Raw genomic sequence first — 72089 nt, forward strand, 5'->3', positions numbered from 1 at the left:
ATAATAGTGAATTATCTATGGAGCCCTGACTACAAGTACTTTACATACATTATTCCATTACATCTATACAACATTCCTGTGAGGCAGGGACTATTTATTACCTCTGTTTCACAGACAGAAAGAATAGAGGAAGGCTATAAAGGTTAATTAACTTGTCCAAGGTCATATTCATATGGCCAGTAAATTGCAATGTCTGGCCTTAAATCCAGGAAGCTTAACTTTAGAGTTCTTGATTTAAATGTTATGCTATAATGTGCCTCTGCAAAGCTACTTTTGGTGAAATTTATATAGCTTGAAAATAAAATTATCTGGCTATTGCCAAAAAAAAAACCAAAAAAACATTTTAACATATTTCTCCATTAAAGATACAAGGTATGGGCTCCAAGTTAATTTTGTAGATTGATTATATTGTTTAAATTTATTGGTCTAATTCTTCTGATCAAAATTATGGTTAGCAATATCTTTAAGGGATATTTGGTTTAGTAACTAAGTAACTAGCTGAGTGGCTTTACCTTTAATTTTGTCTGAATTTTCCCTCCTTCCATGTAGGTTCTTAACCCTTCCCTATTTTTCTTTTTTTTTGGACTATGGTTACCTAACTTAATCAGGGAATATGTTTGGTGCTGCAAAGACAGTTGCACACTTTGAAATTCGTATATCCCCTTTGGTTTTAAAAAAGAAATTGAGGCAAATTTAATCATGCTTCCTTTTAAAATTTATTTCTGCTGTAAAGCCACAATAGTGCCTGTGATTTCAGATTGTATAGAAAATGAAAATTGGAGAAAGGATTAGTGAATTGAAGGAAGGAAGTCACAACTTACCAAAAATCAATCTGAATTTTTATTGCCCAGGTTCAGGGGCATCAATTAAGAATGTGATTGTTCTTTATGTAACTGTCTTTTTCATATTCAGAGAAAGACATTAGCAGCTGCCCAAGCAAACCCTTCAGTGCTCTTTTGAACAAAGTGAAATGCTGAGAATTAGGATAATTTCAGGAAGGAAGACAACTTTGAGACAGTTTAAGCAGCTTCACAGAACCTGAGTGAGGTTTTGTTTTTTTCTACAAGCTTATTTATTAGATAAAGAGTGATAATAGCAAATATTCACCTATTGACATGTTATAATGTACACTTAAGTCCTCAGAATGGAAGGCAGAAGGGAGAATTACTCTCCTGGAGACAAAATTGGGAACTCTCTCCTTCACACTGTTTGTAATCAGGGATGAAGAGCAAAGGAGAGAAAAGCTGGAATGATACTATGGTAAAAGTATTTTTGTGAGTTTTGAATTAAAACCAGCACTCTTTTCAATAGCCAAGACATGGAAGTAACCTAAATGTTCATTGACAGTTGAATGATAAAGAAGATGAGATACATGCATACAGTGGAATATTACTCAGTCATAAAAAGAATCAAATAATGCCACTAGCAGCAATGTGAATAGACCCAGTGAAGTAAGTCAAAGAAAGACAAATGTCATATGATATAACTTATATGTGGAATCTAAGCTATGATACAAATGAACTTATTTACAAAGCAAATAGACTCACAAACACAGAAAACAAACTCATGGTTACCAAAAGAGAAAGATAGGAGGAGGGATAAATTAGGAGTTTGGGATTAACAGATGTACATAACTATATATATAACAGATAAATAATAAGAACCTACTGTACAGCACAGGGAACTAGACTCTATATCTTGTAAAGAGAAGAGAATCTGGGCTTCCCAGATACCTCAGCTGGTAAAGAATCCACCTGCAATGTGGAAGACCTGGGTTCGGTCCCTGGTTTAGGAAGATCCCCTGGAGAAGGGCAAAGCAACCCATTCCAGTATTTTTGCCTGAAGAATCCCCATGGACAGAAGAGCTTGGTGGGCTTCAGTCTATGGGGTCTTAAAGAGTCAGACAGGACTGAGTGACTCAGCACAGTACAGAAGAGAATGTAAAAAGAGAATATATATATGGGTGTGTGTGTGTGTGTGTGATGTGTGTGTGTGTATGTATCACTTTGGTTTAAACAGTATTAAATAATCATTAAATAGCATCTGATTAAATAGCTGTTGAATCAGATGTAGGTGAACCTACCCACATAAGACAAGAGAAAAAGGAATACAAGCTTTACATGATTGATAAATGATACATAAGTAGCACTATGTATTATTACCACACATAATGGTATGATGTATGGAATGGATGATTATACATTTCATATTTCAATGGCCAGTGTTTGAATTTTCTTTGATTTCTTGGAAGGCTTTGACACCTGAGGTGATGATCTTCAGAGTGAAACCAAACACTGAATTCTTTTCTTCTATATTAATTTTTAACTTAATTTTTATTGAATTCAATATTTATTGATATTCAGTATTTATTGATATTCAATACTTATTGAAATCAATACCTATTGATTTACAATGTTGTTAAATTCAAGTGTACATCAAAGTGATTAAGTTATACGTATATACATATATGGTCTTCTCTGGTGGCTCAATGGTAAAGAATCTGCCTTCAATGCAGGAGACGTGGGTTCGATCCTTGGGTGGGGAAAATCCCTTGGAGAAGGAAATGACAACCCACTCCAGTATTCTTTCCTGAAGAAGCCCATGGACAGAGGAGCCTAGCGGTCTACAGTCCATGGGGTTGCAAAAGAATCAGAGACAACTTAGTGACTAAATAACAACATATATTAATATGTGTGTGTGTGTGTGTGTATTCTTTTGCAGATTCTTTTCCCTTATAGGTTATTATAAAATATTGAGTATAGTTTCCTGTGCTACACAGTAAGTAGGTTCTTATTGGTTATGTCTATTTTATATATAATAGTGTGTACCTGTTAACCCCAAATTCCTAACTTATTCCTTTCCTCTTTCCCCTTTGGTAACCATAAATTTTTATACATCTGTGAGTCTACTTTTGTTTTGTGAATAAGTTCATTTGTATCTTTTCTTTTTAGATTGTACATATAAGTGATACATGATCAAATCAATGAATTCCATAAAGTATCTAAACAATCAGACCTAAATGGGATCTTGGCTTAAGTGATTCTTGACATGTAAATTCTTCAACAGGTAGGGCAGTGTTATGGGTTAAATTGTGTTCTCTACAAAAGATTTGTTGAAATCCTAATCTCTCAGTTCAGTTCAGTTCAGTCACTCAGTCGTGTCCAATTCTTTGCGACCCCATGAATCTCAGCACGCCAGGCCTCCCTGTCCATCACCAACTCCCAGAGTTCACTCAGACTCACGTCCATCGAGTCATTGATGCCATCCAGCCATCTTATCCTCTGTCGTCCCCTTCTCCTCCGGCCCCGAATCCCTCTCAGCATCTTTTCCAATGAGTCAACTCTTCGCATGAGGTGGCTAGCACCTGTGAATTTGATCCATCTTGGAAATAGAGTCTTTGTAGACTTAATCAGGTTGAGATAAGGTCATGATGGTGGATCATAATCCAGTGTGACTGGTGTCCTTATATGAAGAGAGGCTCTTGGTCACAGATGCAGACACACAGGAGAACACTATTAGGATAGAAGCAGAGACTGGCAGGAAGCACCCACAAGCCAAGGAACCAAGAATGCTTGGCTAGGACCAGAGGCTGGTAGAGAGGCATGAAGGAGCTTCCCTGTCAGAGCTCTCAGGAGGAGCCAACCCCGCTAACACCTTGATGGAAGACTAAGGGCCTCCAGAACTGAGACAATGTTTCTGTTGCATTAATGTACCCAGTTTGTGATCATCTGTTATGGCCACCCAGGAAACCAGTATACATGGGAGACTTCTTCCAAGCCATCTTGACCTGGCTGATAGGCCTAAAATAAAGACAAGTAATAGAAAAAAGAAAACAAAACAAAATCAAAAGCTCAGAAGTCAGCTAACTATTGGGTTGGCCAAAAAGTTTGCTTGGGTTTTTAAGCTTCATTTGGGATATTCTCATAACAGCTTCCGGAGCAACCTGAATGAACATTTTGGCCAGTTCGATACTTCCTTCCTCACTGAGGGAAAACAAGTTTTGAGAAACCTGAGGATTCTGGCCTTGAGGTCAATGTTCTCACTGATCACCAGAAAGGGAGTATTTTTTTCCCTTCTATCTTTAGAAGCTCTTCACAACTGCCCTCAGGTTCAACAGTTTGTGAACTTTGTGACTCTCTGCTTTCTGCCACTCTAGTGAAAATGATGTCAACGTTTAACTATTATAAGAGGAAAAGACATGAATCATGCCTAGAATTCCAGATTCAGGTATACAAATATGTGATTGTGAAGATGAAGGACGACAGATCTCAATGCGCCATCATGAGGCTCCTCGTGTGGTCGACACGCTCTCATTAGCAACCGTGTAACACTGTCTGTTGTCCCAACGTGTAGTGGTAGTTATATACTCTGCTCCATCCCCTCTTCCTCATTCACTGCCTCTCGCGGAAATCAGGGGAGCACCATGGGGACACCAACACTATCTAGATTGCTTAATTGTTAAAGACATAAAAGGAATAAGTATTAATTGATCAGGCCGTCTTGTATGTTTAAGCACTAGTGAGCACTGCACCAGATTCTTTGAAACAGTAAACAAAATATTTAAGCATGATCTCTGTCTTCCAGGAACTCAAAATTCTGTGATGTTAGGGATCAACATGCTGACTCAGGAGTCAGGTTGTCCTGTCTTTGATCTGACCTCCAAGAAAAGTATTTCAGAAACATAGTGTGAATTATCTTCGCTCTGCTTCATTTCTAAACTCTTCAAATGGTAGTAGCTACTACGTATGCCAAAGGAGTTATTTAGGTTAAATCAAGTGTTTGGCTTATGGCAACTGCATAATAAACATTGGCTATTGTTACATTATTGATATTACTGATGAAATTAGTTTCAAAGCAATATTAACAGATACAAAAAGCAATTTTAGAGAAGACTCTTGGGTGTGAATGCTAAGAAGAAAGATTCAACCCTGAAATAATATATATATATGTGTGTGTGTGTTTGTGCGTGCGTGTGTGTGTGTGTATGTATACACACACACACACATATATAACTCACTGGAAAAGACTCTGATGCTGGAAAAGATTGAAGGCAAAAGGAGAAGAGGGTGGCAGAGGATGAGATAGTTAGATAGTGGCACTGACTCAGTGAGCATGATTTTGAGCAAACTCTGGGAGATCGAGAAGGACAGGGAAGCCTGGCATGCTGTAGTCCATGGGATCAAAGAGCTGGACACAACTTAGCCACTGGACAATAACCACAACCACACACACACCATATATTATACAATATAAAAATACAGAGAAATATATATATATATATATATACACACACACACATATATATATATAACTCATTGCATGTGAGACTTCACTATTTTAATCTAGATAACTGAGAAAGAACCAGTATTTTAGGCCAATGAAGGAGAGTTTACCAGTGGGTGGTGCAGAAAAGCAGTCTGTCCAATTAATTTTTTCATCAACCGAGAAAAAAGGAATAACAGGCAAATTTTTTAAAACTTTGAATTTGACTGAATGTTTTTAAAAAGATTTCTGTGAATGTCATTCTCATTGCTTAAAATGAATAGAATAGTAAAATTTAAGTCGCCAAATCTTAGTTGTGGTAGGCAGAATAATGATTTCCCTAAAGATATCTATCTCCTACTTCTTAAATGATGTGAATATTTTATTTAGGTTGATTCAAAAGTAATTGTGGTTTTGCATTGTTCAGCTTTGTCATTTGATATTGGAATCAGATCAGATCAGATAAGTCGCTCAGTCGTGTCCGACTCTTTGCGACCCCATGAATTGCAGCACACCAGGCCTCCCTGTCCAGCACCAACTCCTGGAGTTCACTGAGACTCACGTCCATCGAGTCAGTGATGCCATCCAGCCATCTCATCCTCTGTCGTCCCCTTCTCCTCCTGCCCCCAATCCCTCCCAGCATCAGGGTCTTTTCCAATGAATCAACTCTTCACATGAGGTGGCCAAAGTACTGGAGTTTCAGCTTTAGCATCATTCCTTCCAAAGAAATCCCAGGGCTGATCTCCTTCAGAATGGACTGGTTGGATCTCCTTGCAGTCCAAGGGACTCTCAAGAGTCTTCTCCAACACCACAGTTCAAAAGCATCAATTCTTCGGCGCTCAGCCTTCTTCACAGTCCAACTCTCACATCCATACATGACCACTGGAAAAACCACAGCCTTGACTAGACGAACCTTTGTTGGCAAAGTAATGTCTCTGCTTTTGAATATGCTATCTAGGTTGGTCATAACTTTCTTTCCAAGGAGTAAGCGTCTTTTAATTTCATAGCTGCAGTCACCATCTGTAGTGATTTTGGAGCCCCCCAAAATAAAGTCTGACACTGTTTCCACTGTTTCCCCATCTATTTCCCATGAAGTGGTGGGACCGGATGCCATGATCTTCATTTTCTGAATGTTGAGCTTGAAGCCAACTTTTTCACTCTCCACTTTCACTTTCATCAAGAGGCTTTTGAGTTCCTCTTCACTTTCTGCCATAAGGGTGGTGTCATCTGCGTATCTGGGGTTATTGATATTTCTCCCAGAAATCTTGATTCCAGCTTGTGTTTCTTCCAGTCCAGCGTTTCTCATGATGTACTCTGCATATAAGTTAAATAAACAGGGTGACAATATACAGCCTTGACGAACTCCTTTTCCTATTTGGAACCAGTCTGTTGTTCCATGTCCAGTTCTAACTGTTGCTTCCTGACCTGCAATGTGGTTATGTTATACATCATTTTAATGCACATTTCTTGCTTTATGTTTTTTCTTTTTGCTAATAATTTATTACTTATTGGTAATTCTATATTTATTTTAGACTATAGAAATGTTGTTAGACCAAAATCAAATTCAAACAATTTTCTTATTCTAGTTCAAAATGGGTCATAAAGCAGAGGAGACAACTTGCAACATCAATAATGCATTTGGCCCAGAAACTGCTAATGAACGCACAGGGCAAGAGTGATTCAAGAAGTTTTGCAAAGGAGACAAGAGCCTTGAAGATGAAGAGCATAGTGGCAGGCCATCAGAAATTGACAAGGACCAAATGAGAGCAATCAATGAAGCTGATCCTCTTACAACTATATAAGAAGTTGCCACAGAACTCAACATTGACCATCCTACAGTTGTTGGCCGTTTGAAGCAAATTGGAAAGATGACAATGCTCTATAAATGGGTGCCTAATGAGCTGACTGCAAATAAAAAAATCATCATTCTGAGTGTCATTTTCTCTTATTCTATGCAACAACAATGAACCATTTCTTGATCAGATTGTGATCTGCAATGAAAAGTGGGTTTTATACAACTGGTAATGACCAGCTCAGTGGCTGGACTGAGAAGAAGCTCCAAAGCACATCCCAAAACCAAACTTGCACCAAAAAAGTCATGGCCACTGTTTGGTGGTCTGCTGATGGTCTGATCCACTACAGCTTTCTGAATCCTGGTGAAACCATTACATGTGAGAAGTATGCTCAGCAAGCTGATGAGAGGCATCAAAAACTGCAATGCCTGCAGCCAGCATCAGTCAACAGAAAGGACAGAGGTGATTAGGTTAAGGATCTTGAAGTTGTTGAGAGTATGCTGGATTATCTAGGTGGCCTGGTGTAACTATAGGGGTCCTAAAGAGCAAAGACTCTTTCCCTGCTGTGGTCAGAGAGAGGTAGGACTCCAGAATAACCATCAGAGAGGTGCAAATTTGCTGTCTTGGAAGATGGAGCAAGAAGTGATGAGCTTAAGAGTGTGGGTGGTCTTTAGCAGCCGGAAAAGGCAAGGAAATGGATTCTCTCGTAAAGCTTCCAGAATGAAATTGATTTTAGCTCACTGAGATCTGTGTCAGAATTTGGATCTACAGAAATATACATAATAAAATTGTGTTGTTTATGATAATTTCTGGCAGCAGCAACAGAAATCTATGAGTTACTCAACATCATCATAAGTTAGGAAGAGGACAGTTTCAGCCTTTCCTGCTCTGTCTTTAACTATTTCGTACTTTTTCCTTAGTTCCTTTAGTATTATTTTTTAAAGGTGAGGGATAATTTCCTCTTTTGCATGAGATATAGTATCAGAGACTGAAAACACCCTCCTGCTTGATAAAAACACAAAACCAAAACCAAAAATCCAGACAGCATGTAAAGAGAGTTTTCAAGACACTGGCCATCAGACTCAAAGCCTAATGATCCCCAAAAGAAACAAAGAAAGTGAGTCCTGTCATTCACTTGCCTTCATTACTGCCCCACGTTTCTGCATGGGAAGGAAGGGAAGCTACTTGGAGCCCAGGAGACTCCTGTAAGAGTTGGACCTGAGTCTCCACCTGGGGAGACAAAGGAAGCTGGAGTTCCCAGGACAGAGCCCTTGGAAACAAGTGTTGCTCAGTTGCTCAGGGGTGTCTGACTCTTTACAAATCTATGGACTGTAGGCCACCAAGCTCCTCTGTCCATGGGATTCTCCAGCTAAGAATACTGGAGTGGGTTACCCTTTCCTCTTCCATGGCATCTTCCCGACCTGGGGATCAAACTCATGTCTCCTGTATTGCAGGTGGATTCTTTACCACTGAGCCATCAGAGAAGCCATCCACCCCAAAACAAGAGAGCTGCACAGAGTTTGCTCCCTGGAGATCGAAAGACTAGATCTTCCCTGGAGGTTTCATCAGAGCACGGGTCAGTGCAGAGGAAGAAAGAACTGCCCAAGCCTGAGGAAACAACCAACCAAAACTGCTAGTGGGAACAGTGACTGGCACTCGCACAGCCTGGGAATAGTGCCTGTTTCCAGTAGCCAGACTGGAAATTATGAGCCAGACTCATAATTCAAGGTAGGTCTTGCCAGAGGAGCAGGAAATTATTAGTCTTAGACTGAGCAGCTCTCTATAGCTGCCTAAAAAACCAGAAATGCAAGATCAAAAAGGTTTAATTATTTCCAAGTACTTAATTGCATACTAAAATAAAACCCCTCAAAAAGCAAAGTTCACCACTTATTATTCTCTTGGTTTTTGTTTCTTTTATTTTTTAAGATTAATTTTTATTAAGGTGTAGTTGGTTTACAATGTTGTGTTAGTTTCATTTATGTAGTACAGTGTTTAATTAATATATATGTATTTTCATATTATTTTCCCTTATGGGTTATTACAAAATACTGAGTATAGTTCCCTGTGCTTTACAGTAGGTCCTTGTTGTTTATCTATTTTTATAAATAGTAGAGTATATATGTTATACCATGCTTGTTATTGAATTGAAGCTTACCAGGCATGCAAAAAGTTGGAAAACATTATGCATAGTGAATAAAATAATCAGAAAAGCCAAAGCAACCAAGAACTGCCATAGATGTTATAATTAGCAAAATGAACCCTGAAATAGTTATAACTGTTTTCCATATGTTTAATGTGTTCAGTAGAAAAAGACCCAATTCAAAATTTTAGAGGCTAAACCTTTAAAGTATGACTTAAAATACATTGGATGGAATTAACAGCAGATTAGATATCACAGAAGAAAAAAAAATCAGTGAATTTAAAGTTATGGTAGCAGGAACTATACAAAATAAAAAGTAGAGAGAGAAAAAGTAAGTGAAAAGCATCAGTAGGCTGTAGGAAAACTTCAAGCAGTCTCATGTATTCAGGTTCCTGATGGAGAGAAGTAGAGAGTCAAGAAAAACATCTGAAGAAATAACGGCCAAAACATTTCTAAGCTTGATGAAAACCTTAATATAAGACACTCTACCCAACAACAGAATAATATGCCTTTTCTCAACTGCACGTGGAATACTTAACAAGATCACTCATATTCTTGGTCATAAAATACGTCTCAATCAAACCTCAGCAAGTGATTTGTAAATACTGGCAAGCTGATTCTAAAATTCATAAAGAAATACCAAGGATTTTGAATACCAAAACTATCGAAAAGCCAACTTTTAAAAAGAACAAATTTACAGGACTAACAACTAATTTCAAGACCTTTAATAAAATCACAACAACTGAGTAATGTGGCATTGCCATTAAGATAGACAAATAGATCAATTAAAAGAACAGAGGTCCAGATATAGACTCACATGTATAGGGACACTGGATTTTTTTTACAAAGGTGAAAGAAATTCCACGAAAAAAAGATAGTCTTTTTAACAACTGATTCTAGAACAGTTGAGTTCAGTTCAGTTCAGTTGCTCAGTCATGTCCGACTCTGCAACCCCATGAATTGCAGCACACCAGGCCTCCCTGTCCACCACCAACTCCCGGAGTTCACTCAAACTCATGTCCATTGAGTCGGTGATGCCATCCAGCCATCTCATCCTCTGTCGTTCTCTTCTCCTCCTGCCCCCAATCCCTCCTAGCATCAGAGTCTTTTCCAATGAGTCAACTCTTTGCATGAGGTGGCCAAAGTACTGGAGTTTCAGCTTTAGCATCATTCCCTCCAAAGAAATCCCAGGGTTGATCTCCTTTAGAATAAACTGGTTGGATCTCCTTGCAGTCCAAGGGACTCTCAAGAGTCCTCTCCAACATCACAGTTCAAAAGCATCAATTCTTCAGCGCTCAGCTTTCTTCACAGTCCAACTCTCACATCCATACATGACTACTGGAAAAACCATAGCCTTGACTAGACAGACCTTTGTTGGCAAAGTAATGTCTCTGCTTTTGAATATGCTATCTAAGTTGGTCATAACTTTCCTCCCAAGGAGTAAGCGTCTTTTAATTTCATGACTGCAATCACCATCTGCAGTTGAGTATTTACATACAAACAAAAAGCAAAATCCTTTAATCATACCATAAAAAATTAGTTTAAAATGGATTCTAGATATAAATATCACACCTAAAATGGTAATAATTCTAAATGTAAACATAGGGTAAAATCTTTGTGACTTTGTGTTAAGCAAAAATATCTTCGATGCACAATCTGCAAAAGCATAATCCACAAAAGAGTAAACTGACAAATTGGTATTTCAACATTGGAAAAAAAACAAAAAACAAAAAACTCCTCTTCAAAAGACATTCAAGAGAATGAAAAAATAAGCCATATACTAAGAGAAAATTAAAGGACTTGTACACACAATATGTAAAATCTCTCAAAACTCAATAAGTATAATACGTGAAAGTGAAGTCACTCAGTTGTGTCTGACTCTTTGAGACCCCATGGACTGTAGCCTACCAGGCTCTTCCCTCCATGGGATTCTCTAGGCAAGAGTACTGGAGTGGGTTGCCATTTCCTTCTCCAGGGGATCTTCCTGATCCAGGGATCGAACCTGGGTCTCCCTCATTCCAGGCAGACGCTTTAACTGCTGAGCCACCATGGAAGCCAACCCATAAAAATAGGCAAAAGATCTGAAGAGTCACTTCACAAAAGAGAATTTACAAATAGCAAATAAGCAAATGGGATTTCCTGGTAGCTCAGATGGTAAAGAATCCGCCTGCAATGCAGGAGACTCCAGTTCGATTCCTGGGTCAGAAAGATCTGCTGGAGAAGGAATAGTCTACCCACTCCAGTATTTTGGGGCTTCCCTGGTGGCTTATCTGGTAAAGACTCCACCCGCTATGTGGAAGACCTGGGTTCGATCCCTGGGTTGGGAAGATCCCCTGGAGAAGGAAATGGCTACTTACTCCACTATACAGTCCATGGAGTTGCAAAGAGTCGGACAGGACTGAGTGACTTTCAATAAGCAAACACAAAAAAGTTATTATTGTTAATAATAATTAACTTATTACTTATTGTTGTTGTTTAGTCACTAAGTTGTGTCTGACTCTTTTGCAACCCCATGGACTGTAGCCCATCAGGTTCCTCTGTCTGTGGGATTTTCCAGGTAAAATTACATTTATTACAGGCAAATGAAAATTAAAACCACAATGGATGTCACTGTAGACTGTGCAAAAAGGACAAAAACTTAAAAGACTGACCACACCAAATGTGAGCAAAGACGTGGAGAAATAGAACCCAATAAACTGGTGGCAGAAATGTAAAGTGATTCAACCACTGTAGAAAACAATTTGGCAATATCTTTAGTAAGCATACAGCTATCAATAACATGATCCAGCTGTTTGCTCCTAGTCATTTGTTCAGAAAATTACTCAAAAACTTGTCTGTAAATATTCATGGAAGCTTGATTTGTAATAACCAGGAGCTGGAACAGTCAGTGTGCATATGAATGGATAAACAAGTAGTGGTACACCATGTGATAGAACCGACTAAGCGAGAAAAACTGATGTCTAATTATACACGTCCCTTGGACTGCAAGGAGATCCAGCCAGTCCATCCTAAAGGAAATCAGTCCTGAATATTCATTGGAAGGACTGATGCTGAAGCTGAAACTCCAATACTTTGGTCACCTTATGCGAAGAACTGACTCATTTGAAAAGACCCTAATGCTGGGAAAGATTGAAGGTGGGAGAAGGGGACAACAGAGGATGAAATGATCAGATAGCATCACCGACTCAATGGATATGAGTTTGAGTAAACTCTGGGAGTTGGTGATGGACAGGGAAGCCTGGCGTGCTGTAGTCCATGGGGTCCCAAAGAGTCGGACACGACTGAGTGACTGAACTGAACTGAACTGAACTGAATTTATACATGTATCGGAATGGATGATTTCAAAATATTAATAACCCGGTTGAGGGAAAGGAACCAGACAGAAAAGGGCCACATACTTTGTGACTCCCTTTATGTATGCTGCTAAGTCACTTCAGTCGTGTCCGACTCTGTGCGACCCCATAGACGGCAGCCCAGCAGGCTCCCCCGTCCCTGGGATTCTCCAGGCAAGAACACTGGAATGGGTTGCCATTTCCTTTTCCAATGCATGAAAGTGAAAAGTGAAAGTGAAGTTGCTCAGTCGTGTCCGACCCTTAGCATGGACTGCAGCCTACCAGGCTCATCCATCCATGGGATTTTCCAGGCAAGAGTACTGGAGTGGGGTGCCATTGCCTTCTCCGCCCTTTATGTATGACTGTGGCTATATTCAAAGTAACATACTAATTCACAGTAGTCTGTACTAATCTATAGTAACATAAAGCAGATCAGTGTTTACTTGAGCAGAGGGAAGGCAGAAAAGAATGGCCAGTTTGGGAGACAGCCATATCATTTGATCGTGATGGTAGACCTCACAGTGTGGACATCTGTTACTCAGTATGGGCTGTGAGAATTAAATGCATTTATACCTGAGAAGTCTTAAAAGGTATGTTAAAAAGTAACATGCCTGCAATTATTAAATATCAATATATTGTCTAAATTAAAATATTTCCTGTATCAGTCTTAAAATTTTCAACTCTATATCTCACAATCAGGACCTTTCTTCTCATCTTCTATGGTTTTGTTTCTCATCCTCTCCCTTTAATGAGTTTTTTTTTTCCATTTGGTTACGATTTTTAACTCTCTTTTTATTCTTATTCTTAAAATGCAGCCCTCCTGTTTCTTTTGCTGTCCTTAAATTTCTTTGTCATTGAAATCAACGGATAGTGCAACAGTCTCTGAGAAAAAATTCAACCCAGTAATTATCTTTTGGATGAAGAAAATTGCCAAAACTGACTAAAAGAATGTGCCTGTGTTCAACAACTCCATTAAAGATGTTTTATATGATTGATCAGCTTTTATATTAAAAGATCCAACATTTGATATGTTGGATAATATCAAATATAAGTAATAATTAATAGAATTGAAATAATGTATTTTGTCCAAAATTTTACTTTTGTTTTAGGTTCCAAGGATTTTCTAACAATAGAAACCACTCGTTGCTCACAAATAAACAATTTCAATATTTAATAGAGGATTATTTGACTTAATTTCAATATACAGTCATTAAAAGAACAGAAATACAAATAATAAAGAGAAGTAACAGCATATACATCACCAAATTGGGCCAGTGACCTATATCCAGTCTTGAACAGCACTGGGGAGTCCCTCATTAACAGCAATCTGGAGTCCCAGTTGGGAAAGAGTCCTGGGTAGTGTGCATTCACCACATAGATGAGAATTCAAATTGCAGTTTTGGGGGCTCCTTTTTATAACCCCAGACCATGAACTGATATCATCATCAGTTTGTTCCTCTGAAAATACAGCTCTGTTCTCTTTTTGAAAATGCAGTTTGTTTCACCTAATGAGTCGTAAGACGTCTTAGACCCACTGGGGGAGGTGGTTAGCCAGGCCCTCAGGGACTCAGAAGATTTCAGGACTCATTCCTTTCCTTATCTAAAGTGCTGCCTGATTTGCTGTGCTTGGAGGCAGGCATGGAATCCAGGCAGATCAGAAGCAGGTCACAGGCCTATTGTGCTTCTGAGGCCTGAACAAGATATCTTCCATTTTAATTTCCTTAACACACTACTTTTCTGATTAATAAAGATAGAGATATAGACAATCCTGATTATATTTAGCACTATAGAATACTGGAGGGGAAAATGTAAGCTTTTTCATAATTCTAGTCCTCTGAAATTCATGCAAGAAACGAAATAAACCATCAAGTTCTACCTACTCATAATAGTAAAACCAAGACTCCTACAAGGAAATAAAACAGCATTGTAGTTCTCAATTTATTCAGGGGCATTAGAGACAGTGGAGAAGGAAGTGGCAACCCACTCCAGTATTCTTGCCTGGAGAATTCCATGGACAGAGGAGGCTGTTGGGCTATGGTCCATGGGTTTACAAAAGAGTTGGATGCTACTTGGTGACTAAACAACATTAGAGACAGGTTGGGAGTAAAGAGACCTGTGGAGTGTCAGTTCAAATAAGCCATCTTTAAGTATGTCTTTTCTTTCCAATGTAGAAAGGGAAAATAGACTAGAAAAATCCAGAGATAAAGCAAGATGTTGTAGTAATCCTCTCATCTAGGAAGGGCTATGTTGGTGGCACAAAATAGCCCTGCAATTTTCTTTCCACTAAATATAAGAGGAGGGATGTGTGGAGGGCAGTAGTGATTATTTAACACAGGTTATGAGTAACTGGAGTCAAATAGCATTTCATCTGTGCCCTGTAATCATACTTTTTATCCCTTGTATGTATTGCGAAACACATAAACAAAAATTTCTTCACATAAATTTAGCTTCATAAACTCTTCTGTAGGAAATGTGTACTGAATACATAAGTACCATAGCAACAGCTAATGTTGGTTTTGTTCAACCACAGAGACTCATATGAAATGTATTAAAGGAAAGAAACAGTTTTATCAATAATCTACACTTTAAGAAATATGGGCATGTCATTTGGAACAGCAACTCATTAATGTTTCAGAATTTGTTGTCTGTTGCCTTAGAATAGTGTGATTTATTATTTCTTTATTGTTAATAAAGTGATTTTTCTATGGAATTGCTTGTGGCTGTTATATCTTGAGTTGCCACTACGATTCTAGACAGTTTTGGCCATTGTATGGGTTAAGAACCTATAAAAGTTGTTTCCATGTTGGGCTTTCTGTGTCTCCATGGAAACTCTCTATGAGTTAAGTGTTTGTGAATGATTTGTGGTCTTTGATGAAGTAAATTTTTATGAAATAAATGCCTTCATGAGCCATTGTTGTGTGTGTGCTTCTTTTGTGTGTGTTTCATGGGATAATTTCAGAATCTTTACTCCTAAAATTCAGCACCCAATTTACTTTTGTTGGTTTTGGTTCTTTCGGTTTACTGACGAGCTTCTAATTTTTGTTTTATCTATTGCAATTGCTTTTTGCAAATTCCTCTGTGTCCTCTTTCAGACAGCTCTGTGGTAGTACTGGAAAGTTATGTGTCCTGTCTCAGAAGTGATCATTCTCCTTCCAACACTGTATTTAGTGTAAAGGTGCAACAAAACAAAATGAAAAACGTGCTGTCATCAGCATATCTGGCTGAAGATATTCCCCTGTTTTGTAAATGACTTTTGGAATGAAATTAATTTTCCTTCCATTTTCTTTATAGGAAACTTGTAATGAAGCTAAGCAGGGGAAAAGCCAAAGTATTTCCATCAAGTATTTAAAATATTCATTTTATTTATTTAATTTATTAATTTAATTTATTTTACTAATTTAATTTACTTAATTTCTCTAATTCACTCTACTCATTTTATTTAAATATTTAAACTTATACCATTATTTGTTTATGTATTTAAAATTTTATCCAGGAATATGGGGTTATTTCAATATTTTTGATAATAGAATTCAAATTGTAGTACTTTAACACCAGTATTAGACAATGCTAACCTTAATAACTTAATATCTAAATAAAAATTTTAAAATGTATTTTCAAAGAGTCTCCACTATATGAAAGCCATACAGGCTACACTATACGAAGATTTTAGTCATCCTGGTGGAGGCAGAGTAGGGGTATCTTCCAGTGTTGACTTGAATTTCCCTGATGGCTAATGAGGCCACCATCTTTTCATGTGTTTAGGAACTATTGCGTATCCTTTTTGGAGAAATGCCTATTTAGATTCTTTGCCTTGTTTTTCATTGGTTGCCATTTTATGGTTGAGTTAAAGATTTTTTTAAAAAAGTTAATGAGGGGGACTTCCTTAAAGCTATATTTTAACTGATGAGTTTTAACTGACTTAAAAAAGTGATTTCTGCTTTTAATATAGAGTCTGTTCTACATCAGCCTATTATATAGCATTGATTATTATATACAAGTATCAATATGGTTTTATATTTATTTAAAAATCAATCCTAGCAAAATAATTTTAGTAAGCATTAATTTTAAAATAATGCTATCTTCTCCTTCAAAGGTAATATTTCTTCAGAAGAAACACATAGAGCATATTTTGAAAAGCCAAAACTGCTTATTGCTTAACAAACAGTACGGCCTGATATCATGAAAACTTTTATAGCTCCAAGGAGACCTTGGCGTTTAGACAATGACAATATTGTTTGAATAGAAGTCATTTTAAAAATGACTCTAACTTTTTCCTACCCTGCCTTGGTAATTTGCCTGAATGTCTGTGAGGGAAGATTAACAATGTTGTCAACGCCAGCTAGGTGTCTGAACCTTTAAAACTTGAAGTGAGCTGAATGTCATAGCAGGAAATAAAAATATTTTCTGCAAAACAGCAATTTCAAATGTATTGATTCTGCAGATCCCTGGAAATACATGTTTGATTTTTAACATGGACATTGTAGAGAGGCAAAGTAAAGGACAGTATAAACAATAATACTCAAAAAATGTTTTAGAAAAAGTATTATCAGTATAGTTTTCAAGGGTATACTCAAACCATCTTCAAGAATAATATCACTTGTAACTGGGGAAAAAATTTAAATTATATTCTTGGCATTTTCATTATTTAAAGAAATCCGTCTTTCACAAAACAAAGTTAAAAATTTCAACCACAAATTAATCTTTTCTTTAAATTTTTTTAATCTGTTTTTTTTTTTACTTCTTTCCTTTTTATTTTTTAAATAACTTTTTATTTAAAAAAATTAATACTTAAGGTGTAAAATGTTTCCTTTAATGTTTTACCTGTAAGCTTCCTGAACACAGGGACCTGTCTTGTGGACCACAGAACTTGGGATGTAATAAATACTTAATATATGTTTATTGAATGAGTGAACTAAGGCTATTTTTAAATTGGTGAGCTTTCACTGACAAAAAAATATGATTTCCATCCTGTTTAGCCTAATTCTAATATGTAACATTGATTTTATTTAATAGTATCAATGTAATTGTATACTTTATAAACTAAAGGCTACCTCAAACTGGGGTACTTGGGACGAACTTGGTCTGCTTCACCCCAAGAGGAACTGGAAGATTCAGAGCCATCAGGGAGAAAAGTGGGCAAAGGAGGCTTTGGCAAGTGGGGTGATGGGCTTGCCCTCCTTCTGCTGGGATCCTTCCAGACCCTCAGATCTGGCAGGAGCGGGTATGTCTGGAACAGGGGACTGGAGAGGAACTGTCGAAGGCTGTGGTGGCTTGTCTACAGGGCTCAGTGGTCCAGGGGTCTTGGTCATCTTCCTAGCAGTTAGCTTGGTCCTTGTCACCAGCATCTTCCTGATGGCCTCCTTAGGGCTGGCAGAGATCACTATGTTCCAAAGTGGCGCAGACTTGGGGACCTAGGAGGTAAACCCCAAGTTATCTTCCTGGCTTTTCTTATTATATTCTTACATATTAATTTTTTTCCCCCTAAAGTAGGCTCTCTATTGTGGCTGAGGGTGTCTGTGAGTGTCACGATGAAAGGAAGAATCAAATCCTTGGACACAGACCCCCCATAGGGTTTCAACTATTGGAACATGGCCTGTGGTCCCTTTTCCCTTTCAACACTCTCTCCCTGGAATTCCAGCTAGAACCAGTACCTGTCAGAGGTCACAAGCCTACTTCTCAGCTTCATTTGCTTTAGTTCCTTTCAGATTCTTGGGAAAGAAAAGGAGGGGAAATATATTTGCCTTTTACATGATTTAGCCAATGATTTACAAAATAAACAGACATTGGTTACAATGGGAAGAATTGTTGCCAACTATAAAACACTGGTCTTGCCCATCATTCCTTCCTGATGCTGGGTATTTTTAGCCAATGCCAAGTTAGCACTTGCAGCAAACCCCTGTAACAGTGATTCTACAAAGCCACTGCTGAGAAGTAATAAAAATCGAAAGCATTCCACTGGCAACTAATCAATTATTTCACAATTTTCTTTTATTTGTAAGAATGCAAACAATCTTAGGCATGAGTTAGTATTCTTGAAATCCTGATTATACTAAGCTTCTTTCAATTCTAGGCTCAATTAAGTTAAAATTATGTAGGAAAGGACAAGCATGACAACAAACCTCACTTCACTTTAATCATGGCCATGAATGCATTGCTTTTTCTTCCCTAGAGAGACAGAAATGCTGTGCGAGAGATAATGAAATTCATTTGGAATTAAAAGGAAAATTGAGGAAGGAAATATAAAAGATTTTTTAGGGGTAAAGGAACTTCAAGTTGTAATCTAATGATTACTCAACTGTTAATATTTGGCAGATGAGAAAATTTAAGCCCAGAAATACTCATTTCATAAGAACAGGCTACACGAGAGACTGGGCAATAAAGCTGAAAGTAGAGTAAGAATTAACTATCTGTCACACATCTACAAAAGACAAAATATGCAAAAAGTAACCACTCACTAAATCTATGCTAAAACCCATGGTCACAGATGAGGAACTTCACTCACTGACAGTCTTTCCGGACACAGAAATAGCAAATTACCATGGTTCCCAATCCTTTGGTGTTGAGAAATAGATATTGTGACCTGGAAGGTCTTCTGATTGGTCCTCAGAAGCAGTAATTGATAGATGTTCTGTCAGTAAAAAAGAATGACTGTTTGACATCGATTGACCAATTTTTAACATCTTGCACAATTGGTTTTTCTCTCTTGATCTGTCTCTGACTCTGCCTGTCTCTCTGTCTCTTTCTCACACACACACATGTACATATACAAACTGGTTTCATTTTTTTTAAATCTGAACCATTTGAGAGTAGGCAGACTATGCATACTCCTTTATCTGTTAATATTATAAGTATTTCATAAGAACAAAGATATTCTCTTATAAAATCAATATAGTTAGAAAATTCAGAAAAGTTGATTTCAATCTAATCTATGTTTTATCCCTTGTAGCTAACTAATTATATTAGTTTCAGATGCATTCTTTTCTTGGTTGTTTTTGCAAAAATAAGCAGATCCATATATGTTTTCTTATTTCCCTAAATAGGAGTGTTTTGTACAATAGGTCCATTAAACATACAGAAGTAAAACACAAAGCCAAATTTGAAGTAAACATACTTCATAGGTTTTGAGATACTTTTATTCTTTCCAATGTCTTTGTCTTTACCTCTTTCCTTCTACATTGTTTGAAAGTACCTTAGAAAAAGCCAAATCTGATTTGCCAAGGAAATGGTACTATTAGCAATGATGAATTTCCAAACAGAGAATTAATATTATCAAACCTGATTGTGGCCATTGTGCGAAGGAGGAAATAAGAAGGGGAGACAGCAGAGATTGGCAGACCAAATAAAGATGTTACTGTTATTTTCCAGGTGAGAGATGTTGAAAGTCTGAATGAGGCTCATGGCTAGAGGAGTAGAAGTGATGGTCTGAATCTGGAGGGTGAGCAGGGGAAGGGGAGTATGCAACAAGGTTTTATAGCCTTGGAGTATGTTGTTGTTATGGAAAATGGAAAACAAAACAAGACATAGTTTTGGGTGGTGGGGAGAGGAATGATTTGGTGTAGACCTAGTGAGTTTGAGTCATTGTTGTTGTAGTGGGAGGAGCACAGCACAGTGTGATAACATAAGTCCATGTGGAATATCACTCAGACATAAAAAGAATGAAATAATGCCATTTGAAGCATTGGACCTGGAGGTTATCGTACTAAGTAAAATAAGTCAGATAGTGAAAGACAAATGTAAAGTGATATCACTTATTTATGGAATCTTGAAAAATGATATAAATGAACTTATTTGCAAAACACACTCACAGACATCAAGAAATTATGTTTACCAAAGGTGGATTAATTAAGAGTTTCGGATTAATAGATACACACTGAAAGTGAAAAGAAAGTGAAAATCGCTCAATCGTGTCCAACTCTTTGCAACCCCATGGACTGGAATTCTCTAGGCCAGGATACTGGAAAGGGTAGCCTTTCCCTTTTCCAGGGGAATCTTCCCAACCCAGAGTTCAAACCCAGGTCTCCCGCACTACAGGCAGATTCTTTACTAGCTGAGCAGCAAGGGAAGCCCAGATATACACTACTATGTATAAAATAAATAACCAATAAGGACCTACTGTATTGGACAGGGTTCTATGCTCAATATCTTGTAATAACCTATAAGGAAAAAGAATCTGAGAAAGAATGTGTGTGTGTGCATTACTAAATCATTTTGCTATACACTTGAAAGTAAAACTACATTGCAAATCAACAGCACATCAAGTCTATCAATCAATCCATGTAGAGAACACAAAGAATGTTGTATGGACTGGGTGTTGCAGGAACAGTTTGGTCTGTAGTTTCATTTTATTTCTTTCACACAGAGGCATATTTTCAGCTTTGAGCTTCACATGTAGGGTTACAGTGAACAAGTGTGATGCTTTAGGCTTGTGCATGTATGCTAAGTCACTTCTGTGCTAAGTCACTTCAGTTGTGTCAGACTCTTTGCAATTCTGTGGACTATAGACCACCAGGTTCCTCTATCCATGGGATTTTCCATGCAAGAATACTGGAGTTGGTAGCCAGTCCCTTCTTCAGGGCATCTTCCTGACTCAGGGATTGAACCTGCTACTCTTATGTCCCCTGCACTGGCAGGTGGATTCTTTACCACTAGCACCACCTAGGAAACCCTGAGGCTTCAGACTTCCTCATGGTCAAACCAGGAAGCCAGGCTGAAGCATGAAGTCTGGGTTTTATATTCCACATAGCTGCACAGAACTACTTAAAAGTCTAGCCTTTGGAAAGACAATGGTCTACTAAAGGCATTTTGTAATGTTGCATCATGGTGTCTGTAAGGAACTCTGCCTATTGAGTTTTTCTGGTTTTCTTTCTGTAAGACCTGAGTAATACCTGATAATGAAAGTTGGATTTAACATGGGTAAGTGTCCAACTGTCTCCCCTGTTCATGCGAAAAACACACATACACACATTTTTTCTGGAAAGGACTCAAGCTTCTATTGTTACCAGAATTCTTTCCATGGAGAATAGATTTTGTTTTTCTCTTCATATAGTTTTCTTGTTGTACATGGAAAGAAAATGTTTTCTCTTGTTTCTAACAAACAGTTATGCACAGAAAATGCAAAACCTTGTTTGAAAGAGAAATAATTCTCTCTTTCCTGAGAGAGAAGATGGCTTTTACAAAAATTCCTAATTGTTAGGAACAAGTCCCCAAATAATGGCAAACTGCCTTTTCTTTTCTTTGGACTAAACAAATCAGATTGTGGGGGGGTGTGGGTAGGTAGATACCCATGGTATTGCCCCTTTGCCCAAGAGGCAGTAGGAGCTGAAAACAAGTTTGACTTTTCTCCTGTTAGAAGATTAAGGCCCCAAAGTTTTCAGAAAGGACGAGCAGGGCAAGTCTCCTTGACTCCCTCTGGGGAGAAGTCATGGTGCTGGCTCCAGCTCCCTCCAGGATACATAGAGGCAGAGAAGACCAGCCTCTTCTGGTCCTCACCTAACCTTCAGGGCCAGTCTCATTCTTGTCAGCCTTGTATTTTAAAAACCAGATCTTGTTTCTCTGCATGCTCAGTTCTATCAGACTCTTTGCGACCCCATGGACTGTAGCCAGGCTCCTGTCCATGGGATTTTTCAGGCAAGAATACTGGAGTGGGTTGCCATTTCCCTCTCCAGGGATCTTTTGACCTAGGGATTGAACCCACATCTCCTGTATTGGCAGGTAGATTCTTTACCACTGAGCCACCAGGGAAGCGCAAGGCCTTTCAATAAAAGATCTTTCCTTGAGTATGTTTCCAGCCTTTCTACCCTGGCCTTTCAAACTGTGCCCCAATACAGCTTTTCTGAATTAAGTCTCCTCCTCAACCCCTTGAGATGGGACAGGCTAGAATCTGGGATCCTTTGCTGCAAAGCTTGTACCTGGACACACCTCTCCTCTAGCAACAAAACACAAAGCATCTATGCAGGACTAAAAGTAACTGCTTGTATGTGCAGTTGGGACAAATTCTGGACCCAAAATATACAAAAAGATTAAAACCCAACTGCTACTTCTGTGGAGCCTGGAGCAAAAACTGGGTGTTGGGAGCAGAAGCAGGGTACTGTGCATACTCTCTGCACACAACACCACCAGAGGGGTGGGCAAACAACCTAACTCAGCCCTCAGGCCTGACCCCTGGACACACCCCTCCCTTCCCCCCGTTTAAGGAACCAGCTCACGACTCACCTCGGGAACAAGCAAGGGAACGTGTTGCTTGTTCTTGCTCCACCCTGCTGCAGGAGGGGCCCCAATAAAGCCTTGCCTGGATTTTTTTTCTGACCTCTAGTCAATTTCTATTGATTAAGGAGGCCAAGAACCCTGGTCAGAACAGTTTGACCCCTCGATGTGTTGTGTGTAGAATCATATTTGCAGTGTGTATTATGTGATATTATTGACATTATTGTCTTACCGGATGTGATTTTTATTAATGTCTTGATATTATTATCTCAGAACTATTAACCTCTGGGATTAGACTGTACAACCTATAAGAAAGGAAGAGCATTTCGGTTCTAATTTAGATTCTATCATTAACAATTTATCTGATTTTGTAGACATCATTTATTCCCTGGGAGCCCATCTCTATAGCTGCAAAATGCGTGGATCCACTTACATGGTGATTTTTTCTGGCTGAATCCAGGGATGTAGAACCCTTGGTGTGGAGGCTGACTGAAAAGTAAATTATCCTCAGACTTTGGACTGCACAGGGGTTGGTGTCTCTAATCCCCGCATTGCTCAAGGGTTGACTGTATTATTAGCAACTCTAACTGCTTCTGAGATTTTGAAAGAATTAATCTTGTTAATAATAATAAGGTACTTGAGAATATTGTATTATATAAGCATGACTGAAATTTCTGCTGTTCATCAATTATTTTGCAGTTGTCTAGAATAGACAGAGTCTTAAGTACAGTGTACTGGGGCAAATTGTTATTCTGCTATTTAAAATATCTTTTTCCACAAATATTATTCAATATATAAGCTATCTAATAAAATTCTCTAAATATATTCCTTAACCATCTAGATCTGCTCATTAGCCATACTGGTCATAGAGAAAACTTTTGTAACTGTATAATAATAGCATGCTGCTGCTGCTAAGTCGCTTCAGTCGTGTCCGACTCTGTGTGACCCCATAGATGGCAGCCCACCAGGCTCCCCTGTCCCTGGCATTCTCCAGGCAAGAACACTGGAGTGGGTTGCCATTTCCTTCTGCAATAATAGCATAGAGATTGCTATTTGTTGTAGATGGTGAAGAAATAGAGTGGAATAAAACTAGCATGTATTTATATCGAGTATGTTCAATACTCCTCACTATCTTATTTATTAGACAGTTTCTATGTATCACATGTGCTAGGATTAAAAAGCCTTAAGAAAAGAAACCATCAACAAAGTGCAAAGATAGTTTGTGAAATGAGAAAAAAATTTGCAAATCATATATCTGATAAGGGGTTAATAGTCAAAATATATACGTAACTCATACACTCCACAGCAGGAAAAAAAAACCAAAAACAAATAACACAAATTAAAAATATACAAAGAACCTAAATAGATATATCTCAAAAGAAGATATATAAAAGGCCAACAGGTTCCTGAAAAAATGCTCAGCATCACAAATCATTAGGAAAATGCATATTAAAACCACAATGAGATATCACCTCATACCTGTTAAAATAGCTATTATCAAAAAGGACAATAAATAACAACTGCTGGCAAAAATATGGAGGAAAGGGAACCCTTGTGCACTGTTAATGGGAATATAAATTGTGACATTTTTGTGGAAAACAGTGTGGAGTTTCCTCAAAAACTAAAAATGGAACTACTATATGATCAAGCAACTCCACTTTAGGAATACATCAAAGAAATAAAATACTAAGTGAAAAAGATATCCTCACCCCCTTTTTCATAGCAACATTCTTTTTGGTAGCCATTAAGAGTACTGGAAAATATTTGCTAACACAATATGGTTTTCTTTGTGAGAGCTTCAGCTTAGACCAGAAAATAAGTTGTGAAATAAAAAAATTAAAGAATCCACCGATTCTACCATTTATCATTAATGTGAGTCCAAGGGGAAAGGAAGGTGAATGTATAGTAATAAAATGATGTCAAGTTAGGTATTAGATAGGTGAATTCATGAAGTCAAAAAAGACACATGCTGATGAGATTTGAAACTCTGAATTATATTTGCTTCTCACTATACATTTATGAATCTGTTATGTCTATCACATGGATCAGTGGTAGGCAAATTACCACACACTGCAAACCAATCCAGCCTGGCTCCTCTCTTGTAAATAAAGCTTTATTTGAACACAGCCATGTCCAGTCATTAACCTGTTGTCTATGGCACGCCACTGGCAGAGCCGTGTTCCTGTCACAGAGACCATTTTGGTTGTGTGGTCTTAAATATTTACTGTCTGTCCCTGTACAGGAAAATCTTCCTGATGCCTGAAACAAATCACAGTTAAAAATCAAACATATGATTTTTTTTTAAAGGAAATTCCATATTGTTCTCCATAGTAGCTGCATCAATCTACACTCCCACAAACAGTGGAGAAGTGTTCCCTTTCCCCACACACTCTTCAGCATTTATTATTAATAGATTTTTTGATGGTGGCCATTCTGGCCTGTGTGAGGTGATACCTCAATGTTTTAACCTGCATTTCTCTGACAATTAGTGATGTTGAGCATCTTTTCACACTCCTTAGTCATCTGTATGTCTTCTTTAAAGAAATGTCTGTTTAGGTCTTCTGCCCATTTTTTTCATTGGGTTATTTGTTTTGTGTTTTTGTTTTTTTTTTTATATTGAGTTTTATGAGCTGTTTACATATTTTGGAGATTAATACCTTGCCAGTTGTTTTGTTTGCAAATATTTTCCCACTTTTCTGTGGGCTGTCTTTTAGTGTCATTTACGCTGTATGGTGCAGGGAGCTCAGCTGGGTGGTCTGTGATGACCTAAATGGATGGGACAGGTTTGTGGGTAGGAGGGAGGTCCAAGAAGGAGGGGATATATGTATACACATAGTTGATTCACTTTGTTGTACCCCAGAAATTGACACAATACTGTGAAATAACTATATCCCGAATAAAATGAAATAAAACAGATAAAAAACAAGGAAAAAATTCAAACAAAGAGCACAATAGATTGTCTCACCTCTCTTTCACATGGAAGAAAAATTAATACTGATTCACTCCTGTTTCTCTGGCTGTGCTTTAATTTTTATTGTTTCCCTTACATGTGAAGGTTGGTAATAACATTGTGTTTTCAACTTATCTATCTAAACATATGGGAGTATTTCTTTTTGAAAATGTTACTGAGGTTAATGGTATTGTTTCTCTATATTCTGTAAATCGAACTACATTTCTAGTTATTGTCTTGTTAGCAACTGCTTTGTCAATTATTAAGCAAAGAAATATTTGAATGTCTTACTAACATTTTAAGGTTAAAGACAGTGTTCATTTTTTAGCTGAATGTTTAGTTACTCTTTCTAATACTTTTAATTCTCTGGGAGCCAGCTCTGGGGAAAGATAAATCTGCATTAGCATTATTCTGAATTTTTCTTTCTTATTCTTTCTGTAGTCTTTCTTAAGAGCACATATCATTGTTTCAGCAAGATCATGATATGTTCAAGATAAGTCCGTGTCCAGGTCCTGAGTAAAGGCAGACTTCCCTACCTTCCCTAATTAGAGAGTCTGCTCTAGAAATACAAAATGTTCTTATAAAGTTTTTGTAGAATGGCCTCTTATCAGTTAAGTGAGGTGAATAGAGAGATTTAGGAAAGAAATTGCTCTCAGTTGAACAATTCAGAGTACAAGTTGAGTACAAGTTGATAGAAGTCTGAAATTGTATCAGAGAGCGATGAGTAACATATCAAGAAAGATTTAAGTGAATGGCTTTTGAGATTAAAGTGAAGCTCTGAACAAAAGTACTCCAGAGAGAGCCAAGATTTGAAACTGGTTCTCACACCAGGAAGGTCCTTTCACAGGACAGCTCTCCCAGTATATCTGCAGATCGATGTGTTTAGGGTTGCCATGGGGAATCCTCTGAACCTTTTAGCATCTAGGGATCCTTCACCATTGAAAAGTGAAGATGCTGCTGTGTGTGCCCTAAAAGAGATTCCTGTTGTTTAGTTGCTAAACTGTGTTCAACTCTTTGTGACCCTATGGACTGTAGCCTGCCAGACTCCTCTGTCCATGGGATTTCCCAGGCAAGAATACTGGAGTGGGTTGCGATTTCCTTCTCCAGGGGATCCTCCCAACCCAGGGATCAAACCCACATCTCTTGCTTGGCAGGTGGATTCTTACCACTAGGCCACCCGATGCCAAAAAAGGATTGTTAGCAACCTACTAGTTAGTCTGACTTCTAAATATAATATGCTTCTAACTCATCAGAAACATAGCTTTACTTCCAAAGATTGTGATACAGCAAATATGATAAAAACACAGAGTTGTAGATATGAATATAGTTGTTTCTGAATATAAAACAAATTTTAGATTAAGCATGGACATTTTTGAAATTTTCTGACTTCATAGAAGTCCTGTTTCTGTTTTTCTCATCTGTCACCTTAATCAAAATATATATCACAAATATTTAGCTTTTACTTTTGGCTATTACATGTCTATGACACATGTCTATGACTTTTTCCTAATTCACTTCCCAGAAATTGACACATAGGATGTATCCAGGTTTTGTGATCACAAGTAATTCTGTAATAAACAAATAATAATAAGCCTATGAGAAGCTTATTGTTGATTTCAAAGCAGAGAATTATTTTATTGGTGTAAGTTTTCATTAACAGTGGCTTTTATTTATTTGTCTGAATTGGAAGTGCAAATAGACTACAGAATTTAAAGTAAATGATATGCTATAATATGGAAACTTCCCATCCCAATACTGTCAGTTGCATATGTATCTTCCCTGGAAACAATCATTATTACCATTTTCTCCTCTCCCCTTCCAGAGTCAGTCTGTGTATATGCAAGCACTGACTTATATATTCTTTTAGATAAAACAAGTACTACCATGCTCTTCACATAGTTTGGAACTTTGCTATGCTACCTCAATAGTAAACCTTTGAAATTGATTCCTATCAGTACTTCATTAATTTTTAACAGCTTCATAACATGCCATTGCATGAATGTGCCATAATATTTTTAACCAGTTCTCATACCAAAATGTTGTCAAATGTTCCGGCTTTGTGTTTCACTTTTCTTGTGTACATATGTCTGTGTAAGTATGTGGGTGTTGTGTGTGTATAGATGTGTGGATGAAGCTTAAATACAGAGGTTACATTATTTGGTGCACTAAAATATATTATTGGTCTGTATGAGTCTCCCTTATTATTCTTTTCTTTATATTTTCCTTTGTTTTTGATCATCAAATGCATTTCCTCACTCTCCTCCACCATAGCCATTACTAGTGTGTGTGGTGTTTTTCTTTGGATATGTATTTTTGTAAACTGTGAAATATTTTTTAGTGTGCTTGTGTGCATTTAGAAATTACATTAATGGTATTGTTATTGTTCTATAATGTGGTTCATTGGCACTGCTTTCTGAACTGCTGCATGATCTTTTTTCAAGTCTATGATTTTTCCCTAATGATCCTTTTTCACATGTCTATGACTTTTTCCTAATTTGCTTCCCAGAAGTTGACACATAGGATGTATCCAGGTTTTCTGGTCACAAGTAATTCTGTAATAAGCATATGCATACACGCTCCTGTACATCTATATTGACACATAGGATGTATCCAGGGTTTGTGATGACAAGTGATTCTGTAATAAGCATATGCATACACGCTCCTGTACATCTATATGTGACACATAGGATGTATCCAGGGTTTGTGATGACAAGTGATTCTGTAATAAGCATATGCATACACGCTCCTGTACATCTATATGACACATAGGATGTATCCAGGGTTTGTGATGACAAGTGATTCTGTAGTGAACTATGCATACACGCTCCTATACATCTATGTGTGAGTTCCTCCACATCCAGCGGTAGCACTGTTGGGCCATCCTTACAGTTACTATGTTCTCAGATTTTCTTCACATTAGTTTTGCCCGATTATAGTTCTACCTAAAACACAGGAGATTCTTATCGTCTCACATCCTTCTCAGCCTTTGGTATCATATAGCTTTGTAGTTATTTTAATGTGACGGATGTAAAGTGATAAATAATGTTTTAACTTTACATTTCTCTGATGATTAGGGAGATTGAAACACCTGCATCTGCTTTTTAATCTGAGAAGTTTCACTTCCTAGTCACATATGTCACCTTTTTGTTATAACTTGGGATGCAATTTATGTTTCCAAAACTTGTAAGAGACTCTCATATTCTAGATAACATTGTCTTGGTTTTTTTTTTCTTTTTTGCAATCCCCCATGCCTATAATGTTCTCTCAAGCTTTCTCTGTAAAGCAAAAATCCTTAATTTTGAGGTATTCACATTCACCGATATTTAACCTTTTTTTTTCCTTTTTTTAAATTTTTTTTTAAATTTTATTTTATTTTTAAACTTTACATAATTGTATTAGTTTTGCCAAATATCAAAATGAATCCATCACAGGTATACATGTGCTCCCCATCCTGAACCCTCCTCCCTCCCCATACCATCCCTCTGGGTCGTCCCAGTGCACTAGCCCCAAGCATCCAGTATCGTGTATTGAACCTGGACTGGCATCTCGTTTCATACATGATATTTTACATGTTTCAATGCCATTCTCCCATGATAGATGCTTTCTAATACATTTTTACACTTAACTTTTACAGTGTTACATTTCACATTTTCATACACTTAAGATATCAAAATTTCACTTGTGCAAAGTGTGAGAATAACAGTCCAAATTAATTTTTCTTAATAAATTTCCCATTTCCTTGACATTGTTTCTTAAATAATAGCTATTATTCTCATACTTCTTGGTTCTATATATAACCATACTGATCCATCTAGCACTATCAATTCTTAAGGTTCTCTCTTTTTCCATTGCATAATTTGACAGCTTGTATTCCTACTACACACATTTTATTTCATGTCTATGATGCTTGTAGTATAATCCAGTTACATGATTGCACTTTCCTTTTCACTTTATTTTAGTAGAATCTGGATATTGTTTTTTCACATCTTTTTTTCTTCATCAGTTTGGCCAGAGTTTTATCAATTGTATCAATCACCTTTTAATCAGCTTTTGGTGTCACTGATTTGTTTGCAATTTCTTTTTGCCTTTCAATATAATTGATTTATCCTCTGCTTTTATTATTCTCTCCCTTTTGCTTACTGTGGATTTAGTTTGCTTTTATTTTCCTAGTTTCTAAAGGTGGAAGCTTAGGCCAATGATCTGGGACATTTTTCTGCCCTGATGAAAACATTTAAGGTTAGGGTAGCTAGCTGTTCTTCAGTGACCACTCAGGCAATCTTTTCCTATCACATTTAGTCTCTGAAGGGCTTCCTTGATAGCTCATTTGGTAAAGAATCTCCCTGCAATGCAGGAGACACTGGTTTGATTCCTGGGTCAGGAAGATCCGCTGGAAAAGGGATAGGTTACCTACTCCAGTGTTCTTGGGCTTCCCTGGTGGCTCAGCTGCTAAAAAATCCACCTGCCAAGCAAGAGACCTGGGTTCAATCCCTGGGTTGGGAAGATCCCCTGGCGAAGGAAAAGGCTACCCACTCCAGTATTCTGGCCTGGAGAATTCTATGGACTGTATAGTCCATGAGGTTGCAAAGAGTCAGACATGAATGAGCAACTTTTACTTTCACTTTAGTGTCTGAAAAAGCCTTTAAACTTCATCTCTGAGAAATATTTCTAGGAGGTATAGATACCTGGGACAGAAGATTTTTCTTTTTTTCTTCATAATTTTAACAATACCACTGGTTATCTTCTCACTTACATGGTTTCTGATGGGAAGAAGTAGTAATTTTCATCACTGTTCCTCTGTGCATCATGGGTCTTTCCTTCCTCTGCTACCCTCAACATTTCCTTATCTTTTTCAGCAGTTTACATGTGATACCTCTGTATGTGGTTTATATGTTTGTATCCTGCTTTGGGTTCTCCTAACCTCTTGACTCTCAATTTTGGTATCTTTTATTACTTTTGAAAATTATAGCCATTATATTTTCAAATATTTGTTCTGCCTTGTACTCTGTCTATTCTCTTTCTGCAGCCCAAGGGACTCTCGAGTCTTCTCCAACACCACAGTTCAAAACCATCAATTCTTTGGTGCTCAGCCTTCTTAATAGTCCAACTCTTGATTCCATACATGACTACTGGAAAAACCATAGCTTTGACTAGACGGACTTTTGTTGGCAAAGTAATATCTCTGCTTTTAATATGCTATCTTGGTTGGTCATAGCTTTTCTTCCAAGGAGCAAGCGTCCTTTAATTTCATGGCTGCAGTCACCATCTGCAGTGATTTTGGAGCCCTCCAAAATAAAATCTGTCACTGTTTCCATTGTTTCCCCATCTCTATGCCATGAAGTGATGGGACAAGATGCCATGATCTTAGTTTTTTGAATATTGAAATTTAAGCCAGCCTTTTCACTCTCTTCTTTCACTTTCAACAAGAAACTCTTTAGTTCCTCTTCAGTTTCTGCCATAAGAGTGGTGTCATCTGCATATCTGAGGTTTTTGATATTTCTCCTGGCAATCTTGATTCCAGCTTGTGCTTCATCCAGCCCAGCATTTTGCATGATATATTCTGCATATAAGTTAAATAAGCAAGGTGACAATATACAGCCTTGATGTACTCCTTTCCCAATCTGGAACTAGTCCATTGTTCCATGTCTGGTTCTAACTGTTGCTTCTTGACCTGCATACAGCTTCCTCATGAGGCAGGTAAGGTGGTCTGGTATTCCCATCTTTTTAAGAATTTTCTAGTTTATCGTGATCCACAGTCGAAAGCTTTGGCATAGTCAATAAAGCAGAAGTAGATGTTTTTCTGGAACTCTCTTGCTTTTTCTGTGATCCAATGAATCCTGGTGATTTGATTCCTCTGTCTTTTCTAAATTTGAATTCTTGAATAGGATTTAAAAGTTTGCTTATGTCCATCTTGTAGACTTCTTAAGTTTATTCCTAGATATTTTGCTTCTTTCATTTCATTTCAAATGAATTATCTTTTCCAAATGGCAGTTATTTGGTGATGTGAAGATGATTGATTTCTATATATTTGAATTTTCACTGAAATTTGGTAAATGCTTTTACTGCTTATAGTTTTTTCAGCTGTTTCTTTTATTCTTTTCCCCTAGAAAACAATAATATAACCTAAATATAATGATAATAAAACTTTCAATTTCCATATTTCTTTTCTTCTCTGATCTAACTGAACTAATACTTTCAAAACAATGTTATTTAAAATGATGCTTCTGCACATCAAAGGAAACTATCAGCAAGGTGAAAAGACAGCCTTCAGAATGGGAGAAAATAATAGCAAATGAAGCAACTGACAAACAACTAATCTCAAAAATATACAAGCAACTCCTCCAGCTCAACTCCAGAAAAATAAATGACCCAGTCAAAAAATGGGCCAAAGAACTAAATAGACATTTCTCCAAAGAAGACATACAGATGGCTAACAAACACATGAAAAGATGCTCAACATCACTCATTATCAGAGAAATGCAAATCAAGACCACTATGAGGTACCATTTCACACCAGTCAGAATGGCTGCGATCCAAAAGTCTACGAATAATAAATGTTGGAGAGGGTGTGGAGGAAAGGGAACCCTCTTACACTGTTGGTGGGAATGCAAACTAGTACAGCCACTATGGAGAACAGTGTGGAGATTCCTTAAAAAACTGGAAATAGAACTGCCTTATGATCCAGCAATCCCACTGCTGGGCATACACACTGAGGAAACCAGAAGGGAAAGAGACACATGTACCCCAATGTTCATCGCAGCACTGTTTATAATAGCCAGGACATGGAAGCAACCTAGATGTCCATCAGCAGATGAATGGATAAGAAAGCAGTGGTACATATACACAATGGAGTATTACTCAGCCATTAAAAAGAATACATTTGAATCAGTTCTAATGAGGTGGATGAAACTAGAGCCTATTATACAGAGTGAAGCAAGCCAGAAGGAAAAACACCAATACAGTATACTAACGCATATATATGGAATTTAGAAAGATGATAACAATAACCCTGTGTACGAGACAGCGAAAGAGACACTGATGTATAGAACAGTCTTATGGACTCTGTGGGAGAGGGAGAGGGTGGGAAGATTTGGGAGAATGGCATTGAAACATGTAAAATATCATGTATGAAACGAGATGCCAGTCCAGGTTCAATGCACGATACTGGATGCTTGGGGCTAGTGCACTGGGACGACCCAGAGGGATGGTATGGGGAGGGAGGAGGGAGGAGGGTTCAGGATGGGGAGCACATGTATACCTGTGATGGATTCATTTTGATATTTGGCAAAACTAATACAATTACGTAAAGTTTAAAAATAAAATAAAATGTAAAAAAAAATAAAAAAATAAAAACATTTTCCTCATTTAAAAAAAATAAATAAAATGATGATAAAATATATATTTGTTTTATTTTTATTTCAATTAAATTCTGCTAATGTTTTGCAATTAAGTATGATTTTTACAAGTAACTTAAATGTCTTAGATTGAGAATACTAACAAATACTTTGGGTGCTTGTTAATGCCCTTTCAGTGCATATAAAGGTCATTTATATGATTTTTATTTATTGTTTCCTCCATCTTCAAATTTATATAAATAGATATACTAGCATTTAAGAATCCTTACATTCTTAGAATAAATAACAATTATTAAGCTGTATTATTATATTAATTTGCTTTTTGGAATCTGCTTTTATTTTTACAGTTATAATATTCATTGAGAGTAAGTTCTACTCAGCTTTCCTTGTCTGCTCTTGTTCTGGGTTCTGAGTCCATATTATTTTTATTTCCTAAAGAGTTTTGGGTTTTTTACATTCTTTCCCCTGTTTTACTAATATTTTTTTTGAAGAATATGATTGCATTGTCGTGAATTTTTCCTTACACGTTTGGTAGAAATCCCTGTGAAGTTATTTGAACATTTGAATTTTGGAAAGAATAGCTTTATAGCAACATATTTTAGAGTAGTTGTTCTGGCAATATTTTATACTGTTTCAGGCTTTAATTTTAATTTATATACTCAGATTTGAAATAGCTCAACTGGAATTCTATCACCTCCACTAGCTTTGTTCGGAGTGATGCTTTCTAAGGCCCACTTGACTTCACATTCCAGGATGTCTGGCTCTAGGTGAGTGATCACACCGTCGTGATTATCTTGGTCGTGAAGATGTATTTTGTACAATTTTTCTGTGTATTCTTGCCACCTCTTCTTAATATCTTCTGCTTCTGTTAGGTCCATACCATTTCTGTCCTTTATCGAGCCCATCTTTGCATGAAATATTCCCTTGGTATCTCTAATTTTCTTGAAGAGATCTCTAGTCTTTCCCATTCTGTTGTTTTCCCCTATTTCTTTGCATTGATTGCTGAAGAAGGCTTTCTTATCTCTCCTTGCTATTCTTTGGAACTCAGCATTCAGATGCTTATATCTTTCCTTTTCTCCTTTGCTTTTCACTTCTCTTCTTTTCACAGCTATTTGTAAGGCCTCCCCAGACAGCCATTTTGCTTTTTTGCATTTCTTTTCCACAATGATAGTCTTGATCCCTGTCTCCTGTACAATGTCACAAACCTCAGTCCATAGTTCATCAGGCATTCTATATATCAGATCTAGTCCCTTAAATATATTTCTTACTTCTACTGTATAATCATAAGGGATTGGATTTAGGTCCTACCTGAATGGTGAAGAAAGCTGAGCGCTGAAGAATTGATACTTTTGAACTGTGGTATTGGAGAAGACTCTTGAGAGTCCCTTGGATTGCAAGGAGATCCAACCAGTTCATTCTAAAGGAGATCGGCCCTGGGTGTTCTTTGGAAGGAATGATGCTAAAGCTGAAACTCCAGTACTTTGGCCACCTCATGTGAAGAGTTGACTCATTGGAAAAGACTCTGATGCTGGGAGGGATTGAGGGCAGGAGGAGAAGGGGACGATAGAGGAGGAGATGGCTGGATGGCATCACCAACTCAATGGACATGAGTTTGAGTGAAGTCCGGGAGATGGTGATGGACAGGGAGGCCTGGCGTGCTGCGATTCATGGGGTCGAAAAGAGTTGAACACGACTGAGCAACTGAAGTGAACTAACTCAGATAATTTATCTCCTGCAAGTTCTCATTGTCATTGAGCAGAGTAGTGAGCAAAATATTCTCTCATTATTCTACTAGTGTTTTCTCTGTCCATGGTTATTGTCACAAAAACATTTCAATGTTTGTATTCATATTTTACTTTTTTAAATTGTTTCAATGATTAATGGTTTAAATATTTTTTGTGTTTTAAAGAAAATTATTCTTAATGTATTTTTATTCTATTAATCTAATAATTTTTAATCCATTAAAGTTTGCTTTTATATTTATTAGTTTGACTTACTTGCCACAAGTTTATTTTTTATATCCTCTCAAGAGAAATGCTTTCTTGATTCATTTTACTTATTTTAATCTTTTAAGTATTAATGTGACATTTAAAACTGTAGATTTCCTTTTGAGTAATGTTTTAGTTGTATAACATGTTTGCTCAAAATTTGCTAGTCTCGTGTGAACTTGCTTTTCTTTCAGAAGTTACTTCCTTATGCCAAATACATTTTGAATAATCAATTTTACTGAGCCAAATTAACCTTAATGTACTCAGTTACTTTGATGTGGCTCTATGCTATGCTATGCTATGCTAAGTCACTTCAGTCGTATCCGACTCTGTGTAACCCCATAGATGGCAGTCTACCAGGCTTCCCCGTTCCTGGGATTCTCCAGGCAAGAACACTGGAGTGGGTTGCCATTTCCTTCTCCAATGCATGAAAGTGAAAAGAGAAAGTGAAGTCGCTCAGTCATGTCTGACTCCTAGTGACCCCATGGACTGCAGCCTACCAGGCTCCTCCATCTGTGGGATTTTCCAGGCAGGAGTAGTGGAGTGGGGTGCCATTGCCTTCTCCGTGGCTCTATATAATTACTAAATAAAAAATGCATCTACCTAACATGATAGAGTGATAAATAAATACAGGATAAATACATTTTTCCATCTGAAAAATTTATTTCATGAAATAGCAATAATATAAAAATGAATAAACTAAGTCTGAATCTTTCAGGTCTCTTTTGATTAGCTGGTTTGCATATCCTTCTACAGAAAATAGGGCTTCCCAGGTGGCTCAGTGGGTAAAGAACATGCCTGCAATGCAGGAGACACAGGAGATATATGTACGATTCCTGAGTTGGGAAGATTCCCTGGAGAAGGCTATGGCAACCCACTCCAGTGTTCTTGCTTGGAGAATCCCATGGACTGAGGAGCCTGGTGGTCTACAGTCCATAGGTCACAAAAAGTTGGACATGACTGAAGTGACTGAGCACACATGCATTCAGAGAATAATGATTTTATTTTAACTACCCTCTTAGAAATTTGAGAAATACAACTAGCTTCCTCTTGTTTCAGTTTGCAAGTCTCCACAAGCTTGAGAATGATGTAATCTGCTGGGTATAACAAAGGACTTCACGGTGCCTGAGTGGGTTTGTGTCTTTGGATCCATTAAAAGCATTTACATTGAGTTTTATGGAATTCTGAGAATCAGTTCATTTTTCATGATATGCAGTCTACTCACTTTGGCCTGAAGATCTGGAAATTAGGATTTAAATTTTTCTCTCCCTCATACACTCAGTGGGCTAAATTGTACTGGGATCTGCTTGTGTATAGGTCTGACATGAGGACAGAAGGCAAGAGCAATGCAGGCTAAATAACTACTCTTGCCTTGGGATGAAAGTTACTATACTGACATTTCCACATTCAGTTCTGCTGAGTGCATGGAGGGCTTATGTGGAGCTGTGCATCCCCACCTCTTCCCATACTCTCTGCTTATGCCATGCCCAACCTCAACATCAGGAGCTGGATAGTGACAATGGTAACAATGATAGAGTTGATGATTACAGAGTATTTGTTATGTGCTGGTTTTGTTCTAGATGTTTTTATTTACAACTCACTTCATCTTCACCACAAACCCAGGAGGTAGGTACTAATATTGCAGTAGGCATCCCAAGGTTGTCCAGTTCTCAATCCCCAGAACCTGTGAATATGTTGTGTTACATGAAATATTACATGGCAAGAGGCATGGTTTCATATGGAATTAATGATATTAATCAGCTCTTAAATTAAGGACACTATACTGGAAAATTCAGTGGGCCCAGCATAACCACCAGTGTTTTTTCTTTCTGAATTTTAGTTTTTGAAATATAGTTGATTTACAATGTCTTGCTAGTTTCAGGTGTACCACACAATGATTCAAATGTGACAGTTGTCATATCAACATGCATTAAAAAAGACATCAAAATTGGTGAATTTCATGTAGCCATTTTAATCTTGAACATGGAATAAAAAAGCAACATTTTCAACATAAAATGCTTTACTATATCAAGAAAGATAAAAATTCAATTTAAATACAAAAAGAAAAATTTTGTGGAGTGTATGGAGCGTGCCATGAAAAAAAATTCTGCATTTAATCAAATTGTGAGGGTGATGAAAAGTGGATACTATACCATAATGTGCAATGGAACAGATCATGGAGCAAGTTAAATGAACCACCACCAACACACTAAAGGCCGATTTTCACCCAAAGAAGGTGACACTATGCCTGTGGATTGGAAGGGAATCCTCTATTATGATCTCCTTCTGGAAAACCAAGCAATTAATTCTAACAAGTACTGCTCCCACTTAGACCAACTGAAAGCAGCACTTGATGAAAAATGACCAGAGTTAGTCAACAGAAAACATAACGTTCCATCAGAATAATGCAAGACCACATGTTTCTTTGATGAATAGGCAAAAATTGCTAGGCTGGGAAGTTCTGATTCATTTGCTGTATTCACCAGACATGGCACATCAGAATTTACATTTATTTTGGTCTTTACAAAATTCACTTAATGGAAAAATATTTCAATTCCCTGGAAGACTGTAAAAGCCAGTTGGAACTGTGTTTAAAAAGATAGAAGATTTTGGGAAGATGAAATTACAAAATTGCCTGAAAAAATGGCAGAAGGTAGTGGAACAAAAAAATGAATATGTTGTTCAATAAAGTTCTTTGTGAAAATGAACAATATGCTATTTATTTTTACTTAAAAGCCAAAGGAACTTTTTGGCCAACACTATATCAGTTCAGTTCAGTTCAGTTGCTCAGTCATGTCCGACTCTTTGCAACCCCATGAATCGCAGCACGCCAGGCCTCCCTGTCCATTTCCAACTCCTGGAGTTCACTCAAACTCACATCCATCGAGTCGGTGATGCCATCCAGCCATCTCATCCTCTGTTGTCCCCTTCTCCTCCTGCCCCCAATCCCTTCCAGCATCAGAGTCTTTTCCAATGAGTTGACTCTTTGCATGAGGTGGCCAAAGTATTGGAGTTTCAGCTTTAGCATCATTCCTTCCAAAGAAATTCCAGGGCTGATCTCCTTTAGAATGGACTGGTTGGATCTCCTTGCAGTCCAAGGGACTCTCAAGAGTTTTCTCCAACACCACAGTTCAATAGCATCAATTCTTTGGCACTCAGCTTTCTTCACAGTCCAACTCTCACATCCATACATGACCACAGGAAAAACCATATCCTTAACTAGACTGACCTTTGTTGGCAAAGTAGTGTCTCTGCTTTTGAATATGCTATCTAGGTTGGTCATAACTTTCCTTCCAAGGAGTAAGAGTCTTTTAATTTCATGGCTGCAGTCACCATCTCTCTCTCTCTATATATATACCCTGAAAAAGAATGTGTATATAATATTCTTTTCCCTTACAGATTATTAAATGTGAAGGAGAGAAGCAGCATGTCAGAGTCACAGAGAAATATGAAGATGCTCTTTTGTGCACTTTGCAGATGCAAGAAGGGCCACATAATGCACATAACCCCTGGAAGCTGTAAAAGGCAAAGAGGAAGATTCTCCTCTCGAGACTCAGGAAGGACCCAGCCCTGTCAACACCTTAATTTCAGCCAGTGGGGTCCATTTTGGACTTCTGAACTCTAAAAGTGTATAGTAATATGTTTATGTTGTTGTAGACTACTAAGCTGGTGGTAATTTGTTCTGGCAACAATAGGAAACTATTATAATTATCATACTTGGCAAAGTTGAGATATGAGACAGAGGTTAAGTAGTTTGTCCTAGGTCACTTGTATTCACAGGTAGAACTGGGAATTGAACCTGGGTTGTGTGACTCCCCAGACAGTATTATTACTATTGTAAAACCAACTTTCTTAAGGCATAAATTACCTTTAGTAACATTCATTGTGCAGTATTATGAGTTTTAACAAATGCGTGTAGTCATGTGAACAAAATCAAAATGAAGATCTAGAACCTTTCCATCACCCCAATAATTTACGTGGTACCTCCTTTGTAGTCAGGACTTTTCTTCATCCCACTCCAGTGCCTGGAAGCCACTGACTTATTTTTTGTCTCTATGATTTTGCCTTTTGCAGATTGACACATCAATGGGATAATAGCTGTATGAATAGCTTGGCAATTCATCTCCACAAACAGATTATAAAACCATTCTAAATTCTCAAAAACAATAAAGGCACTGGAAATTGACCAAAAGCAGATAACATTTTGAGAAGTATTAATTGCTAAAAGTCAGTGAGAGCTTTGGGAAAGGACATTAGGTGTCTCTGGCAATCACTGGACTGCTCACCCCCTCACCCCATCCCCCAGCCTCCGTTGGATAGTAAAAGCTCTAGTTTCACTAGAGGTGACTGGGTGAAAAAAACTGTGGCAGACTTACTCAATTTCAATACAGAGTTGGAGGTAAAATCCCCTGCTTTGCTGATTAACAGTGGTGATAGATTCAAGTGGGAATGGGCAGGAAGTACATTCCAGCCAGACATTTCATGGGTAGATTCTGGAAATGAGGGAGTCTTGGAAGTGCTAAAATAAACAATTCCCATGCCCACTGGCTGAGTGGGATCTATGTGTGTGCAGAAGAGATCTAACAAAACAAAACAAGACAAAACTATCAAACACACAAAAAGAAAGGTAGCAAACAAAAGTAAGCCTGGAGAGACTTGAGAACAGGCTGCGAATTTGAATGCATTTCCTTAACCACAGGCTAAGGGTAGAAACCATATGTGTTTGAGGTATTTGAGTAAGAGTTTTATTCAGAGCATTAACTCAGTTCTTAATTACGTAGGTACAGGAGGTAACATCAGGGAAGCCAAGTTGAAAAACAAACATTGGATGGAAGACCTGAGCAGAGATATCTGACTGTGTACCATGGGGTAGGTAGATTCTGAGGTTAAATGCAGACAATAACCCTCATAAAAATAAAAAGGGAATTTATATAGAGCTGATAAAATAAATCATTTAAAACGTATGATTTCAAACAAAATTACGGGACATACAAAGAAGTAGTAAAGCATGATTTATACTCAGTTCCAAAAGCAGAAGCTGTCCATAGAAACTTTCTAAAGGGGTCCATTCGATGGATTTAGCAAAGACTTCAATACAGCCATTAAAATATGCTCAAAGAATTAAAGGAGACAATTTGAAGACATTTGAAGAGTAAAAATAAATTAGGATAACAAGTTAGTAAATATAAAATATCAATACAGAAAATAGAATCTAGAGTCAATTATTACAACAAATGGAATGAGGAAATCAAGAACAGATTTGAGTTGGTGGAATAAGGAATCACTGTGAACATGAATTAGATCAATAAAAAATAGCCAATTTCAACAATAGAAAACAGACTGAAGAATAGGGAAGAGACAATATGACACATTCCAGCCATGAATCCCAGCTGTCCCCTGTCTCCTGTCTCCTAGCCGTATCCCAGCTAGGAGATAGAAAAAGAAACAGAAAAAAAAAAAAAAAAGAAGAAGTAATGTCTAAAACTTGCCAAATTTGGTGAAAAATAGAATCTAAGAGATCTCATATTCATGAAACCTAAGTAATATAAGCCTAAGTAATATAAACACAAAAAACCCACAATTACACATTGTCAAATTGCTGAAAGCCAAAGTCAAAGAGAAAATCTTGAAAGCAGTAAAACAGAAATAGTTGTCAATAATATGATTAAGAACTGACTGCTTATGAGAAACAATGGAGCCCAACAGGCAGGATGGAATGACATATTCAAAGTGTTGATGAAGAAAAATAGAGTTAATGAATAAATATTCTGTATGTGTTTACATATAAAGCTAAAAATCAACAGAGAAAGTAAATATGGTAAAGGACTGATGTTGAAGCTGAAACTCCAGTACTTTGGCCACCTCATGCGAAGAGTTGACTCATTGGAAAAGACCCTGATGCTGAGAGGGATTGGGGGCAGGAGGAGAAGGGGACAACAGAGGCTGAGATGGCTGGATTGCATCACCGACTCGATGGATGTGAGTTTGGGTAAACTCCGGGAATTGGTGCTGGACAGGGAGGCCTGGCATGCTGCGATTCATGGGGTCACAAACAGTCAGACACGGCTGAGCAACTGAACTGAACTGAACTGAGTCATGCTTGTTAATCACAAAGGAAGGCAGATAAAGAGAAACAAAAAAGATACGAAATGTGTAAAAAAATAGCAAAATGTAAATCCAACCCTAACAATAATCATTTTAAGTGTAAATAGACTAAACATTTCAATCAAAAGGCAGGGATTGCTAAAGTGAATAAGAAAGCTTTCTATAAAAGAATTATTTTATTTATAGCCAAAGAAATAAATAACTGAAAGCAAATGATGGCAAAATGATATACCATTCAAACTGCAACTATAAATAATCTGAAGTGGTTATATTAGTATCAACATTGGCTTTAAGAAATATTGCTAAAGACAGAAAGGGACATTTCCTATTGATAAAGTAGCCAATATGCCATGAAGATTTAACAACTGTAAATGCATTTAAATGGAGTCCCTAAATAAATTGAGAAAAATCTTATATATTCATAAGAGAAATAGACAACTCAATAATCTTAGTTGGAGACTTCAATAGTCCTCTTGTAGTAATCACAAGGCAACCAGAAAAAAAAAAAAAAGCAATAAGGATACAGAAGACTAAAATGACCCTATCATTCAACTTGACCTGACTTACAGAGGACTTTCACTCCACAGTACAGTTTCACTGCATGTGACTCATCCTCCAGGGTAGACCCTAGGCTAGGTCATAAAACAATTTTTAATAACTTCAAATGGATGAATTAAATGGGAAATAATCAACAGAAAAAAGCCTGTGCTTAGAGGAAAATTTGTAACTTTAAAACCTTATAGTAAAAAGGAAGAAAGATCTAAGATCAATAGTCTCAGCTTTTACCTTAAGAAGATAGAAAACTAAGAGCAGCCAATCCAGTGCCAGTAAAAGGAAGATGGAAATAATAATATCAAGATAGAAATCGACAAAAGAGAACATTAGAGGAATTAATTAAACAAAAAGTTCTTTGTAAAGATAATGCAGTTCAGTTCAGTTCAGTGGTAGAATGTGTCCGACTCTTTGCAACCCCATGAATCACAGCACGCCAGGCCTCCCTGTCCATCACCATCTCCCAGAGTTCACTCAAACTCATGTCCATCGAGTCGGGGATGCCATCAGGCAATCTCATCCTCTGTTGTCCCTTCTTCTCCTGCCACCAATCCCTCCCAGCATCAGGGTCTTTTCCAGTGAGTCAACTCTTCGCATGAGGTGGCCAAAGTACTGGAGTTTAAGCTTCAGCATCGGTCCTTCCAATGAACAGTCAGGACTGATCTCCTTTAGAATGGACTGGATGGATCTCCTTGCAGTCTAAGGGACTCTCAAGAGTCTTATCCAACACCACAGTTCAAAAACATCAATTCTTTGGCACTCAGCCCTCTTCACAGTCCAACTCTCACATACATACATGACCACTGGAAAAACCATAGCCTTGACTAGATGGACCTTTGTTGGCAAAGTAATATCTCTTCTTTTCAATATACTATCTAGGTTGGTCATAACTTGCCTTCCAAAGAGTAAGCATCTTTTAATTTCATGGCTGCAGTCACCATCTGCAGTGATTTTGGAGCCCAAAAAAATAAAGTCTGACACTGTTTCCACTGTTTCCCCATCTATTTCCCAGGAAGTGATGGGACCAGATGCCATGATCTTCGTTTTCTGAATGTTGAGCTTTAAGCCAACTGTTTTACTCTCCTCTTTCACTTTCATCAAGAGGCTTTTTAGTTCCTCTTCACTTTCTGCCATAAGGGTGGTGTCATCTGCATATCTGAGGTTATTGATATTTCTCCCAGCAATCTTGATTCCAGCTTGTGCTTCATCCAGCCCACCGTTTCTCATGATGTATTCTGCATAGAAGTTAAATAAGCAGGGTGACAATATATAGCCTTGACATACTCCTTTTCCTATTTGGAACCAGTCTGTTGTTCCATGTCCAGTTCTAACTGTTGCTTCCTGATCTGCATATAGGTTTCTTAAGGGGCAGGTCAGGTGGTCTGGTATTCCCATCTCTTTCAGAATTTTCCACAGTTTATTGTGATCCACACAGTCAAAGGCTTTGGCATAGTCAAGAAAGCAGAAATAGATGTTTTTCTGGAACTGTCTTGCTTTTTTGATGATCCAGCGGATGTTGGCAATTTGATCTCTGGTTCCTCTGCCTTTCCTAAAACCAGCTTGGACATCTGGAAGTTCACGTATTGCAGAAGCCTGGCTTGGAGAATTTTGAACATTACTTTACTAGCATGTGAGATGAGTGCAATTGTGCGGTAGTTTTAGCATTCTTTGGCATTGCCTTTCTTTGAGATTGAAATGAAAACTGACCTTTTCCAGTCCTGTGGCCACTGCTGAGTTTTCCAAATTTGCTGGCATATTGAGTACAGCACTTTCACAGCATCATCTTTCAGGATTTGAAATAGCTCAACTGGAATTCCATCACCTCCACTAGCTTTGTTCGAAGTGATGCTTTCTAAGGCCCACTTGACTTCACATTCCAGGATGCCTGGCTCTAGGTCAGTGATCACATCATCATGATTGTCTTGGTCGTGAAGATCTTTTTTGTACAGTTCTGTGTATTCTTGCCACCTCTTCTTAATATCTACTGCTTCTGTTAGGTCCATACCATTTCTGTCCTTTATCGAGCCCATCTTTGCATGAAATGTTCCCTTGGTATCTCTAATTTTCTTGAAGAGATCTCTAGTCTTTCCATTCTGTTGTTTTCCTCTATTGCTTTGCATTGATCACTGAAGAAGGCTTTCTTATCTCTCCTTGCTATTCTTTGGATCTCTGCATCAGATGCTTATATCTTTCCTTTTCTCCTTTGCTTTTCACTTCTCTTTTCACAGCTATTTGTAAGGCACCCCCAGAGAGCCATTTTGCTTTTTTGCATTTCTTTTCCATGGGGATGGTCAATAGATATTTTACTAGACTGATGAGAACAAAAGATGGAGAGATAGAAACCAGAGCATTAAAAGGAATATCGAACATTGTACATTGACCTTGATCTCACCTCTGCCAGACACAGATTACACATAAAGGAACTCCTAGATAAATTTGCAACACTGGATGACATTAGTCAAATAGATGTATTTTTTTATGCTGTAATGATTTGGAAGCAGTAGGAGGGGGTTTGACATAACCCCCAGACTCCTGGGGGAGTTCTTTGAATAGCAAAGAATTTCAGAAGAGAATCCAAACTTTTCCATGCCACTAACAAAAGTTGGAAACTTAACTAAGAAACACTTAGCAAGATGATCCTCCTCTTTTGATGAGAGACCCAAGAAAAATGTTTTTTCTTTGAGAAAGACATAGCTCATATATTTTGTTAGATTGCAGTGACAGGAAAATTATCTTAATTGATCAAATTTTACTTATTTTCCAGGGAATGCTGTGATTCACTCAGTTCAGTTCAGTTGCTCAGTCGTGTCTGACTCTTTGTGACCCCATGAACCACAGCATGCCAGGCTTCCATCAACAACTCCCGTAGTTCACCCAAACCCATGTCCATCAAATTGGTGATGCTATCCAACCATCTCATCCTCTGTTGGCCCCTTCTCCTCCTGCCCTCAGTCTTTCCCAGCATCAGGTCTTTTCAAATGAGTCAGCTCTTTGCATCAGGTGGCCAAAGTATTGAAGTTTCAGCTTCACCATCAGTCCTTCCAATGAACACCCAGGACTGATCTCCTTTAGGATGGACTGGTTTGATCTCCCTGCCGTTCAAGGGACTCTCAAGAGTCTTCTCCAACACCACAGTTCAAAAGCATCAATTCTTTGGTGCTCAGCTTTTAGGCAAACAGATTCAAGCATACACTCTTAGATCCTGGTGACAGGACCTTGGCAAACCCAATTAACCTCTTTAAGTTTCCATATCTGAAATATGAGCTTCCCAGGTGGTATAGTTGGTAAAAAAAAAAAAAAAATCTGGCTGCCAATTCAGGAAATGCAAAAGATGTGGGTTCAATCCCTGGATCGGGAAGATTCCCTGGAGAAGGAAATGACAACCCACTCACTCTAGTATTCTTGCATGGAAAATTTCATGGACAGAGAAAGCTGGCAGGCTATAGTTCATGGGGTGTCCAAAGAGTTGGACTTGACTGAGCACACACATATTACTACTACTGTTATTCATCCCTAATATAGTGTGAATCATAATCTGCTTAAACCTAGTTCTACAAACAATAGGGCTGTTTTGATGCACAAATAATATAAAATATGTGAAAGTTACTTCATAAATGTTCAAAGCACTGTAAAATATTTATTTCTCTATATATTAATTCTTGTCCATTTCTGGGCAAGGGGCCTTTTCCTAATTTTTTGACTGACTCTTATTTTTCCTCTGGTGTGAAATTTTTAAAAGTCTTTCAAACTATTATGGAAATTTATTGTTTTATAGTTTTTTTTGTAAAAAATTAATAATCTGAGGCCTTGTTAACTCTGGTAGTATTTTATTTTCTTGTTTCTGCTGGATCTAACACATGAGATCAGTCTACATTTTTCTGAAATTTGTATCATAGTCTTCCCACAGTAGTACTGATGGATGCTTCTCTTCTTTACCTCCTCAAGACATGCTTCCAGGTAATTCATACTAAAATACAGGTTCTTGAAAATGATTTTGGGTGAGAGTTCTGCTAAGGCCATGGGTCGGAGGGGCAGAGGGTTTGCTATTTAGTACAGATCAAAGTTTTCACATATACTGCATCCAACCCCCAAATATTTGGATTCAGTACTTCTGGATGGGGGCTGGACATCAGTATTTTTAAACAGAGTATTTTAAAACACTGAAAGACACCCCAGCTAAGAACTTCTTATCTAGGGTATAAAACATTCCAGAGTGTCTAGCATCAGTCAACACATGAGAGGTTTTTGGAAGGTCATCCCGGACTGTTTGGCCTACTTGAATCACACCACACAGATCATTGTTTGGTGGCCTTAAAACCAGTCAGCACATAAAGCCCTCTCTGGCATCTGACTGTCTCTGAAATAACACAGGAAGACTTTCTGTCATAGAAAAGAATAGGAGCTAATAGAGAAATAGAAACCCAGTATGCCAAATATCTTTATTGCATGTCCTTTGTCCCCTCTATATAATTATTTATCTTAGTGAATTTGTTAATGTTGATGAGTAGACAGTTTATGAAATATAATTCAGGGTAGGCTATATTTTATTTTTTTATTCATTGAGTTATACTTGAACCTGAAATGTCACCCTCAGAGATTATGTTTCACAGGTAAATGACAGAATAATTTGAGGTTCATGTTTATAATAGTACTGGGGTCTCATAAGGTCTTTATGCAAACTTGTAGTTTGTTTCTGAACAAATTATTGGAAATAGAAACACATTTAATTTATTGCAATTGTACTTAAAATAAAAAAATTGTGGAATAAGGTTGAATGCGTTTGAAAATATCTTAATTTTCTACAGGATTTGAAGACAATTCTTAGGAAAGAGTTACCATTACAGTTATATATAATTTTACCATCTAGATTAGAAGCAAAATATGTCATTTTTTTCATATTCTTTTGTGGAAGTGGATGTAAAGTTCTGATGATATTACAAAGCCTTGACTCTCAGCAGCTGGTCTTCCCAGCCATGCAGAAATCAGAGTTGACTTTGCCTGAAGATGAGGGCAGAGGTCATTTGCTTTAAGCAAAACATGGTACTGTTTTTTAAGTCTCCAGATGACTTTGATGTATACCCAGGTTTGGGAAGCACAAGAGTTTAAAATGTATAAATTGATTAAATAAAGATTTTTGTCTTTACAAGTAAATTTAATCGTGTCAGTTATTCTTTATAAAATACACTTATTCACTGGCTTCTAAGTGCCAGGCACCATTTCAGATATTTTCACATTCATTATTTCAACAGCCTTTTTTTTTTTTCCCCCAGAGATGTGACTTGGTAGATTAAAAATACAAGCAAGCAATATTAGCTTCTCTTCTTTGAAAGGAAAGCGACATAGCATCATGATGCTTAAGTCTGAGGAAATAGCTTCAATAGCTACTGTTTCAAAATGAAACAGGCCTTGTCACATTCCTTTTCTGAAATACCATCCAAATTGTTTTGTTGTTGGTTCAGGGAATAGTGAGGAGAAGGTTGATGAGAGGACAGATTTATTCTCTTTTCTTATTATAAAACTTCTATTCTGTGTGGATGATGTCACCAGGAATGACTTAAAATATATAAAGTCGCTCAGAAAGTTGAGGGTACAGTTTTGTTATGAGCAAATGGGGTCCCAGGTGCCTGGAATGTGAAAGTGTTGGAGGACCTTAAAATTCTCCCCTCCCCATGAGTTTTTTTTTTTTTAACTAATTAATTTATTTTAATTGGAAGATAATTGCAATATTGTAATAGTTTTTGCCACATATCAACATGAATTGGCCATAGGTATACATGCATCCCCCTAATCCTGAACCCCCTTCTAACTCCCTTCCCACCCTATCCCTCTGGCTTGTCCCAGAGCACCGGCTTTGGGTGACCTACTTCATGCATCGAACTCACACTGGTCATTTATTTTACTTAATGCAGATATCATGAGCTTATTTTAGGGATGGGTCTCTGCATAGCTACTCTTTTAAAAAGTCCCTTATAAGGTCTCTATGCTGCATTTGGTGCTGGGTATTTGGGAAAAATTTCTTCTGAACAGCTTTTTTTTTTTTTAACTTACGGTTGAATGGGGACAAATTGGTACATAAAATGTCAAAACTCTCAAAATTACTGCCTTCTTCTTCAGGGCCAAAACCTCAGAGAATCATTGCAAAACTTCCTCTAGAATCCCAGGGCTCTTGGTGGAGTTGATTCACTGAGCATTCAGGACGAGGGATGAAATTCTTCCTCAAAAGGTCCTGTGGGAACCACAGTTGGGCAAGTTGGGACTCAAACTGATGTCTGTTCTCACCCGTTTTTCTGAGACTCAAAAAAGAAAAGTCCAACTTAGATACTAAAGAAAAAGCAAAACCCAAACTCCTTTGCTTCCTCATGCATTATAAATCAAAATTCTCATTTAAGGAAGAAATTTAATAGAGTATTTTGCCCAAACACCTATTTAGAGAATTAAAGTACTATCAATATTTTGGTTTAATCTCTGATCATGTAACAGAGGCCTCAAGAGGCTAAATAAATGTTTCCAAATTACATATTTGGAATGGCTAAATATATATCTAGCCAAGCCTTCTCATTCTTGAGGATGATTTAGAGTTTAAACAGCTGTTTTTTTAGGTTTTGACAGCTATATAACAGAGTTTTCTAGGATGGTAGCCATTTCCTTTCTGTCATTCTCAACCTTAGGCTGAAAGGGGAAAGTTTTTTTTTTTTTTTTCTTTTGTTCTTTTTCCTTTTCTAAAACAGCAAATTTGATTCGGAAGGATCGGTTGTTTTAGGGAGGATCTCATTTGTCCCTCTCCAGTCATCCTTGCTGTACAAGGTCCATCATCTTTCCATAGCAAACACCAAATTCCTCCTTCTATATTTTTGGTATGAGCTAGACTAGTTAAAAATTAAAGATGAGGTTCATGATAATATCCAGATGTCTTTGTTACTCCCAAATTCAATAGCTTTTACGTATGAAGCATATTTATGTGATTTGATACATTATGATTTTTTAATTGTCAACACCCAGCACCTCTTCAGCAGATTGGCTTTTCTATTGCGTGAGAGCAGATCCAGTTAGATCTGAGTAAAGATGTCTTCGGAGAAGGCAATGGCACCCCACTCCAGTACTCTTGCCTGGAAAATCCCATGGACGGAGGAGCCTGGTAGGCTGCAGTCCAAGAGGTTGCTAAGAGTTGGAGTCGACTGACCGACTTCACTTTCAGTTTTCACTTTCATGCATTGGAGAAGGAAATGGCAACCCACTCCAGTGTTCTTGCCTGGAGAATCCCAGGGATGGGGGAGCTTGGTGGGCTGCCGTCTATGGGGTCGAACAGAGTCGGACATGACTGAAGCGACTTAGCAGCAGCAAAGATGTCTTAGAACACTGAACCAAAGGGTACTACTCACCTAGACATAAACAGAAGAATTCGGTTATGTCACTCTTTTATTCAATTAATCCAGGACATGGTTTTTGTGGTGATTAAATAAAAGTGGAAATAAATACTGAAAAAACTTAATGCATTAATATTCCTAAATTTTATTTTACCTCTAAATGTATCTGTTAAGACAAATTGGTCTTGACTTGCATTAAAATAAATATTTTAAAGATTGTAATAAAGAGTATATTGAAGATGAAGATCAAAAATTTCTCCAAATTTGCATCTCTAATAATAGATATGTCTTTGACCAAGTGTATTTTTTCAATTTTTAAAAAAATCTCTTTTTCTTCTTTTTGAGGAGAGGAATTCTTTAATCCCTGGATTAATAAAAAAAGGTCAACTTAAACCAAAACCAAACCTGAAAACTATTGAATTGATATATCAACACTTTTAGAAAACTTCATAATTTTTGTTAAAAGTTGTTTTATAACAGAGAAGAACAAGTCTGACTCCATATTGAATCTATTCCTTTACTTCTAACTAGAGCTCTGATGCCTGTGTTTAGTCCTGCTGGCTCTGCATCTTTGTGAAAGAATGTTGCTTATAGTCTGAAATACACAGCATAGCTCATTCTCAAGACTCTGTCTCCCAAATTTGACCTTTAAAAGGATACATATTCCCGTTCATACAGAGATAACAAGTTGCAGAGCAGAGAATAACATTTGCCTTGTTGGAGTTTTACAGGAACAGGTGACCTAAACTATGTGGATGGTTGCAAGAACAAAGGATACTTGATGCCAAGAAGTGTAATAGCCAGTCACACTGCCTATTCCTTGTTAATATAAAAGAAGTCTGAATTCTAAGTCAGGTAAGATGATTTTTTGGAACATGAGTCTGCTGTCTTCCCAGTCTTCTGGCTCCCTGAACGAAGTCACTGTTCCTTGCCCTGACAATTCATCTATGTATTGGCCTGTCCTAAGGCAATGGCAGCAACAGTTAGAACTGGACATGGAACAACAGACTGGTTCCAAATAGGAAAAGGAGTACGTCAAGGCTGTATATTATCACCCTGCTTATTTAACTTATATGCAGAGTACATCATGAGAAATGCTGGACTGGAAGAAACACAAGCTGGAATCAAGATTGCTGGGAGAAATATCAATAACCTCAGATATGCAGATGACACCACCCTTAAGGCAGAAAGTGAAGAGGAACTCAAAAGCCTCTTGATGAAAGTGAAAGTGGAAAATGAAAAAGTTGGCTTAAAGCTCAACATTCAGAAAACGAAGATCATGGTATCCGGTCCCATCACTTTATGGGAAATAGATGGAGAAACAGTGGAAACAGTGTCAGACTTTATTTTTTCTGGGCTCCAAAATCATTGCAGATGGTGAATGCAGCCATGAAATTAAAAGACGCTTACTCCTTGGAAGGAAAGTTATGACCAACCTAGATAGCATATTCAAAAGCAGAGACATTACTTTGCCAACAAAGGTCCGTGTAGTCAAGGCTATGGTTTTTCCTGTGGTCATGTATGGATATGAAAGTTGGACTGTGAAGAAGGCTGAGCGCCAAAGAATTGATGCTTTTGAACTGTGGTGTTGGAGAAGACTCTTGAGAGTCCTTTGGACTGCAAGGAGATCCAACCAGTCCATTCTGAAGGAGATCAGCCCTGGGATTTCTTTGGAAGGAATGATGCTGAAGCTGAAACTCCAGTACTTTGGCCACCTCATGTGAAGAGTTGATTCATTGGAAAAGACCCTGATGCTGGGAGGGATTGGGGACAGGAGGAGAAGGGGACGACAGAGGATGAGATGGCTGGATGGCATCACTGACTTGGTGGACATGAGTCTGGGTGAACTCCGGGAGTTGGTGATGGACAGGGAGGCCTGGCGTGCTGTGATTCATGGGGTCGCAAAGAGTTGGACATGACTGAGCGACTGAACTGAACTGAACTGAAGGCAATGGCAACCCACTCCAGTACTCTTGCCTGGAAAATCCTGTGGAAGGAGGAGCCTCGTGGGCTGCAGTCCATAGGGTCGTGCGAAGAGTCGGACATGACTGAGCGACTTCACTTTCACTTTTCTCTTTCATACAGTGGAGAAGGAAATGGCAACCCACTCCAGTATTCTTGCCTGGAGAAGCCCAGGGATGGGGGAGCCTGGTGGGCTGCCGTCTATGGGGTTGCACAGAGTCGGACACAACTGAGGCGACTTAACAGCAGCAGCAGTCCTGTGGCAAGTGGGCTTCCCTGGTGACTCAGATGGTAAAGAATATGCCTGCAATGCAGGAGACCTGGGTTTGATCCCTGGGTTGGGAAGATCCCCTGGAGAAGGGAATGGCTATCCACTCCAGTATTCTGGCCTGGAGAATTCCATGGTATAGTCCATGGGGTCTCAAAGAGTTGACCACAACTGAATGACTTTCACTTTCACTTTCCCGTGGCAAGCAGTATGAACTTGAACTTGGTAGCAATTCTAAGTAGAAAAATTTATTTTTTGTGTGTGTCATTAATTTTAATAAAGTTATTTTTAGGCACTGTGTATTAATATGTATTCAGGAAAATTTTAAAAATATAAAAATAATGATTCTGAAAAAGAGTCATTTAACCAAAAATTAAAGCATACAAAATCTCACATAAAACTTTTTATTACTGGATAGAGGTAAAAGTGATAAAACTTACTTACTTTGTTGATACTGTCAAGAAGAAGATCTGATTTCTTTCATTTCAAAGAAAAAAGGCACAACAATGGTTGACAGTGATATTGTAAAGAGGGAAGCCTCAAATTCAGGTGATGAGCATCTCTATTGAAATATCTTTTTTGTGTGCTGAATTATATAAATGATTGCCTACGTTGTGTGCATTTTCTATCTGAAAGCATTTAATAAGTATAATTTTAGAGGCAATAACTTCTGTTTCTTTCCACTGCAATTCAGATGTATAATGGATGATTGCCTGTTGTTCTCTATAGTGAAACTGTTTCTTAAAATGAAAGATACCTGTTTTAAAATCTGAAATTAGAGAATAAGAAGTTAAACTTATCACTTAATTTACTTCCTGGCTTCCAGTTAAAGTGTATCATAAATACAATTTATTAATATAGCACTGTTCTTCAATTGCCCTGATAGTCTGTGGATTTCAGCTACTTAAGAGGATTCTTTTGATTAATTTCCTGTAAGATCTCATAAGACAGTAAATAAAACTCACCCATAGGAATTCTAAGGATTAATGTGGAAAACAAACAAAGTCTTCACTAAATAAACTATAGAAAACAATTTTTTATCAAAAAATGTTTAGACCTTTCTTTTGAAATGATCTTGTTTGAGGAACATTAAAAAAGCATGAAAGAGACACGTGTACCCCAGTGTTCATGGCAGCACTGTTTATAATAGCCAGGACATGGAAGCAACCTAGATGTCCATCAACAGATGAATGGATAAGAAAGCTGTGGTACATATACACAATGGAGTATTACTCAGCCATTAAAAAGAATACATTTGAATCAGTTCTAATGAGGTGGATGAAACTAGAGCCTATTATACAGAGTGAAGTAAGCCAGAAAGAAAAACACCAATACAGTATACTAACGCATATATATGGAATTTAGAAAGATGGTAACAATAACTCTGTATACGAGACAGCGAAAGAGACACTGATGTATAGAACAGTCTTTTGGACTCTGTGGGAGAGTGAGAGTGTGGGATGATTTGGGAGAATGGCATTGAAATATGTATAATATCATATATGGAAAAAAATAAAAGTATAGTATGAATATTGAAAAAAATATTACAGAACAACAACAAAAAAACATGAAAATATTCTTTGGGTTCTTCAAATTCAGTATCTGGTATGTTGAAATCAGTTTCTATTGTATCTAAAAAAATTAAAGATAAGTGTTACCACATTTTTCATGTAGATGAATTAATGTTGACTTTCTTAAGCTAAGCAGATTTCTTATGGAGAAGTTAACATTTACTATATACACGTATATATGGAAATTAGTAGACATAAGGATCTCACAGAATTCAATCCTGTTAACTTTAATATCTAATATATTTTAATGGAAGATGAATCAGAGTTCATGGGTTGTTGCTGACACCAGAGTTATATTCTCTGTAACACCAGAGTTATATTAAATTCTTAAGATTTTCATGCCTTTTGCAGGGAGGGAGTGACATATCTCAGAGAAGAAAACAGCTCAAAGCACATCAATTTCTAGAATTTTAGATCAGTGGTGTTTTTCAATTACTTTATATGTGTACATATCAGAAAGGGTAGTTCCATAGATGGTATGTAACAAGCAACCACCAAATCTCAATGACCTAAAAATCAGGGTTTAGTTTTATGTTCATTACATATATGCTTTGGGCTCTGTGCCACATCATCTTCGCTAAAGAATGTGGGTATCAGAGAGTCTACCATTTAGGGAAGAGTGATTTTTCAAGCTTTCCACCTGCAAAAGATACATAACCTTTCACTCTTATATTATTGGCTGACACAACTATTCCAACTTCAAAGGTCAATTAAGCACAATTTTACTACATGACTGAAAGAAGAGAGAGGAAATAGTAATAAAAATATTATTGAGCAATACTGATGATTATGTCTGCCTGGAATATTGGTGTCAAATATTTTGAATGTATATTCTCCATCCTGTTTAAAAAATAAAGATTCTCCTTCTTATGAGGAAAAACAACTTCCTAGATTTCTCAGTGCTTCCATAAAAAAGCCCTAGCCTTCTGAGACAAGGAAACATATAGGACACAAAGATAGGAAATGTTTGTTTTTATTTTTCCTGGAAGCATTTGACTCCTCACATATTACAAGAGTTAGATTGGTGGCAATTTGGATTAGGATTCTAGGTTAAGTCCCAAGGTGCCAGAAAGACTGGAGAGCTCTCTCTCTTTAGCTATTTACATTCCAAAACCTATGAAGTCCAGAACTTGGCAACATCTCTAGGTCATGAAAGCAGGAGACATTCAGTGTTTATCTGACCTTCGAAAGATGTATTTACATTTCAAAAGTTCAGGCTAAGAATCCAGAATCCTTGCCATCACATCTCAAAGGAGTAGAAGTTATATATTTTTTCTCCTTCTTTCAAAAAGGGAGGCAGATAGCTGTCTCTACTGGATATAAACAGGGAAAATGCACTGTTCTCCATTCCTGTTCAGATACAGACTGAAACTTGCATAGATAGGACGTTTTAACAATACCTGGCTTTCTTTGGTGTCACCACCATGATGACACCTCAAGGTATAAGGGACCACAGTGTCATTATTTGATCTTTAAGTGAAAAATAACAGTCTGGCCTTGGTACCTTTTCCCCATTTGCTCATTAGTAAAGATCATATTAAAAATCTAACACTTCTCAGGAATAGAGACACAGACAAGAGAATGGACATGTGGACCCAGTGAGGGGGAAGAGAAGGTGGGATGAATGGAGAGAGTAGCATTGACATATATACCCTAGCAAGTGTAAAATAGCTAGCTAGTGGGAAGCTGTTATATAGCACAAATTGCTTAGCTTGGTGCACTGTGATGACCTAGAGAGGTGGGTGGGATGCTCAAGAGGGAGGGGATGTGTTATATGTATAGGTATAGCTAATTCTCAGGTGACTCAGTGGTAAAGATTACCACTGAGTAATGTGGGAGATGACTGCCAATGAGGGAGATGCAGGAGACACAGGTTCCATCTCTGAGTCTGGTAGATCCCTAGAGGAGGCAATGGCCTACTCCACTATTCTTGCCTGGGAAATTCCATGGACAGAGGAGCCTGGCGGGCTACAGCCCATGGGGTTGCAGAGAGTCCGACATGACTCAGCAACGACTCATACATACATAGCTCGTTCACTTCACTGTACAGAAGAAACTAACATGACACTGTAAATCATTTATACTCTAACAAAAAATAATCTAGCATTTCTCAGGGAAACCAGCCAGATCCAGACACTGCATCAGGCTCAGGCCTCTGGTGATGTGCTTTGTCTCCACTTCACAGGGTGATGCCGGGGGTATGTCTGTGAAGTCCTAGATGTGTGGCATCTCTAAATGCAAAGATATATGAAAATAAAAGCTATTTGCATTGCATCTATCCAATATACAATAACTGGTCAGGTCTAAGAAACCACAATAAACACTCCTGGAGGGAAAGGAGAAGAAAGGAAGTCACACAGCCAACCTGTCCACATGGTGATGACATCCTGTAGTACAGTATATCAAGAGCCCACCACCATCCTGCCCCATCACACTCATGTTTTGGGTCTGAATGTTAAATGCTTGCTATACTTAGTACAATTCAGTGCCTATTCTCTGGTAGGGTGTTATCTGTAGAACAGACTTCTACCCTTTGTACTCGAAGCCTTCTAAATCCGTGGCTGGATACAATTAACAGTTAATTGAAAATATGTAAAGCTCAGTCAGGAACTACTTACTGAAACTAACCCTGAGTAAGATTCACAGCTGGGATCAGATACACATGAAATTCCCTATCTTCTCCAAAATGCCTAATTTTTCACTGTTTGAATCTCTCAAACTGTATTATACTGTCTGAAATTTACTTTTTATATCATTGGTAACATTTTTAGTATTAGTAATAAAAATACAATTATTCTTCTGTCTCAGATCAGATCAGTCACTCAGTCGTGTCCGACTCTTTGCGACCCCATGAATCACAGCACGCCAGGCCTCCCTGTCCATCACCAACTCCCGGAGTTCACTCAGACTCATGTCCATCGAGTCAGTGATGCCATCCAGCCATCTCATCCTCTGTCGTCCCCTTCTCCTCCTGCCCCCAATCCCTCCCAGCATCAGAGTCTTTTCCAATGAGTCAACTCTTTGCATGAGGTGGCCAAAGTACTGGAGTTTCAGCTTCAGCATCATTCCTTCCAAAGAAATCCCAGGGCTGATCTCCTTCAGAATGGACTGGTTGGATCTGCTTGCAGTCCAAGGGACTCTCAAGAGTCTTCTCCAACACCACAGTTCAAAAGCATCAATTCTTGGGCGCTCAGCCTTCTTCACAGTCCAACTCTCACATCTAAACATGACCACAGGAAAAATCATAGCCTTGACTAGACAGACCTTTGTTGTCAAAGTAATGTCTCTGCTTTTGAATATGCTATCTAAGTGAACGTACATACATAGTGCCAATCTGAAAAGTGAAACCCATTTTGAATATGCTCTAAGGCATTACATGACAAATGAGGCTGAGATAGATCAAACATGCAGCGAAGTGGAACAGAAATACAACTCTTGGAAACCAATTTGGAAAATTTCAGTCAAGTTTTATTCTGATGGAAAATTCCAAATTAAGGAATAGCGCATGCCACCTTAAATTTTCTTTTTAATGAAGCACTTAATGTATTTATATGCATAGTGGGTATATATATTGAGCAGGATCTCATACTTTCACAATATGTATTCATAAAAGGATATAATAATGTGTCTTGGTTTGATACAGCATTGCTAAAACAAACTTTTTTGGCCCTCAGATGAAATGCTTACTGATAAGACAACAAATGTTATGTTTAAAATTAACCTCAAATAAAAATAGAAAGTGTGAACACAGAAGTCAAGTGGAATTTATTCCTCCCTCCATCTCTCTCTTATCTATTTCTCCTTAACCTTTCTTTTCTTCTCTCCATTTGTTTATGGAACAGACCATTTTTATTCTAATGTACTCAATAAATATTCATTAAATACTTGCTATGTACTAATCCTATAATATTCTAAGGTTTGGGAAAATATTTTATACATATTGAAATAAAAAAAATTTAAAGTTTGTAGTACATTCATGGGATTCAAAAATCCAAATGATATACCAAAGATATACATGTAGGTATTCATCACTCCTGCCCTGACTGCCCTGCACTGAACAACTTGTTCAACTGAACTCCTTTAGGAAACATGTTTTATATGCTCTTGTGTAACTTTCTAGTGTCTGTCTATGTAAATATAGGCAAATGTAAATATATTTCATTATGTCTCTAAATAAAGTATATAACAGTGTCATGTATCTTTATGATGTTTTTGGTTTTTTCCTTTCACTTATCTATGTATCTTGGAGAATTTTCCATATCAGGGTATTAAAAATCTTTAACTAAAAAAATCTTCACATGTGTAATTATCCTATGGTGTATTTAATCTGTTCCCTTTAAATAGGTATGCCTAGTTGTCACTGGATTATTTGCTAACAGAAAAGTACCGCTAGAAAATAATTTCCTATGTAAAAATCATTTCAGGTTTTTCTGCAGGGTACATTCTGCAGGGTATATACACCATCCTTATGGCAGAAAGTGAAGAGGAACTAAAGAGCCTCTTAAGGAAGGTGAAAAGGAGAGTGAAAAACCTGGCTTAAAACTCAACATTTGAAAAACTAGGATCATGGCGTCTGGTCACGTTACTTCATGGCAAATAGATAGGGAAAAAATGGAAAGAGTGACAGACTTTTTATTTTCTTGGGCTCCAAAATCACTACAGGTGGTGACTGCAGCCATGAAAATAAAAGATGCTTGCACCTTGGAAGAAAAGCTTGACACACCTAGACAGCATATTGAAAAGCAGACACATTACTTTGACGACAAATGTTCATATAGTCAAAGCTATGGTTTTTCCAGTAGTCAGGTGTGGATGTGAAAGTTGGACCAGAAAGCAGGCTGAGCACCGAAGAACTGGTGCTTTCCAACTGTGGTGTTGGAGAAGACTCTTGAGAGTCCCCTGGACTGCAAAGAGATCAAACCAGTCAATCCTAAAGGAAATCAATCTTGAATATTCATTAGAAGGACTGATGCAGAAGCTGAAGCTTCAATACTTTGGCCACCTAATACAAAGAGCTGACTCATTAGAAAAGACCCTGATGCTGGGAAAGATTAAAGGCAGAAGAATAAGGGGTTGACAAAGGACAAGATGATTCGATGGCATTATGACTCAATGGACATGAATTCGAACAAATTCTGGGAGATGGTGAAGAACAGGGAAGCCTGGAATGCTGCAATCCATGGGGTCGCAAAGAGTTGGACACGACTGAGTGACTGAATAACAAAAATGTTCCTATAAAAAAATTGCTGGATAAAAGAGTTTTAAATTTTGTTAGGTTTTATTAAATTGCCCTCTCTATGGATTGCAGTATTTTGTACTCCAGGAATGAATGAAATTTTGATTTTTCATGTAACCTCACCAACAGAGTATATTGTCAAACATTTTGAAATTTTACCAATATTATAGGTAAAAAAAATTATAGTATTTTAAATGAGATTTCATTTATGATGAATGAGGCACATTTTTATTTCTCAGGAAATATTTTTATTTGATTTTCAAAGAACTTTTCATGTCTTTGCTTAGTTTTCTGATGAGTTGTTGACTTTTTCCTTGATTTCTAAGTATTTGCATATTTGGGGGATCACACTCTGCCTCCAACAAAGCTTTGAGTCACATGGGATCTTAGTTCCCTGACCAGGGATGGAAGACTCATCCCCTACAGAGGAAGAGCAGAGTCTTCACCACTGGAGAGCTAGGGAATTCCCCCCAAATTTCCTTTTGGCTTTGCTGCTTATCTTTCTTCAGCTTATGATGACTTTGCAATTAGTTTTTCGTATAGTGGCATTAAAAAAAATTAAAACACTCTGATAGTCACTCACTTTAAAGATTTTTGCATTTTAAGTGACAGATAGGCTATCCACTCCAGTATTCTGGATTGGAGAATTTCATGGACTGTAAGAATTCCATGGGGTTGGTAAGACTGAGTGACTTTCACTTTCGCTTTCTAGATAAGCCTTCATTCTCCACCCTAATGTATAAAAAAATGCAGCCATGTTTATTTTTAATAATTTTATGATTTCATACTTTGCAGGTTTTGATTTTTGTTCTATTGATAACTATCTTGGATTTTCCAATTGTAACTATATTATCTGCAGAGTATTGATTGTACTCATTCCGCTGTAATTTTACACTTCTGATAAAAACACATTTCTTCCATAATTGCAATGGCTGGTGCCTCTAGCACCTTGTTTATTAGTCATGGAGGTTGTGAGTTTTCTCCTCTTCCTGCTTCCAGTGTTCTTTCTCACATGGTGCTGGTTTCTGGGCTTGACCTATTTGTGGGCACCTGTGCCCTCATGTGTGTGTTAGTGAATGTTTCACTGATTTTCATTTGGGGGCATTTTTCCTTTGTAAATAAAATGAGTATAAAATGATCAAATGCCATTTCAGCATTCAGAAAAGGGATCATGTGATATTTTTTCACCTTAGATAGAAAGAGAATTAAATATAATAAAAGGTATTTTTAATATTCATCTTTTTTTTGCCTGGAATAAGTCCTAGGCATATTTGGGAGATTTATTTTTGATGGTGGTTATTTTTGATGCATGGTTATTTTAGTGTTCTGCTGTATGGGTTTGCTACATTTTTTTTTTATTTGCTTGACTGTGACTTTTTTGATTTAATGTCAATATAACTCATGCTTAATCTTAATTTTTAATGTGCTGTAGAATAGCTTCCCTAGTAACTCAGCTGGTAAAGACTCCGTCTGCAATTCAGGAGATCCCAGTTTGATTCCTGAGTCAGGAAGATCTGCTGGAGAGGGCATAGGGTACCCACTCCAGTATTTGGGGGCTTTTCTGGTGGCTCAGCTGGTAAGGAATCCGCCTTCAGTGAGAGAGACTTGGGTTTGATCCCTGGGTAGGGAAGATCCCCTGGAGAAGGGAATCATTACCCACTCCAGTATTCTGGCCTGGAGAATTTCATGGACTGTATAGTCCATGGGGTCCCAAAGAATCGGAAACATTGAGCAACTTTCACTTTCAGAATAGCTTCCCAGGTGGCTCAGCTAGTAAAGCATCCACCTGCAATTCGGGAGACCTGGGTTTGATCCCTGGTTTGGGAAGATCCCCTGGAGAAGGGAATGGCTATCCACTCCAGTATTCTAGCCTGGAGCATTCCATGGACAGAGGAACCCGACAGCCTGCAATCCATGGGGTCGCAAAGAGTCGGATACCACTGAGCGACTAACACTTAGAATAGCTTAATTTATTTGTTTTAAAATTTAGGAAAAGCCCCTGAAGCTGTCAGTCTAGTGTTTTGTATTTTGGAAGATAGCTCTTTTATATCTAAGTTTTAGGTTTTGGTGAGGTTTTTTAGGATTTATGTAAATTCTATAGCCAACTTCGGTAAATTATATTTTTCTTGGAAAATATTTATATTATCCAGATGTAAAATTTGATACATGTAGAGCTGGGAAAGTAGTCTTTCAATAATTTAAAATTATTCTGTTTCTAAACTTATTTCTTGAGATTTCTTTTGTGTGTTTGCATGTAACTATCTTCCTTCTGTTTTTCTTGATTATAAGTAGCTAAGATTTAACTCATTTTACTGATTTAAAAATAACAAGGTTTTTGCTTTTGATTAATTTATTGTTTATTTTAATTAGTTAAGCTTGGTATATAGTATCTTCATCATCTTTATGAATATTTTTGAAGTTTTAGTTTATAGCTCTTCGATCTAAAAGTTTTTTTATGACAAGATTTCAACTTTCAAAACTTAAAATTATTTCCAAGTGGAAGGATTTTTGTTTCTAACTTTGTTTTAATTTCTGGATTCATTATATTATGATCAGGGAATGTTTTTTATATTAGTTCTACATTTTTTAATTTATGAGGTCTTTTTATGACTGGCCTTCCCTGGTGGCTCAGCAGGTAAAGAATCCACCTGCAATGCTGGAGATCTGAGTTGGATCACTGGGTTGGGAAGATCCCCTGGAGAATGGAACAGCTACCTACTCCAGCATTCTGGCCTGGAGAATTCCATGGACTATATAGTCCATGGGGTCATAAAGAGTTGGACACAACTGAGCAACTTTCACACTTTTATGACCTAGTATATGATCTTGTTTTATGTAACTGACATGGGCCCTTGTGCCAGTTACTGACAAACATATTTGCATACATGCATCAGACTTACTTTAAAAAATACATTTCAGGTCTTCATTGTTCTTGTGTTTTTATCTTTTTATTCTGTCTTTGAATGGCTAGTGAATTTTTTAAAAGAGCTTATCATATAATATGTATCTTATGGCATTTAACACAATTGAAATGATACTCATATTTTTGTATTTTCATTTTCTTTTCTTACCACAGTTGCAATATCACGCAGATGTGAGCTAGAAGACTTCCGGAGTGTTTAAACTTAGCCACAATTTGTTAAAAGTCAAAGGTCAAGAACTGTCTTGTTGTCAAAAGGGCAGATCCTGGACCTGGCATTCCTGACACAATGTCACATTTGTAATTTCAACACCAGTTCCTGCTTCTTGAACATCCTCCTGCCCTTTAATGAAACTTATGAGAAGTTTAGCAATTCTTTTGTTATTCCTTAAAATGAACATAATGGTTGCAGTTGATGAAAGTTGCTACCATAGAGTCCAAATGATATAGAATGTGACTCCTGTCTGCTTAGGGTCAAATTCCTTCCATTCCAAAGACACGTGTGGCACTCTTTCTCCACAAAAGAAGGTTTCTCCACAATTCATCACATTTCATTGTCCTTGTGTAAGTGTGTACATTCATTACACACAGTGAAAACTCAGAAACATGAAGGGGATATCAGAGAATAATGACAACTCCAATCTCATACAACTTGTATGTTTTCTCCTCAAGTTAAAGATGTAAACATAAAAAAATGCCTAGAGGGCCCTGTGAAAGAAGAAAGCAATAAATGTATTTTTGATGTTTTTTTTTCTAGGTCAAATCTTGTGCTTATTTATAAATATTGGAGAATTACTCTTGCTTATTTGAAACAAGCTCATTTGAGTTTGAAAACTGGACAAAGAAAACAAAAATAGTTAAGAAAAAATTTTAAATCTGTGCTTGCAAATGAATAATAGTAATTAAAAATGTTTTAGGAACTTGAAAATGTGAAAAAAACTTAGAGATGAGATTCATGAAAGGGAAATATATCTGGCTTACAATCATAAAAATATATAACCTTGAAATGGTATCTCATGTCCCTGTATAATATTGAAGTTATTGATTCAAAAGACAGTATTCATGACAGCAATAATGCTGATGATGCTCAGTCAAGCCCAACTCTTTGTGGCCCCATGGACTGTAGTCCACCAGGCTTGTTCCTCTGTCCATGGAATTTTCCAGGCAAGAATACTGGGGTGGGTTGCCATTTCCTCCTCCAGGGGATCTTCCCAACCCAGGGGTTGAATCCACATTTATTGCATCTCCTGCATGGCCAAGTGTGATACAAAAGGCATTAGTATAGACTGCTGACAGGATGCAACCACTGACGTAGAAATTTGGATAAGAATGTAATGGCAAAATACTATGACCCAATAAAGCAGTTCTCATGTCCAAAGGAAATATTTAGACATTAGTACAAATCTTTATACACAAGTAAGGGCTTCCCTGCTGGTGCAGCAATAAAGAATCTGCCTGCTATTCAAGAGACTTGTAGCAGATGCTGGTCAGATCCCTGGGTTGGGAAGATCCCCTGGAGAAGGAAATGACAATCCATTCTAGTATGCTTGCCTGAAAATCCCCATGGACAGACAGGAGCCTGGTGAGCTACAGTCCATGGTGTTGCAAAGAGTTGGACATGAACGAACTACTAAACAACCACAACATGGTCATTGAAGTGTTATTTAAGACAAAGGCATTCAACCTTCTCTCTAGACACAAGCTAAATGTCCAATTATAGGGTTAAAAGTGATATCAATTGCAGCATATTGATAATGTGGGTGATTATGCAGTCATATAAAATCAGTAATTTTGAAGGAAATTTAGAAGCATGGAAAATATAGCATAACATCATGTAAAGTAAAAGTTCTCAGCATATTTCTATTTGCATGTTCATCTCTATATGTAGACACAAAGCATGAAGCAATATTTTAAGGAACATATTCTCACATATACATGAAACTAATTTTAACAGTAGATATTATTATGATTTAAATTTTGTCTTTATATTTTAAATATTTTTCTTTTTTTTTACTTAATATATATGTCAAGTTTTTAACTGTAAATTTTTATTAGGGGAGATTATTATATTTCCTACTTATCTCTGATTTTAGTTCATCAGTCATTTTTGCAGGATAATCAGATAAGCCAGTAATGTCTTCATTGCACTCAGCTTTACAGTATAGACTTTCAAGGATTAGTATAGAGTCACACATCTAGCTTTCTATCTCTGTGCTTCTTTCCCGTTGATTATTTCCAAACTCGATGCATCACACATGAAGTTGGAAAGAAAAATGTCTCTATGTTCCTCCATAGTGTTTAAGTAGCCATACTGCTAAAAAGTGGAGAATTTTTTTTTAAACATAAAAATAATAATAAGCAGCAATCACACACACACACAAAAAACAGTACTAGGTACATTTATTGCGATGAAATATATACAGAGGTTTAAATCTTTAAATGTGCTTTTTACTAAAATTGTGCATTGAAAATTAAGTGGAGATCTTCATTATTATGGAATCATCTAGCCAAAGTGTTGATGTGCGGAGAATTTTCATTTTGTTAGAATAAAAACCATTCAGAAATTGTGTTAGGGCCATTCCAATGTGCAGTGTTTGGGTTCAGGAATGCAGCTTTATTAGCCCTGAGTTATTGGACTGAATGATTACTTCAGGACAACACAAGGATCTTCTGGTCAGAAGATATATATATATATATATATCTACATATATATCTTTACAAGAAAAGTAGCAAACATGCCAATTTATTTATTATGCCTATATTTGAACATTTACTAGGTGTAATTTCTGACATGCTTGTGTTAATTCCCTCCTTTTTTTTAATCCAGAAAAAACACTGGTCCCTGACTGGTAATCCTTAACACAGAACTTTTAGCCAACCACATTATAATTACAAAACAAATGTATATTTTCTTTTGTACATGGAATATTGTGTTAAAATGAGCAGCAATCTAGAAAACATTATTAAATAGGTATTAAAAGGTAATATAAAACTGACATCTGTGAACTGTCAGAGATATCTTTAAATCAAATGCATTTCTTGAATTAACAAGATTGAAACCAACTTCACATTTCCATCTTCTTCCAAATCATTGTGAATTTCTCTGATTTGGAACTAAAATAATGGTAAAAAAAACATTCAACTGCTTTAGTGATTATTTAGCTCTTATAACATTAAAGTTGTTTTAGCTGCTGTATGAAGCACATTATAATATACCTCCAAACTTCTACATTTGAGGCAATCTTTGTTTGATCTAAGAATTTAGATAATTATATGTTTCTAAGTTGTCTCATCTATCACGTAAGAATAAGAGTCACAGATCTCAAGAAGACACTAGCGCTATGTAAATTCTTTGCTGTCTAATCTCCAAAAATGAGATTTTCCTTCCTAAGAATAATTCTTGCCATTTCAAAACTTGGTATGTTAGATTGTAATAAAGACTCTGACTGTGTTATTGATGTTTGACTGCCAAGAGCTTTCAAGTTCATCACTTGCCCTCCCATTTTGCCCTACATCTGAGTAAGCTGATAAGAAAATGCAATTTTTCCTTTTTTGGCACCAGCAATAAATCTGGGCCCTGCAAGGCCTGATCTGCCAGCAGGACTGTTCACTCCAGCCCCACTGCCTAATTACCATAAAAGCTAAGCCCGTCTCCTTTCTCTGCAATTTCTGAATCCATTTTCAGACCTGAGTGGGAGCCTGCACTGCATTCCCAGAAAGCCTCGTTATGTCAGCAATAAACCTTTTCATACCCTCTTATGTGCGTGTGTAGTGATGCGCTCCCTCCACATCTGAACCACATTTTTTGAGAGGGATCCATCCTGCCTTTAACTGATTGCAGCACAAGATTCAGTGGGGTATACTCAGCTGTAAAAATAAGAGGTCCAGAAAGAATTCTAATTCCTCTTTCATAAAATAAGCATTTAAGTATTTGAAATTCACAATTGTATCTCTGATTCTTTTTCAATCTGTTTATGTCAGCTTGTTTTTTCATCATTTAGGTCAGATAGACAATTCACCCCTGAGCAGTAGACCTAAGCCTCCAATTTTTTTTTGTTCAGAGAGTAATTCATAAAGCTTCTTTATCTTTCCTGTAACTTGACTTTCCTAGCGTTAGCTCATTCTAGGTGTTAGCTTTGATATGACTGGTAACTCATCTTCTGTGTTGATCTGTTTCTCTGATGGTCTATCTTTTGTCTACCATTCTCTCATTGCTGGTGTACCTCTTAGAAATTAGTTGAGTCTGTATCCCCACTTTCTGCAACCTGCTCTGAAGAGATAATTGAGTGTCAGGTTCAAAGCCTTCCCATTTCATGCCACAGAACTAGTAAACCGACTCATGTGCTGAAAGGTAGCATCATGCTGAGCTCCATGTAGATCTGACTTGACCTAATTTTGATATGAATTTAGACCCACACACTCTTAGTCTCAGAGAGAGGATTAGCAGACTAACTGAAATGCAGGAGCACAGGTCCATCTCTTCTCTTAACTGTCCCACCAGGAACATTGTTTCCTTGTGTTACCTTGGAAATAAGCAGAGGCCTTGAGGTTACAAGATGCCAGGTTGCCCATCGTGGAGTTGAAACCTTGAAACACCCTCATCCTGCTTTGAAATCTGGCTTTATCCGGTCCTGACTGCTCTCTGTAATAGTTATCTATGTGCTTTTATCAGTTGCCAATTTGTAACCCTCATCAGAACTTGAACTGTATTTCTTTTACAGCATAATCTATGAACCATAGGTGCCAAATGAGATTTCTTCTGTGATGACCCATATTTTTCATTCATTCACAGCCTTACACAGAACCCAAATTTGGTCTCTCTTGACTCCAGTTCTTCCAATCTTGAAAGGATCTGAGTAAACTTAAGGAATTCCTAGAATCATAGTTAAGCATCATCTCTCAGATCTACGGATATGAAGTCACTCTTTCTTTCATATCATCTCTTTCTTTCTTTCATGTCTCTCTGTTGTGTCACCTGGCTGAGTCTCTGTTGGCGAAAACTTCTTTAGGTCTTTCCCTCTAGGTCTGCTCAGAGTTCAAGTTCTGGGAATTTCCACTTCCTGAGTGAATTCCTGGCTTTCAGTGTTCTGAGAACCCAGATGGGGAAAGAATAGAGTTTCAGAATTTATCATTCAGTTTTCCTATGTTCATTTATTCCCCCTATTTTTGGTTTGTGTTCATCCTCTCAACAGATTTCTCTGGATCTATGGATCCTTGTTTTTTTTTTTTTTTTTCTTCTTGTCCGTATAACAGCCATGTAGTAGTCTTCCTAGACTTGGGGACTGCCTGTCCCTCTGGAGGGGTGGGGTGGAAAGAGAATCTAGGTGTCTAGCTATTTACCAAACAGCTTTGAGGACATTTTCTGTATTTCAGTTTTCCCTTTGCTCCACATTACAGAGGCATTTGGTCCTGTTGGGACTCTAGCCAAACGTTGATTTTCAAAATGAGGGTTAGATTGGATCTGTGATCCTTATGCTTTCCAGGTTCAAAAATATTGTTGATATATTCTCTTGTTCACATAATCTGGTATGTGCTTTTTATTTAATTTTTTTTTCACTTAAAAATTTAATTTATTTTTAATTGAAGGATAAGTGCTTTATAGAATTTTGATGTTTTTCTGTCAAAACTCAACATGAATCAATTTTAATTGTAGTTTTAATGCAATTTCAGGATGGGCCAAATTTAGATATGTACATTCAATCCATTGTCTTTACCTGGCCATCCAGCCTCTTTGGCTGCTGGAGTCCACAGAAATATCCAAGACTAATAAAGATTCATCATGACCCAAGATTGCAATGACATCAGAGACTTATTTATATCTGATGGGGAATATGATGGCTTTCACAACAACCTTGGAAGAAGAAATGACCATTTATGACTCCAGTCAAATTCAGAGCTCATGGGGAAGTTCATAATTTTGAATTGAATTACAACCTTAAAATCAATTTTTAGTTTTGCTAATTTTGGAACCAATTATAGGACAGCTATTGTGGATGGACTACTTGTGTCCTTCCAATATTGTTATATTGAAACCTCAACTCCCAATGTTATGGTGTATAGATGTGAGGTCTTTGGGAGTTGATTAGGTCATGAGGGTAGGCTTAGAGTTAGATTAGGTCATGAGGGTGGGCTCTTCATGTTGGGATTAGTGGCCTTATAAGAAGAAGAAGAAGAAAGAGAAATCTGTCTCTCCCTCTTTCTGTGCACACACTGAAGAAAGGCCATGTGAGGACACAGGGAGAAGGCAGCTAAAATCCAGGAAGAAAGCTTTCTCTTGGAACCGAGTCTGCCAGCACTCCGAGGTTCAGCCTCCTAACTTCCAACACTGGGAAAAAATTCTGTTCTTTAATCCATCCAGTCTAGGTTTTTATTATGACTGCATGAGCAGACAAAAACACTGGCCAGCCCTGCCTATCAGGACAGGGGTGATAAAACACCCTATTATAGCATTTCCTAGCTTTTTGGCTGCAGTTATCATGCTAGACTTTAAAAGGTAAACACTAAACCATGAGAAGTATCTGCATATTAATTATAATTGACACTTGTACTCTGACAACCATTAGGCTTGAGAGGAATAGAGAAGTGAAAACATTTTTGTCCTGAGTTTCCAAGCTACTGCATTTTACTGGAGTCACGGGACTGAATCTTTTTTTTTTTCTTTATGGACTTATAATTGATAGTAAAATTTTAAGATATTCAAAGTATACAATGTGCCAATTTGACATACACATACAATGTAATAGGATTCCTTCCATTGATAATTAACACATTCATCACCTCATGTAATTACATGTTATTTTTCTGCTTTTTCTGGGGAGAACACTTAAGTTCTATTCTCTTAGCAAATTTCAATTCTACAATACAGTGTTATCAATGAGAGTCACTATAGCATACATCAACTCCTCAGATCTTATTCATCTGATAGCTGAAAGTTCATACTGTTTTACCAATCACTCTTTATCTCCCCCACCTTTTGGCCTCTGGTAACCACTTTTCTACACTCTGCTTCTATGAGTTGGATTTTATTTTTAGGTTCTAGATATAAGTGAGATCATGAGGCATTTGTCTTTCTCTGCCTAGCTTGTTTCACTGAACACAACGTCCTTCAGTTCCATTTATGCTGTTGCAAATGACAGGATTTCCTTCTTTTTTAAGGCTGAATAATATTTGAGAAAGAAAAAGAAATCACACTTTTAACCTTTTTATCAGTGGACATTTAATTTACATTGTTTCCATACCCTGGCTGCTATCAATAACGTGGCTATGTGAGAGCACAGAATATTTTATAATAATGAATTTATTTCATTTGAATAGGTATCTACAGAAGGAAAAAAACAATCCTAAAATTTATATGAAAGATTCTGAAAAGCTAAAATAATCTTGAGAAAGAACAAGAAGGCTGGAGGCATCACACATCCTGATTTCAAACTATATTAGAAAGATACAGTAACTAACACAATATGATATTGACATAAAAAAATAGATGTAGAAGAAGAGAGCCCAGAAATAAACCATACATATTATGGTCAATTAATTCTTGACAAAGGAGCCAAGGATATATAATGGGAAAAAAAATAGTCTGTTCAATAAATGGTTTTGGGAAAACTGGACAGCTACTCACAGAAGAATGAAACTGGACCACTACATAACACTATACACAAAAATTAACCCAAATGGACTAAAGAAATTGAACATAAGACCTGAAACTATAAAAAAGAAAACATAAAGCATAAGCTCAACTGATATGGGTTTTGGCAATAATTTTTTTATTTGACAGCAACAGGAAAGGAAACAATAATAAACAAATGAGACTACTAAAAAGCTTTTGCACAACAAAGGAAATCACCAATAGAAAGAAAATATCCAAAATATGCTAGAAACTCATACAACTTAATATACAAAACCTACAAATAGCCCAGTTAAAAAACATGTGGAGGAGTTGAATAGACATTTTTCCAAAGAACACACACATGGCTAACAGGTACATGAAAAGGTGCGTAATGTCACTGATCATCATGAAAATTTAAATTGAAACCACAGGGAGTTATCACCTCATACCTGTCAGAATGGGTATCATTGAAAAGACAACAGTAACAAGTAGCATTGAGGATGTAAGGTAAAGGAAACCCTTGTGCTCAGTTGGTGGGAATTTAAATTGGTGCAGCTGCTGTGGAAAACAGTATGGAGTTTGCCTAAGAAATTAAAAGTAAGACAACCATATGATCCAGCTATCCCACTTCTGACTGTCTACATAAAAGAAAAGGAGTAAATACATTTAACGAGAAGCTGATAAAACCTCTCAAGCAAAATCTTTATCCACGGCAAATATCGAAACTTGAATAAAGGTTAGGAGAAGGATATTTACTATAAAAGGATGCAGATTCAACTCTTGTACCCTCCTCATGGAGTTGTACTAACGCTGTGTCACTTGAAAGAATTGCTTAAAGAAACAAGAGGCTGAAACCAGAACAAAGTTAGTCACAGAGTGAGAGCTAATAAAACGAATCCATCTAACATAAACCATACTGATAAGCAATTTAGACTTGACAGGAAACCAGGAAGGGAAGTGGCTTAACAGAGAGAGGAACAGACTTAAGAAGGGTTATTTTTTTCAGGATAAGAAATCTGAGTTTATTTTTAAAAGGAAGAGAAAGAGCCAAGAGTGAAGGGAGGTCGTAGGTAAAATAAGTGGACATAATTAAGAAGGAAAATTCTCAGAGCAGACAGGAAGGGAGGAGATTCAAAATAAAGGGGAAAGAATTAGCTTTGGACTCAACTAGGAACAGAATGAAAAGAGACAAACAGGATTCAAGAGAATTTTGATGGGAAGGGAAGGGAATTTGAAGAAATTAATTCCTCACAATATTTTCTTCTTTCAATTGGAGACTTTGCTATCTGTTAGGAATTTAGATCAAATACATTAAGAATAAAACTGTGACAACAGATATGGAATGAACAAGTGATGTAAGTAAAGTTAAATATATTGTAGAATTTGGTGCTGAGTTTCCATTTGAGTGCTATTGAGAAGTAGGCCTTTATAATAAATAAAACATTGATTGATGAACTGGCATTACGAGGGTGATTGATTAGGTTAGTATTAAAATAATTATACAATGACATAGTGTAATGGAAAGCAATTGGAATCAGAAATGGGTCAATCTATGTTTATATGTTGGCAGTAATATTTTCACTGCTATCTTTTCTTAAAATTAATTTTTATTGGAGTATAGTTGCTTTGTTGCTTTAAATAACACATAACAACATTGTGCTATTTTCTGCTGTACAGCAAAGTGAATCAACTATATGTATACACATGTGTGTGTGTGTGTTAGTCACTTGGTCATGTCCACTCTTTGTGACCCCATGGACTGTAACCCTCCAGGTTCCTCTGTCCATGGGATTCTCCAGGCAAGATTATTGGAGTGAGTTGCCATTTCTTTCTCCAATGTATACACATATATCCTCTTTTTAAATTTTCCTTCCCATTTAAGTCATCACAGAGCATTGAGTAAAGTTCCTGTGCTATACAGAAGGTTCTCATTCGTTGTCTATTTTATACATAATATCAATTGTGCATATATGTCAATCCCAATCTCCCAATTCCTCCCTTTCCTCTTCTCCCTCCTTGGCATCCATACATTTGTTCTTTACATCTGCATTTCTATTTTTGCTTGGCAAATAGTATCCTCTGCAATATTTTTCTAGATTCCATATATATGCATTAATGTATGATATTTGTTTTTCTCTCTCTGACTTACTTCACTCTGTATCTCAGTACTCTGTGTAGCTCAAACTTTGCAGGTATAAAATGGAAGTAATGATGGGATTAAGTGAGACACAGTGCTATCTTTATAATTATCATATTATTATCTTTGTTATTGCCATAGTCTAATGAAAAATAAGCTTGCATGTGATATTTCACCTCTCAGTGAAAGAAGTGTGAAAGACATATTTTCAGGTGACCATGTGGGTTGGGAGATATGATATGAAAAATTGTTCTTTCCCAAGATAGTCAAGCCACACGATCTTCTGACACTGTTGTCTTTCACATTCTTTCTGTTGAGAGGTTAGATTTATATCCTATGCAGTTGAGACAGAAAAGACTGCTGAGCCTTTTGACTAGTCAAATGAGACCCAAGTGCTGTTTGATGACATCCAAGACTAGGTCATAGAGGAGATGCAACCTCCACATTGCTCACTGACACCCTGCCTCTGGAATCCTGACCTGTAACATGAATAGTTCCATTGCCATGAAGTCCCCATGCTGTCAGGAAGTCCAGAAAAAGATGTCATAGGAAAGCTATGAGACTATATGAGGAGAGAGATGGATGACCAGCCTCCAGCTGCCTCCTTTTCACCTACAATCTGCCTGCAACTTCGTGGGAGACTCTGAGTCTCACCTGCCTAACCAATTTCTTTATGGATTCCTAACAGATAAAATGGAGAAGGAAATGGCAACCCACTCCAGTGTTCCTGCCTGGAGAATCCCATGGACGGAGAAGCCTGGTAGGCTGCAGTCCATGGGGTCGCACAGAGTCGGACACGACTGAAGCGACTTAGCAGCAGCAACAGCAGCAACAGATAAAAATCATGAGAAATAACACTATTATTACTGTTTTATGACACCAAGTTTTGCAGAGATTTGTTTTGCAGTGTTAGTACCTGATATAATTATGTTTCCATCTTTTCTCAAATTTATTGCTTAAAAGGTTTTCTCAATAAATGGAAAGAATACATTTGTTGTTACATTACACTTATTGTCTTCAGAATGAGATATTTAATTTTTCAAGTTGACATTATTTTTCACCTCATAGAAACTTAATTTCTTTGATCTGTGAGGGTTATGGAACTCACTTTCCCCCTTTCTTCCTTATTTCTATCTCTTTTGGGAGAAATGAATCTGAATTTCATAAATGAGAGTGACAGCAAGAGAAGGATGCACTTTCTGGATCAGTTACTAGAGTCAACAATACCTTCACTCAACAAAAGATTATTTAAAGTTATGTTTACACCATGCAGGATGTATTTTAAAAGCATTTCAATAGTTCTATCACTTGGAGATGATCAGTAAACCCCATTATTTTGATCTAA

This window comes from Bos grunniens, chromosome 17 (assembly GCF_055505025.1).
Source record: "Bos grunniens cultivar Pamir isolate PY7600 chromosome 17, Bosgru_T2T1.0, whole genome shotgun sequence".
NCBI lineage: Eukaryota > Metazoa > Chordata > Mammalia > Artiodactyla > Bovidae > Bos > Bos grunniens.